The sequence below is a fragment of the Hordeum vulgare genome, chromosome 3H (assembly GCF_904849725.1).
Source record: "Hordeum vulgare subsp. vulgare chromosome 3H, MorexV3_pseudomolecules_assembly, whole genome shotgun sequence".
Lineage (NCBI taxonomy): Eukaryota > Viridiplantae > Streptophyta > Magnoliopsida > Poales > Poaceae > Hordeum > Hordeum vulgare.
In genome coordinates, this window is record NC_058520.1 from 38532895 (window position 1) to 38604983 (window position 72089).

At 44.7% G+C, this 72089-nt stretch overlaps 3 protein-coding genes across 3 annotated transcripts; 1 reads left to right on the forward strand and 2 right to left on the reverse strand.

Moving 5' to 3' along the window:
- Window positions 1–27571: 27571 nt before the first annotated feature.
- LOC123439456 lies at window positions 27572–28456 on the reverse strand. Its single transcript, XM_045116164.1, has one exon. It carries the CDS (start codon window positions 28454–28456, stop codon window positions 27878–27880), a length of 579 nt encoding a protein of 192 aa, XP_044972099.1. The 3' UTR covers window positions 27572–27877.
- A 294-nt stretch (window positions 28457–28750) lies between these two features.
- LOC123439457 lies at window positions 28751–29820 on the forward strand. The gene has a single exon (XM_045116165.1). It carries the CDS (start codon window positions 28787–28789, stop codon window positions 29528–29530), a length of 744 nt encoding a protein of 247 aa, XP_044972100.1. The 5' UTR covers window positions 28751–28786; the 3' UTR covers window positions 29531–29820.
- An 11968-nt stretch (window positions 29821–41788) lies between these two features.
- LOC123439458 lies at window positions 41789–45177 on the reverse strand. Its single transcript, XM_045116167.1, has 3 exons — window positions 43971–45177; window positions 42229–42319; window positions 41789–42096 (listed from the first exon to the last, which is right to left on the reverse strand). The coding sequence occupies exons 1-2, from the start codon at window positions 45067–45069 to the stop codon at window positions 42255–42257; spliced, it is 1164 nt and encodes a 387-aa protein (XP_044972102.1). The 5' UTR covers window positions 45070–45177; the 3' UTR covers window positions 41789–42096; window positions 42229–42254.
- Window positions 45178–72089: the final 26912 nt, after the last annotated feature.

Below are 72089 nucleotides of genomic sequence, written 5' to 3' on the forward strand. Positions count from 1 at the left end.
AGAGAGACAGAGAGGTAGATGAGTTATCCGGCAGCATGACGGCACTACGGAGGTTGTTGGTGATCTTATCTTAGCAGGGCTTCGCTCGAGCTCCGCAGAAACGCGATCTAGAGGAAAAACCGTGGAGGTATGTGGTCGGGCTGCCGTGGCAAAGTTTTTTCAAATCAGCCCTAATACCTCAGTATAGAGGGGAGGGACCTTGCCTTCAGGCTCAAGGGATCCCCAAGGGTTCGGCCGAAGGGGGGAAGGAGGAATCCTCCTCCAATCCTAGTCCAACTAGGATTGGAAGGTGGAGTCCTTCCCTTCCTTCCCACTTCCTTTTTTTTTCTTTCTCTTTCATTTTTCTTCTCTCCTGCACAGGGGCCTCCTTGGGCTTGCCCACCAGCCCACTAAGGGCTGGTGCGGCACCCCTAAGGCCTATGGGCTTCCCCTGGGTGGGCTGCCCCCCCGGTGAACATCTGGGAGCCATTCGTCACTCCCGGTACATTCCCGGTAACGCAGAAAATTTTCCGGTAATCAAATGAGGTCATCCTATATATCAATCTTCGTCTCCAGACCATTCCGGAAACCCTCGTGACGTCTGTGATCTCATCCAGGACTCCGAACAACATTCGGTAACCAACCATATAACTCAAATACACATAAAACAACATCGTACCTTAAGCGTGCAGACCCTGCGGGTTCGACAACTATGTAGACATGACCCGAGGGACTCCTCGGTCAATATCCAATAGCGGGACCTGGATGCCCATATTGGATCCTACATATTATACAAAGATCTTATCGTTTGAACCTCAGTGCCAAGGATTCATATAATCCCGTATGTCATTCCCTTTGTCCTTCGGTATGTTACTTGCCCGAGATTCGATCGCCAGTATCCGCATACCTATTTCAATCTTGTTTACCGACAAGTCTCTTTACTCGTTCTGTAATACAAGACCCCGTGACTTACACTAAGTCACATTGCTTGCAAGGCTTGTGTGTGATTTTGTATTACCGAGTGGGCCCCGAGATATCTTTCCGTCACACGGAGTGATAAATCCCAGTCTTGATCCATACTAACTCAACGGACACCTTCGGACATACCTGTAGAGCATCTTTATAGTCATCTAGTTACGTTGTGACATTTGATACACACAAAGCATTCCTCCGGTGTCAGTGAGTTATATGATCTCATGGTCATAGGAATAAATACTTGACACGCAGAAAACAGTAGAAACAAAATGACACGATCAACATGCTACATCTATTAGTTTGGGTCTAGTCCATCACATGATTCACCCAATGATGTGATCCAGTTATCAAGCAACAACACCTTGTACATAGTCAGAAGACCCTGACTATCCTTGATCAACTGGCTAGCCAACTAGAGGCTTGCTAGGGACAGTGTTTTGTCTATGTATCCACACATGCATCTAAGTCTTCATTCAATACAATTATAGCATGGATAATAAACGATTATCTTGATACAGGAATTATAATAACAACTTATTTATCATTGCCTCTAGGGCATAATTCCAACAGTCTCCCACTTGCACTAGAGTCAATAATCTAGTCCTCATATCGCCATGCGAATTACATTGTAATAAATCTAACACCCATACAGTTCTGTTGTTGATCATGCTTTGCCCGTGGAAGAGTTTGTAGTGCCCCAAGTGTAAAGTTTTCCCTTTTTGCAACCTTCCATGTGGGACCACCTTGACATTGAGATGAGAGAGTCCCTTTGCATGTATGATTTCATGTATCTCTTATTTTTTGTCTCCCTTGCATGCATGCATACCATAATGTTTCATGCTATGTGTTCTTGTTGTGATTGCTAGTGATCTTGCTAGGTGTGATTTTGTGAATTCATGTGTTGAGGCACTTGTGATGATGTGGTGTGAAGTAGTGAAGTGTGGTGCTGTTGTTCATTTGTTGTTATTCTTATGTTGGGTAGCACTGGGATCGGAGAACGAATACGTGGAGTCAGGAGAGTACGTGCAGGACGAACCAGAACCATTCCAAGTTGAGGATATCACAGGCAAGATAATATGACCTTGATTCCATCTCTAGACTTGTTATGCTAGTTTGCGTTACCATGTCATATTGCTCGCTGCCTACCACTGAATTAAATTGCCTCTTGATATGCCATGAACCCATACACTGATCCCTTCCTAGCAAAACTTGAATGGCTAAGTAGGCTTTGCTCAGCTACCACTACTGGGAAAACAATTTTTAACGACGATACATGTGGTCGTTAAAAGTCGGATTGTCGTCGTTAAAGGTCATTAACGACCACAATCTGCTGGTCGTAGTAGGCTCCGTCGTTAAAAGTATAACGACCACATACCTTTTGTGGTCGTTATTCTTACAACGACGGGATGATGTGTAGTCGTCAATCGCAAGGTAATAACAACCACAATTATATTATTAACGACCACTTATGTGGTCGCTAATAATGCTATTGTTCTAAACAAAGTATCATTACCGACTACTCTCTTCACACTTTGATGTGCTTTCAGAACCACCTATATTTAATATAACTTTCCATTCAGCGATCACTTTATGCCGCATCCAACATCTCAATTGTAACATCCACATTAATATAGAAACAAAAGAATCTGAATTGAAAGGAACATAGCAGCTTTTATTAATAGAAATACAAATATTCCGAAATACAATTCTGAAATAAAAATATCATTTAAGAAACTTGAGTCAAAAAGCACTCCTTATAAGACTGTACTTTATCATATCTATCTGGAAAATAAGCAGCTAGAAAATAAAATATTTATTAATCTTCAATCGAATAACACCATCGTTGTTTGAATGGATATCATTCTTCATCACCAATTACAATGCCTCCAGATCCTTCTATATACTACAGTTGGGCCATTAGTCCTACAAAATGTTGAGTACTTTATGAAAGTTAGTCCTCATAAATAAATTGGCACAAAGTATAATAGCATATAAAATCGATGTATAAACTTCATCATATCATTTCACATGTCACTATCATTGTTGGCATCAACTTCATCGATAATAGCTGCAATATTATGAGTAATTTGAAAACAATAAAGCGTAGGAACAATTATTGGTATAGCACATGATACTTAGAAACTTGCTTTTGGAATCATCTGCATTCCAATATGAACTAAATAAGATTGGTGTATATGTTGGCGCATCATTTCCATCTATGAAAATAAGCAACCACATTATACCATCTAGTAGAATTGAATAACATTTTTATGGTTGCATGGTACCTTTTGTATTTAACTTGTACTTTTTCCAGAGTTCCACATCTTGCATATGAGGGCTGCGAGTGACCCTTTTTCTGCTGAAATTTCCTAATTGACTTGATTTGCAAGGTTGGCCTAGCAATACCTTGGTGCACCAGTCCAGATTTATTCAACTCTCAGTAGCATCTTTTCCGAGCTAATAATATGAAGTTTCCATACGTGTGATGAGTCATTGCGATAACCTATATATATAGCGTTAGTTCGAAGTGTGCACAAAGGCTATACAAAGTATAATTAATAAATTAAATAAATGAATTTTGACGTATTGAAAATGAATTACTGGATGCTAAATCATATAAAGTATTTTCTTTGTAAAAAATATAAAAGCATTTAAGTCAGTACGGAGGGAGTAAATACATAACTACTTGTGTCACTGTTTATTACTCCCTCAGTCTCATAGTGTAAGATGGTTTTTGACGCTACACTAGTGTTAAAAAATGTGTTACACTAGTGTCAAAAAATGTCTTCCATTATAAGGAGGGAGTAATAAGGAAGAAAGCTAAAATACGAAGCAAATCAATTACTACAGATTAAGACTTGCATACACGTGGCATAATGTTGTTAGTACGATGAGTCAGTCGTAACTGTGAATTACAACAACCAAGAATTGTTAGCACCTATGTATGGCCGAAAAAAGGTTGCGCCACTGTTAGTGTGTTCCTTCTAATGAGATACTTGATGCAGTTATCTCATATCCTTTTAGAGCTCAGCTTGATATGCTTCCTGTAATCATGCACGTGACCTTGTTGCCTGGAGAACAAAATTAACTTATTAAAGAAATAGAACAAGTATGCTTCCCGTAATCAGCTCAGGTTGCTACTACTTCTGAATATTTAATTGCTATAGTGTAGCAATATGACATCTCAGCGTTAACTTTTATTTATGGCTGCACATGATGAATGGTTCAGAATTGAAAAAACGATTCGCATTAGTAGTCATCAAAATGCAAGCTCTACAGTTTTTTAGACAGACTAAACATACAACCACACTGCAGCTTGCTGCTGCAACCTGTGTGGTATATTCCTTGATAGCCTCCCTAACATGGATATAATAAAATTCATTAGCTGATGGACTTATGAAGTTTCAGATTACGCGGCTGCAGTCCATGTCTTATCTACTTAATAGTTTCGAGTGACAACTATACGCTGACCTTTGAAAGAAAATAAGTAGAAGTTGACTCAGCCAATGTCTCAGATCTCAAGCGAACGTCACCTGCACCATCATCGATTTGCCACAGTCCCTCGTGTGTCCGTGGATTCATGGTCGCCCATGCAGTGCAAGGGCCAGCAATTGGCTTGCTGCGACTGCATCGTCGACCCGCGCCGCAAGTGCGTGCCCAAAGGCGCCTTCCATGCCTGCAAGACGGTGATGAATACCATGTCTCCTCGGCCACAAGGCAGGCGACTACCAGATCTAAGGCCAATGAACCTTCTATGAAATTAGGAAAGAGGATCTCAGCTGTTGCTCCGATCTTCCGCTAGCTGCTATGTGCCCCAAGGAGAGATGACGGCCACAATCCATGTCTACGATCTACGGGATGGGGTAGCGCCGCCATGGTTCTCATGGACTTGAGTCCTGGATAAGTAATAAACCTAAGTTGTAGCTTGATTTTTTTTTCTGACGGGAAGGCAACTTGCAGATTGATATTTACGCATCCTTTCCTGAGATAAAAAAATGGTTAATTCTAAAATCAACAACGACCATGGGATACGCTAAAAATTAACGACGGGTAGATCGTTGGTCGTCATGAGGATCGAGCAGGCCAAAGTTGCACTTGTAGCCATCCCGTTGTACTACTAACGACCAAGTGTTACCTTTGATTGGTCGTTGATGCCCTAATTTTTAGTAGTGTACTAATGTTAGCGTTGCTAGATGCAGGTACTTTGTCTCATGTGACAACATGAGCTTGATATCATTATCTTAAATTCTGTTATTTTAATTAATGCACCTATATACTTGGTAAATGACGGAATACCTAGCCTTTTGCCGGGTGCTTTGTTCCGTTATTGCCGCCTTAGTTACCGGTTACCGGTGTTTGATTCCATAATGATCGCTCCTAACAGTTCGGGGTTGTTATGGGGACCCCCTCGATAAATCGCGTAGTGCTAAGGCTTGTCCGGCAGGACCCAACATTGGTGTTAATTTGCTAATCACTTAATAAACTGCATAGGGAATGATCAACCCGAGGATCTTTAATCAACAACCCGGGCCAGTGCTCCTCATGAGTGTTGGTCCAAACTGGTCTGCCTGCGGGGCCACCACAAGGAAACTTGAGGTTTGGTACCTGTAGCTAGTTCCATCCGGCGTGTCCTGAGACTGAGATACACGGCTCTTATCGGGGTTGTTGACACGTCGGGAGGTCCTGCTAGTCTTGCCTTACCTTAGCGATATATCTTGCGTATAGGAATCCCAGTGAAGCTTTGGTTTCCCCCAGAGTTGAGGTTTTCCTCTAAGGAATCCGAAGAGATCACGAGATTCGTGATAGAGGATTACTTTGCGGCATGTGTACGTTTGTGATGGACTAGTTGGAGCACCCCTGCAGGGTTTAATCTTTCGGAAAGCCATGCCCGCGGTTGTGTGGCAACTTGGAATATTTTGTTAACATCCGGTATTAGATAACTCAAACATAAGCTAATAAAATTGCCAACTGTGTGCGTAACCGTGACTGTCCCCTCGAAGATCTCTCTTCGATCGGGAACACGGTGGGGTTATGAATGCCGTAGGTAGGTGTTCAGGATCACTTAGTGATCAAGTAATCACGACCGCTAATGTAGACCACCTTCATAAATGTTTTACGTAAGTTAGCCACTAAATCAAGCTAGGATGCTGCAACCTTAAACACTTCACCTTACCCTACCTAATAACTTGACTAGTTCTGGCACCAAGGTCTTAGATTGCTGAGTCCTCGTAGCTCACGGATTCCTCCAAAACTCCTAGCAGGTTCAGGTACTCCAGAGACAGATGATCCCGACGGCACTCAGCTGGCGTGGCAGTACGACGAGGAGACAGACCGCCTTTACGTGAACTATCCAGAAGATTGAGGCGTGGTCGTGATCATGGGCCTGCAGGCAGGGTAGCATAGCATTTCTATGTTTTGTAGTCCGTAGCGGAACTACCTTGGTTGTATGTGTGATGTACTCTGAGATATTTATGAGAAGGCAATTGAATCTCGGATTGTCTACCTTTATTATTATTTGTGCTGTGTTACCTGTTTGCGAAACGCTTAGATGTGTTTCTTTCCTATTAGGGGCCTCGATCCCCAGATTGGAAAGGACCGCATCTTGGTTGTTACAAATTGGTAATCAGAGCCTTACGACCATAGGAGCCTTTGTGTGATCGTACTTGGCCGAGTCGAGTCTAGAAAATGTTTTGAGTCTTAGTTATATCGGAGAGTAGGATTCTTTTTTCTCCTCTTCTATGCTCTGGTGAGGTTCTCGTCTTAGTAAATCCTTAACTCTACTCCTTTTCTCGCTCAAATTTTTTTAAGGATCACACGGGTATTTGTGAAGTCTATATGATTTCGATGTGACGGAGTCCTGTCTTGGTGCCTCCTATCTGCTCTAAGTATCAGGGGAGTTGAGCTCCAAGGGATTCTTGCGCACATCGCCATCATTTAGATTTCTGAGTATCTAAGAACGAAGGATGTTCGTTATTGCTTCAATACTGGTAGTGGTGAGATAACCCCGATGTCCCCAGTACTGGTGTAGATTGTTCGGGGGTACTATCACACTTGGTATTGCTGTGATCATGAGGATCTGTTGTAGATGAAGGTCCGAGATGCTGGTTGTGTGTTGAAGGATGTGATACAGGTGACGAGTTAGTTTAGGAGTTGTGTGAAATACTCCTTGTATCCGTGTACCAGATTGCATGACCAGTTATTTCGGGAATTCGTAGGTGGGATATCTAGTAGTATCTTATAGGACTATCTTCCTACAGACGCTTGATTGAGGTTTGGGAAATCTCGATCATATGTTTGTTCCGAGCGATTCTAGCTCACACTTGTTTGCAGTGGTCCTTATCGGAATTTTTTCGTCCGTCACTTTGAGGATGCATTCTTGCTATGTTGTTCAAGTGCAATTGCTAAATTCTGTTCAAATATTCTGTCTTTTGATTCAGCAATATCTTCAATTATTCTATGGACTAATATGTTGTCCGTCTTCAGGATGGCTCCACCGACTCGTCAGACCCCGGGGCATGAGGATATGCCGCCTCCACCACCACCTCCTCCTCCGCCGCCGCCGCCTCCTCCTGCAGAGGCCTGGCAAGCGATGATGGCAGCTACTAATGCAAACACTCAGATGCTGTTACAGTTGATCCAGGAGAGAGCCAATCAACAACAGGGCAATTTCCAGCAGGGTGGCAATCACTTCGCCAATCTGAGTCAGTTCCTGTCGAACCAGCCTAAGACGTTCACTTCTTGCGACCAGCCATTTGATGCAGAAGATTGGATCCGTGATATGAACAAAAATTTCGAGTGTAGCAATGTGCGTCCGGAGGACTATGTCAATTTTGCAACATTTCAGTTGAAGGGACAGGCTTCTATGTGGTGGCAGCAGCTCAAGGACTCCAGAGGCGCCAGGGTGATGTCTTGGGACGAGTTTTTCGTGACTTCAGGTCCCACTACATCCCTTCCAGTTTTGTAGAGGAGATGCGTGAGAAGTTCAGGCGTTTGAAGCAGGGCAGCAATTCCGTGTACAAGTACAATGTCGAGTTCCACGAGCTGGCCCGTTACGCGCTGCAGGATATCAGAAGAGCAAGATCTATCAGTTCAGGGGTGGTTTGAAGGAAGACTTGCAGTTAGCTCTTGCCTTGCACGATCCTGAGGAATTCGACAAGTTCTACAACCTAGCTCTCAGAGCAGAGGCAGCCTTGCTCAGGGTGGAAAATTCCAAGAAGCGCTTCAGAGATTCCAGCTCTTCCTCGACTCAGGTGGTTCAGAAGCAACAGAGGTTATGGGTTTCTCCTCCTCCTCCTCGGCACTCACAGCAGCTGAAGCACTCAGGTGGTCGTGGTTCTTCCCACCCACCCAACCCTGGCTTCCAGCAGAGATACCAGCATCAGAAGCAAGGGCCTCCTCAGATTCAGTTCCGGCAGCCAGCAGATGTAAATTGTCACAAATGTGGGCAGAAGGGTCACTATGCCAACAAATGTGCTACTCAGCCTCGTCTGCCGCCTCCTCGTCCAGGCAAACCTCCAAGCAACGCTCTTGTCAAATTCAACCCCAGATCAGCTCGAGTCAACATGGTGAACGCAGCCGAAGCAGACAACTCCTGTGATGTGATCATGGGTAACCTCCTCGTCAATGATATCCCTGCTAAAGTGTTATTTGATTCTGGTGCTTCGCATTCCTTCATGTCATACCCCTTTGCATTTGGTAATAATATTGCGACCGAGTTCCTTCCCAAGTCATTGCAAGTTGTGTCTCCGGGTATGCGGATGAGCTCTCAGTTGTTCGTCCCAGATGTTTCTGTCAAGATGGGCGCTTATGCTTTTCTGGCATCTCCTATTGTCTTGGGCAATTCCGACATTGATTTGATCCTTGGTATGGACTGGTTGGCCATGAACAAGGCGTCAATTGATTGTGAAGCCAAAGAAGTGAAGCTTACCCACTCTTCGGAGGATGTGATTATATTCGCGGCGCGCGATGATACAATCTGCTTGTTCTCTTTGAATGAAAAGGGCGAGATCAATCCTATTGAGCAAGTCCCAGTGGTCTGCGAATATCAAGATGTGTTTCCTGAAGAGCTACCAGGCATGCCTCCGCACCGTGAAGTTGAGTTTGTCATTGAGCTTGAGCCAGACACAGAGCCAGTGTGCAAACGACTGTACAAGCTGGGTCCAGAAGAATTGAAGGAACTCAAGAGACAACTCGATGAGCAGGAGCGTTTGGGTTTGATCAGACCGAGCTCGTCTCCATGGGGTTGTGGTGTTCTGTGTGTCAAGAAGAAGGATGGCATGGACCGGTGTGTGTCGATTACTGTCCATTGAATAAGAAGACAATCAAGAACAAATATCCACTTCTGAACATAATTGAGTTGTTCGAACAGTTGAAAGGTGCTAACGTATTCTCCAAGCTTGATCTCAGAATGGGCTATCATCAAATTCGCATTCGCGAGGAAGACATTCCGAAGACGGCCTTCAGGACTAGTTTTGGCTCGTATGAGTATACGGTCATGTCTTTTGGTCTGGCTAATGCTCCTCCGACTTTTTGTCGATTGATGAACTATATTTTCTCCCCATACAAGAATGAATTTGTCTTGCTCTATCTCGACAACATTCTGGTCTTTTCTGAGACTCAGGAAGAACATGAGAAACATCTCAGGTTGGTGCTTGAGTACAAGCTGTATGCCAAGTTTTCCAAGTGCGAGTTCTGGCTGAAAGAAGTGGTTTATCTTGGGCATATTATCTCTGCTGAGGGGATTAAGGTTGATCCATACAAGGTTCAAGCCATTGTTGAATGGGAGCCTCCGCAGAATGTGAAGCAGCTTCGAAGCTTTCTCGGGCTTGCTGGATATTGCAGAAGGTTCGTTGAGAACTTCTCCAAAACCGCCAAGCCGCTCTCTAGTCTTCTTCAGAAGGGTGTTAAGTATGTTTGGTCTCCAGAGTGTCAACTGGCTTTCGATACACTCAAAGAGAAGCTTATCTCCACTCCGGTCTTGGCTCCTCCGGATGATTCCAAGCCGTACCAGGTCTTTTGCGATGCTTCTCTCCAGGGTCTTGGGGCAGTCTTGATGCAAGATAGGAAGGTGGTTGCTTATACCTCCAGGCAGTTGAAGCATGCGGAGAAGAACTATCATGTGCACGATCTCGAGCTAGCAGCTGTGGTACACGCCTTGATGACTTGGAGGCATCTCTTGTTGGAACGTAAGGTTGAAGTTTTCACCGATCACAAGAGCCTCAAGTACATCTTCACTCAGCCTAACTTGAATCTTCGGCAAACACGTTGTGTAGAAATGCTCCAGGATTTTAATCCGAGTGTTGAGTACACACCAGACAAGGCAAATGTTGTGGCGGATGCATTGAGCAGGAAGGCATATTGCAATAGTCTGATTCTGCAACCTCTCCAGCCGGGTCTTTGTGAGTCTTTCAGGAAGCTCAACCTTCAGCTAGTACCTCAGGGATTTCTTGCAAACCTTCAGATCTCTCCTACCTTGGAAGATCAGGTCAGAGCAGCTCAGCTTCTTGACGCTATGGTGAAGAAGGTCAAGATTGGCGTGGGAAAGAGTCTCCCCAAGTATAAGTGCTTCACTGTTGATGCTAGGGACACGTTGTTTTTCGAGGATCGCCTTGTCGTCCCGAAAGGTGATCTCAGGAAGGTGATCATGGAAGAAGCTCATAACTCTCTGCTCTCTATTCATCCTGGAAGCTCCAAAATGTACCATGACTTGAAGCAGACATTCTGGTGGACTCGTATGAAACGTGAAATTGCTCAGTTCATAAACGAGTGTGATGTATGTCGAAGGGTGAAAGCAGAACATCAACGCCCAGCAGGCCTCTTGCAGCCTTTGTCGATTCCCGAGTGGAAGTTTGATCACATTGAGATGGATTTCGTCACCGGGTTTCCGAAGTCCAAGAAGGGTAATGATGCTATCTTCGTCGTCATCAACAAATTGAGTAAAGTGGCTCATTTCCTTCCAGTCAAGGAGTCCATTTCAGCAGCTCAGCTGGCAGAGTTGTACACCTCCAGGATTGTCTCTTTGCACGGCGTACCTATGATGATCTCTTCAGATCGCAGAAGTATCTTCACTTCCAAGTTCTGGGACTCCTTTCAGTCTGCTATGGGCACGAAGATCCGCTTCAGCACAACGTTCCATCCTTAGACTAGTGGTCAAGTGGAGAGAGTGAATCAAGTTCTTGAGGATATGTTGAGAGCCTGTGTTATCTCTTTTGGCATGAAGTGGGAAGATTGTCTGCCTTTCGCGGAGTTCTTGTATAACAACAGTTATCAAGCTAGTTCTGGCAAGGCTCCGTTTGAAATTCTCAATGGCAGGAAGTTTCGTACTCCGCTCAACTGGTCCGAGACCGGCGAGCGTCATATGCTTGGCAATGATATGATAGAAGAAGCTAAGGAGACGTGTCGGATCATTCACGACAACCTCAGAGCAGCTCAGTCCCGTCAGAAGAGCTATTACAATAGCAAGCACCGTGACATGTCTCATGAGCTTGATGACATTGTCTATCTCAAGGTGTCGCCTATGAAGGGTATGCAGCGTTTTGGCATCAAAGGCAAGCTTGCGCCTCGTTTCGTTGGTCCGTTCAGAGTGGTTGGCAAGAGGGGCGACCTTGCGTACCAGCTCGAGCTTCCGTCAACCTTTGCAAATGTCCATGATGTGTTCCATGTTTCTCAGCTTCGGAGGTGTTTCAAGACCCCCGAGCGCACTGTGCATCTTCAAGATATCGGCCTTCAGCCTGACCTTTCTTATCGTGAGCATCTAGTTGCGGTTCTCGAGGCGACTGAGCGCAAGACCCGTAACAAGACTGTCAAATTTCTCAAAGTGCAGTGGTCTCACCATTCCGATAAAGAGGCTTCGTGGGAACAAGAGGATCACCTCCGTTCTGAATTTCCGGAGTTCTTTCAGGCATAGATCTCGGGGCGAGATCTTTTTTGTAGTGTGGGAGAGTTTGTAGTGCCCCAAGTGTAAAATTTTCCCTTTTTGCAACCTTCCATGTGGGACCACCTTGACATTGATATGAGAGAGTCCCTTTGCATGTATGATTTCATGTGTCTCTTAGTTTTTGTCTCCCTTGCATGCATGCATACCATAATGTTTCATTCCATGTGTTCTTGTTGTGATTGCTAGTGATCTTGCTAGGTGTGATTTTGTGAATTCATGTGTTGAGGCACTTGTGATGATGTGGTGTGAAGTAGTGAAGTGTGGTGCTGCTGTTCATTGGTTGTTATTCTTATGTTGGGTAGCACCGGGATCGGAGAACGAATACGTGGAGTCAGGAGAGTACGTGCAGGACGAACCAGAACCATTCCAAGCAGAGGATATCACAGGCAAGATGCTATGACCTTGATTCCATCTCTAGACTTGTTATGATAGTTTGCGTTGCCATGTCATATTGCTCGCTGCCTACCACTGAATTAAATTGCCTCTTGATATGCCATGAACCCATACACTGATCCCTTCCTAGCAAAACTTGAATGGCTAAGTAGGCTTTGCTCAGCTACTAATGTTAGCGTTGCTAGATGCAGGTGCTTTGTCTCATGTGACAACATGAGCTTGATATCATTATCTTAAATTCTGTTATTTTAATTAATGCACCTATATACTTGGTAAATGACGGAAGACCTAGCCTTTTGTCGGGTGCTTTGTTCCGTTATTGCCGCCTTAGTTACCGGTTACCGGTGTTTGATTCCATAATGATCGCTCCTAACAGTTCGGGGTTCTTATGGGGACCCCCTCGATAAATCGCGTAGTGCTAAGGCTTGTCCGACAGGACCCAACATTGGTGTTAATTTGCTAATCACTTAATAAACTGCATAGGGAATGATCAACCCGAGGATCTTTAATCAACAACCCGGGCCAGTGCTCCTCATGAGTGTTGGTCCAAACTGGTCTGCCTGCGGGGCCACCACAAGGAAACTTGAGGTTTTGTACCTATAACTAGTTCCATCCGGCGTGTCCTGAGAATGAGATACGCGGCTCTTATCGGGGTCGTCGACACGTCGGGAGGTCCTGCTAGTCTTGCCTTACCTTAGCGATAAATCTTGCGTAGAGGAATCCGAGTGAAGCTTTGGTTTCCCCCAGAGTTGAGGTTTTCCTCTAAGGAATCCGACGAGATCACGAGATTCGTGATAGAGGATTACTTTGCAGCCTGTGTACGTTTGTGATGGACTAGTTGGAGCACCCCTGCAGGGTTTAATCTTTCGGAAAGCCATGCTCGCGGTTATGTGGCAACTTGGAATATTTTGTTAACATCCGGTATTAGATAACTCAAACATAAGCTAATAAAATTGCCAACTGTGTGCGTAACCGTGACTGTCCCCTCGCAGATCTCTCTTCGATCAGGAACACGGTGGGGTTATGAATGCCGTAGGCAGGTGTTCAGGATCACTTAGTGATCAAGTAATCACGACCGCTAGTGTAGACCACCTTCATAAATGCTTTACGTAAGTTAGCCACTAAATCAAGCTAGGATGTTGCAACCTTAAACACTTCACCTTACCGTACCTAATAACTTGACTAGTTCTGGCACCAAGGTCTTAGATTGCTGAGTCCTCATGGCTAACGGATTCCTCCAAAACTTCCAGCATGTTCAGGTACTCCAGAGACAGATGATCCCGACGACACTCAGCTGGCGTGGCAGTACGATGAGGAGACAGACCGCCTTTAGGTGAACTATCCAGAAGATTGAGGCGTAGTCGTGATCGTGGGCCTGCAGGCAGGGTAGCATAGCATTTCTATGTTTTGTAGTCCGTAGCGAAACTACCTTGGTTGTATGTGTGATGTACTCTGAGATATTTATGAGAAGACAACTGAATCCCGGATTGTCTACCTTTATTATTATTTGTGTTGTGTTACCTGTTTGCGAAACGCTTAGATGCGCTTCTTTCCTATTCGGGGCCTCGATCCCCAGATCAGAAAGGACCGCATCTTGGTCGTTACAGAGGTTTAGTCAGCGGGTCTGCCACATTCAGATCCATGTGCACTTTGCATATATTCACGTCCTCCTCCTCGACGTAGTCGCGGATGAGGTTGAAGCATTGTTTGATGTGTCTGGTCTTCTTGTGAAACCATGGTTCCTTTGCTAAGGCAATGGCACCCGTGTTGTCACAAAACAGGGTTATTGGATTCAGTGCGCTCGACACCACTCCAAGATCCGTCATGAACTGCTTCATCCAGACACCCTCCTTAGCTGCCTCCGAGGCAGCCATGTACTCCGCTTCACATGTAGAATCAGCTACGAGGCTTTGCTTAGAACTGCACAAGCTTACCACACCCCCATTAAGAATAAATACGTATCCGGTCTCCGACTTAGAGTTGTCCGGATCTGTGTCAAAGCTTGCATCGACGTAACCCTTTACGGCGAGCTCTTTGTCACCTCCATATACGAGAAACATCTCCTTAGTCCTTTTCAGGTACTTCAGGATATTCTTGACCGCCGTCCAGTGATCCACTCTTGGATTACTCTGGAACCTGCATGCCATACCTATGGCCAGGCTAACGTTCGGTCTAGTGCATAGCATTGCATACATGATAGAACCTATGGCTGAAGCATAGGGGACGGTGCTCATATGCTCTCTATCTTTATTAGTTGCTGGGCACTGAGTCTTACTCAATCCTGTACCTTGTAAAACTGGCAAGAACCCCTTCTTGGACTGTTCCATTTTGGACCTCTTCAAAACTTTATCAAGGTATGTGCTTTGTGAAAGTCCTATCAGGCGTTTCGATCTATCCCTATAGATCTTTATGCCTAGAATCTAAGAAGCTTCTCCTAGGTCCTTCATAGAGAAACTTTTATTCAAGTAATCCTTTATGCTGTCCAAAAACTCCATGTTGTTTCCAATCAGCAATATGTCATCCACATATAATATTAGAAATGCCACAGAGCTCCCACTCACTTTCTTGTAAATACAAGATTCTCCAACCGCTTGTATAAACCCAAATGCTTTGATCACCTCATCAAAGCGTTTATTCCAACTCTGAGATGCTTGCACCAGTCCATAAATGGATCGCTGGAGTTGCACACTTTGTTAGCATTTTTAGGATCGACCAAAACCTTCGGGTTGCATCACATACAACTCTTCCTTAAGGAAACCGTTAAGGAACGCCGTTTTGACATCCATCTGCCAGATTTCATAATCAAAAAATGCATCTATTGCTAACATGATTCGGACGGACTTAAGCATCGCTACGGGTGAGAATGTCTCATCGTAGTCAATTCCTTGAACTTGTGAAAAACCCTTTTCCACAAGTCGAGCTATATAAACGGTCACATTACCGTCAGCGTCCGTCTTCTTCTTAAAGATCCATTTGTTCTGAATAGCCTTGCGGCCTTCAGGTAGTACTTCCAAAGTCCACACTTTGTTTTCATACATAGATCCTATCTCGGACTTCATGGCCTCCAGCCATTTGTTGGAATCCAGGCCCACCATTGCTTCTTCATAATTTGCACGCTCATTGTTGTCCAACAACATAATTGAAAAGACGGGATTACCGTACCACTCTGGAGTAGTACGCGGTCTCGTCGACCTACGAGGTCCGACAGTAACTTGATCCGGAGTTTCATGATCATCATCATTAACTTCCTCCTCAACCAGCGTCGCAATGACAGGGGTTTCCCCTTGCCCTGTGCCACCATCCAGAGGGACGAGAGGTTCGACAACCTCATCAAGTTCTATCTTCCTCCCACTCAATTCTCTCGAGAGAAACTCCTTCTCGAGAAAAGCTCAGTTCTTAGCAACAAACACTTTTTCCTCGGATTTGAGATAGAAGGTATACCCAACTGTCTCTTTTGGGTAACCTATGAAGACGCACTTTTCCGCTTTGGGTTCCAGCTTTTCAGGTTGAAGCTTTTTGACATAAGCATCACATCCCCAAACTTTAAGAAACGACAACTTTGGTCTTTTGCCATACCACAGTTCGTATGGTGTCGTCTCAACAGATTTTGATGGTGCCCTATTTAAAGTGAATGCAACTGTTTCTAATGCATAACCCCAAAACGATAACGACAAATCGGTAAGAGACATCATAGATCGCACCATCTATAATAAAGTACGATTACGACGTTCGGACACACCATTATGTTGTGGTGTTCCAGGCGGTGTCAACTATGAAACAATTCCACATTGTCTTAAGTGAGCACCAAACTCGAAACTCGGATATTCACCCCCACGATCAGACCGTAGGAACTTGATATTCTTGTTACGATGATTTTCAACTTTACTGTTAAATTGCTTGAACTTTTCAAATGTTTCAGACTTGTGCTTCATCAAGTAGACATAACCATATCTACTCAAATCGTCAGTGAGGGTGAGAAAATAACGATATCCGCCGCGTGCCTCCACACTCATTGGGCCACACACATCGGTATGTATGATTTCCAACAAGTCACTTGCACGCTCCATTGTTCCGGAGAACGGAGTTTTAGTCATCTTGCCCATGAGGCATGGTTCGCACGTGTCAAGTGAATCAAAGTCAAGTGACTCCAAAAGTCCATCGGTATGGAGTTTCTTCATGCGCTTTACACCAATATGACCTAAGCAGCAGTGCCATAAAAACATGGCGCTATCATTGTTAACTCTAACTCTTCTGGTCTCAATGTTATGTATATGTGTATTATCACTATCAAGATTCAATATGAACAATCCTCTCACATTGGGTGCATGACCATAGAAGATATTACTCATAGAAATAGAACAACCATTATTCTCTGACTTAAACGAGTAACCGTCTCGCAATAAACAAGATCCAGATATAATGTTCATGCTTAACGCATGCACTAAATAACAATCATTTAAGTTCATAACTAATTCTAATGGTAACTGAAGTGAAACTGTGCCGACGGAGATTGCATCAACCTTGGAACCATTTCCCACGCACATCATCACTTCATCCTTTGCCAGCCTTCGCTTATTCCGCAGTTCCTGTTTCGAGTTGCAAATATGAGCAATAGAACCGGTATCGAATACCCAGGCACTAATACGAGAGCTGGTTAAGTACACATCAATAATATGTATATCGAATATACCTGATTTTTCTTTGGCCGCCTTCTTATCAGCCAGATACTTGGGGCAGTTGTGCTTCCAGTGACCCATACCCTTGCAATAATAGCACTCCGTTTCAGGCTTAGGTCCAGCTTTGGGTTTCTTCGTCGGATTGGCAACAGGCTTGCCGCTTTTCTTCGAATTACCCTTCTTTCCTTTGCCGTTTCTCTTGAAACTAGTGGTCTTATTCACCATCAACACTTGATGCTCTTTACGGAGTTCTGACTCAGCGACTTTCAGCATCGCGAATAACTCGCCGGGTGACTTGTTCATCCCTTGCATGTTATAGTTCAACACGAAGCCCTTATAGGTTGGTGGCAGCGATTGAAGAATTCTGACAGTGATAGCCTCTTGCGGGAGTTCAATCCCCAGCTCAGCTAGACGGTTTGAGTACCCAGACATTTTGAGCACATGTTCACTTACGAATGAATTCTCCTCCATCTTGCAAGCATATAATTTATCGGAGGTCCCATACCTCTCGATCCGGGTGTTCTTCTGAAAGATAAACTTCAACTCCTGGAACATTTCATATGCTCCATGACGCTCAAAGCGATATTGAAGTCCCGGCTCTAAGCCATACAAGACTGCACATTGAACTACTGAGTAGTCCTCCTTACGTGTTAACCAAGTGTTCTTAACATCTTGGTCAGCCGTAGCGGGTGGTTCATCTCCTAGTGCAGCATTAAAGACATAATGCTTCTTCCCAGCTTGCAGGAGCAACTTAAGATTACGAGCCCAGTCTACAAAGTTGCTTCCATCATCTTTCAACTTAGCTTTCTCTAGGAACGTATTAAAATTCAGGGTGACTGTCGCGTGAGCCATTGATCTACAAAACAAATATATTCAAAGTGGACTTAGACTATGTTCAAGATAATTAAATTTAACTTAATAAAATTACTTGCTAAACTCCCACTCAAAAAGTACATCTCTCTAGTCATTTGAGTGGTTCATGATCCAATTCCACTAGCTCAAGTCCGATCATCATGTGAGTTGAGGATAGTTTCAGTGGTAAGCATCTCTATGCTAATCATATCAACTATATGATTCATGATCGACCTTTCGGTCTCATGTGTTCCGAGGCCATGTCTGCACATGCTAGGCTCGTCAAGCTTAACACGAGTGTTCCGCGTGTGCAACTGGTTTGCACCCATTGTATGTGAACGTTGAGTCTATCACACCCGATCATCACGTGGTGTCTCGAAACAACGAACTGTAGCAACAGTGCACAGTCGGGGAGAACACAATTTCGTTTTGAAATTTTGGTCAGAGATCACCTCATAATTCTACCGTCGTTCTAAGCAAAATAAGGTGCATAAAAGGATTAACAGCACATGCAATTCATAAGTGACATGATATGGCCATCATCACGTGCTTCTTGATCTCCATCACCAAAGCACCAGCACGATCTTCTGTCACCGGCGCCACACCATGATCTCCATCAACGTGTCGCCATCGGGGCTGTCGTGCTGCTCGTGCTATTACTACTAAAGCTACATCCTAGCAATATAGTAAACGCATCTCCAAGCACAAACATTAGTTTAAAAACAACCCTATGGCTCCTGCCGGTTGCCGTACCATCGACGTGCAAGTCGATATTAACTATTACAACATGATCATCTCATACATCCAATATATCACATCACATCGTCGGCCATATCACATCACAAGCATACCCTCCAAAAACAAGTTAGACGTCCTCTAATTGTTGTTGCATGTTTTACGTGGTGACCATGGGTATCTAGTAGGTTCGCATCTTACTTACGCAAACACCACAGCGGAGATGTATGAATTGCTATTTAACCTCATCCAAGGACCTCCTCGGTCAAATCCGATTCAACTAAAGTTGGAGAAACCGACACTCGCCAGTCATCTTTGAGCAACGGAGTTGCTCGTAGCGATGAAACTAGTCTCTCGTAAGCGTACGAGTAATATCGGTCCGAGCCGCTTCGATCCAACAATACCACGGAATCAAGAAAAGACTAAGGAGGGCAGAAAATCGCACATCACCGCCCACAAAAACTTTTGTGTTCTACTCGAGATGACATCTACGCATGAACCTAGCTCATGATGCCACTATTGGGGAACGTCGCATGGGAAACAAAAAATTTCCTACGCGCACGAAGACCTATCATGGTGATGTCCATCTACGAGGGAGATTTCAGATCTACGCACCCTTGCAGATCGCATAGCAGGAAGTGTTAATAAACGCGGTTGATGTAGTGGAACGTCCTCACGTACCTCGATCTGCCCCGGGAACCGTCCCACGAACCGTCCTGCGATCCGCTCCGATCTAGTGCCGAACGGACGGCACCTCCGTGTTCAGCACACGTACAACTCGACGATGATCTCGGCCTTCTTGATCCAGCAAGAGAGACGGAGAGGTAGATGAGTTCTCCGGCAGCGTGACGGCGCTCCGGAGGTTGGTGGTGATCTTATCTCAGTAGGGCTCTGCCCGAGCTCCGTAGAAACGGGATCTAGAGGAAAAACCGTGGAGGTATGTGGTCGGGCTGCCGCGGCAAAGTTTTTTCAAATCAGCCCTAATACCTCGGTATATATAGGAGGGAGGGGAGGGACCTTGGCTTGAGGATCAAGGTAGCCCCAAGGGATCGGCCGAAGGGGGGAAGGAGGAATCCTCCTCCAATCCTAGTCCAACTAGGATTGGAAGGTGGAGTCCTTCCCTTCCTTCCCACTTCCCCTTTTTTCTCTTTGATTTTTCTTATCTCCTGCGCAGGGGCCTTCTTGGGCTTGCCCACCAGCCCACTAAGGGCTGGTGCGTCACCCCTAAGGCCTATGGGCTTCCCCCGGGTGGGCTGCCCCCCCCCCCCCCCCGGTGAACATCCGAAACCCATTCGCACTCCCGGTACATTCCCGGTAATGCCGAAAACTTTCCGGTAATCAAATGAGGTCGTCCTATATATCAATCTTCGTCTCCGGACCATTCCGGAAACCCTTGTGACATCCGTGATATCATCCTGGACTCCGAACAACATTCGGTAACCAACCATATAACTCAAATACGCATAAAACAATGTCGAACCTTAAGCGTGCAGACCCTGCGGGTTCGAGAACTATGTAGACATGACCCGAGGTACTCCTCGGTCAATATCCAATAGCAGGACGTGGATGCCCATATTGGATTCTACATATTATACGAAGATCTTATCGTTTGAACCTCAGTGCCAAGGATTCATATAATCCCGTATGTCATTCCCTTTGTCCTTCGGTATGTTACTTACCCGAGATTCGATCGTCAGTATCCGCATACCTATTTCAATCTCGTTTACCGACAAGTCTCTTTACTCGTTCCGTAATACAAGATCCCGTGACTTACACTAAGTCACATTGCTCGCAAGGCTTGTGTGTGATGTTGTATTAGCGAGTGGGCCCCGAGATACCTTTCCGTCACACGGAGTGACAAATCCCAGTCTTGATCCATACTAACTCAACAGACACCTTTGGAGATACCTATAGAGCATCTTTCTAGTCACCCAGTTACGTTGTGAAGTTTGATACACACAAAGCATTCCTCCGGTGTCAGTGAATTATATGATCTCATGGTCATAGGAATAAATACTTGACACGCAGAAAACAGTAGCAACAAAATGACACGATCAACATGCTACGTCTATTAGTTTGGGTCTAGTCCATCATATGATTCACCCAATGATGTGATCCAGTTATCAAGCAACAACACCTTGTACATAGTCAGAAGACCCTGACTATCCTTGATCAACTGGCTAGCCAACTAGAGGCTTGCTAGGGACAGTGTTTTGTCTATGTATCCACACATGCATCTAAGTCTTCATTCAATACAATTATAGCATGGATAATAAACGATTATCTTGATACAGGAATTATAATAACAACTTATTTATCATTGCCTCTAGGGCATAATTCCAACACACATTGTAAGCACATGTTCAATGACAGACCCGTTCTCCTCCATTTTGCAAGCATATAACTTATCAGAGGTCTCATACCTCTCGATCCGGGCATTCTTCATAAAGATAAACTTCAACTCCTGGAACATCTCATATGCTCCATGATGTTCAGAACGTCTTTGAAGTCCCGGTTCTAAGCCATCCAAAACTGTACATTGAACTAACGAGTGGTCATCCTTGTGCGTCTGCCAGACGTTCATAACTTCTAACAATGCAGGTTGGGGTGGTTCAGCATCTAGCGGTTCATCAAGGACATATGACTTTTAGGCAGCCTGAAGGATGAGCCTCAGATTATAGCCCGAGTCAACAAAGTTGCTTCCATCATCATTCAACTTAGCTTTCTCTAGGAACGCATTAAAATTCAGGGTTGCTACTGCGCGAGCCATTGATCTACAACATAAATTTTTGCAAAGATTACTTAGACTATGTTCAAGATAATTGAGTTTAGTTAATCATATTACTAATAAACTCCCACTCAAATAGACATCCCTCTAGTCATTCGAGTGGTGCATGCTCCAAATCCACTAACTCAAGTCTGATCATCACATGAGTTGAGATTAGTTTCAATGGTGAACATCTCCATGTTGATCATATCAACTATATGATTCATGCTTGACGTTTCAGTCTCTTGTGTTCCGAGGCCATGTCTGTACATGCTAGGCTCGTCAAGTTTAACCCGATTGTTCCGCATTTGCAACTGTTTTGCACCCGTTGTATGTGAACGATGAGTCTATCACACCAGATCATCACGTGGTGTCTTGAAATGATGAACTGTCGGAACTGTGCACAGTCGGGGAGAACATAATTTTATCGTGAAATTTTAGTGAGGGATCACCTTATAATGCTACTGTCGTCCTAAGAAAAATAAGGTTCATAAAAGGATTAACATCACATGCAAATCAAAAGTGACATGATATGGCCATGAACTTGTGCTTCTTGATCTCCATCACCAAAGCACTGGCATGATCTCCATCGTCACCGGCGCCACACCATGATCTCCATCATCATGATCTCCATAATTGTGTTGCCATCGAGGTTGTCGCGCCAACTATACTGTTACTACTAAAGCTACTACTAGCGATAAAGTAAAGCATCACCAAGCGCAAAAATTATTAAAGACAACCCTATGGCTCCTGCCGGTTGCCGTAGCATCGACGTGCAAGTCGATATTTAACTATTACAACATGATCATCTCATACATACAATATATCATATCATGTCTTTGGCCATATCACATCACAAGCATACCGTGCAAAAACAAGTTAGACGTCCTCTAATTTGTTGTTGCATGTTTTATGTGGCTGTTATGGGTATCTAGTATGATCGCATCTTACTTACACAAAGCCAAAACGGTGATATGCTAATTTCTATTTAACCTTCTACAAGGACCGCCTCGGTCAAATCCAATTCAACTAAAGTTGAAGAAACATACACCCGTCAGTCATCTTTATGCAACAAGTTGCATGTTAGTCGATGAAACCGGTCTCTCGTAAGCGTACGAGTAATGTTGGTCCGGGCCACTTCAATCCAACAATACCGTCGAATCAAGAAAAGACTAAGAAGTGCAGCATATTGAACGTCAACACCCACAAACTCTTTTGTGTTCTACTCGAGATATCATCTACGCATGAACCTAGCTCATGATGCCACTGTTGGGGAACGTCGCATGGGAAACAAAAAATTTCCTACGCACATGAAGACTTATCATGGTGATGATCATCTACGAGAGGGGAGATCGGATCCACATACCCTTGTAGATCGCTAAGCGGGAAGCATTAAGAAATGCGGTTGATGTAGTCGAACGTCTTCACGGTCCGTCCCAAGAACTTCGTCCCGATCTAGTACTGAACGGACGACACCTCCACGTTCAGCACACATACAACTTGGTGAAGATCTCCGCCTTCTTGATCCATCAAGAGGGGCGAAGAGGTAGCTGAATTCTCTGGCAGCACGATGGCGTGACGGTGATGGTGGTGGAATTTACTCCAGGAGGGCTTCGCTGTGCCAGACATATCTAGCTATGGTGTGTCGAAGTTGTGGAGGGGAGGAGGGTTGCACTTTGGCTTGAGTGCCAAAAGCCTCTCTCCCCTCCACTATATATAGGAGGGAGGGAGCGGGCGACGCTCTAGGGAAACCCTAGGGTTTCGGCCGGCGCAAGAGGGAGGAGGGAGGAGTCCTCCTCCAATTCCACTTGGAAGGAGGAGTCCATCTTCCCCAAATCGGATTGGCCAACTCTCCCTGACTTTTTCTCCACTTCGGCCGACCTAGGCCCTCTTGGGCTGGCCACCAGCCCACTATGGGCTGGTGTGCCACCCTTGGGCCCCTTTTGGTCTTGTCCCGGGCGAGTGTCCCCTCCCGGTAGAACTCCGTAACCCATTCGTCATTCCCAGTACTTTATCGGTAATGTCCGAAAACTTTTCGGAAGCCAAATTGATACTTCCTATATATCAATCTTCGTCTCTCGACCATTCCGGAAACCCTCGTGACGTCCGGGATCTCATCCCGGACTTCGAACAACCTTCGTCACCAACATCAATAATTCAACTATACCGAAAACGGCACGGACCTTAAGTGTGAGACCCTGCGAGTTTGAGAACTATGTAGACATGACCGAGACACTCTCCGGTCAATATCCAATAGCGGGACCTAGATGTCCATATTGGATCCTACATATTCTATGAAGATCTTATCGGTTGAACTTCCATGCCAAGGATTCACACAATCCCGTATATCATTCCCTTTGTCCTTCGGTATGTTACTTGCCCGAGATTTGATCGCCGGTATCGCCATACCTATTTCAATCTCGTTACCGGCAAGTCTCTTTACTCGTTCCGTAATACAAGATCCCGCGGCTAACTCTTTAGTCACATTGCTTGCAAGGCTTGTTTGTGATGTTGTATTACCGAGTGGGCCCCGAGATACCTCTCTATCACACGGAGTGACAAATTTCAGTCTTGATCCATGCCAACTCAACGGACACCTTCGGAGATACATGTAGAGCACCTTTATAGTCACCCAGTAACGTTGCGACGTTTGATACACACAAGGCATTGCTCCGATGTGAGTGAGTTACATGATGTCATGGTCACAGGAATGTATACTTTGACATGCAGAAAACAATAACAACAAAATAACACGATCACATGCTACATTTATAGTTTGGGTCTTGTCCATCACATCATTCCCTAATGATGTGATCCCGTTATCAAGTGACAGCACTTGTCTATGGCTAGGAAACCTTAACCATATTTGATCAACGAGCCAGTCAACTAGAGGGTTAATAGGGACAGTATTTTGTCTATGTATCCACACATGTATTTATGTTTTCATTCAATACAATTATAGCACGGATAATAAACGATTATCGTGAAACAAGAAATATAATAATAACTATTTTATTATTGCCTCTAAGGCATATTTCCAACAACTTTGTCATGGGATCTATTTATTTCCTTGATTTGTTAAGTTGTTTCTTCTTGATATTAATTAGCTTCCCTTTAGATGTGAAATTGGTTTGTTTTTCTTTGTTCATTTGTTCATGGAATTTATTTTATTTTATTTTTCGGTGTTCAGTTCTTCCTGTTTGTTGCATAGTTTATCCTTGGTTACTTCTTTAATTCAAATATATACATTTATCATTCGCAAAATATATAGGAATTTAAATTTTCAAGCAATACTTTGATTACAAAAAAAATGGATCAGGATCACTTACAGATTACTATCTCACTTTGATAGAGTTATTTGATTATCATTTCACACCCTTCTCAAAATGAAAAATATGCATGTCCTTCTAAAAATTAAATTATTATTTGAAATTTCTACCTTATTTTTAGTGTAATTTCACATCTCTACCGGTATGCAGTGTGCTCATGTATAAGCATGTATGTCTTTTTTTAGACAAATGAGCATGTATGTGGCCATTAAGTTTGGGGCATTTTCTATTTGGTGCTGCACGCATCAGTTAACGTGCATTTTTGTTAGCTGGCGCCTGTGGCGTTCGTAAATTGGCTGGCACATCTAGCCGCCATTTGATATTATTTTTTTGAATATTCTATGAACTTTTTAAAATATTGATAAACTTTTTTAAAATTTCAAATTTTTTTTGTAAGATTGTTGAACTTTTCTCTGAAATTTGATAAACCTTTTCTAAAATATTAAAATTCTATGAACTTTTTGAATATCGATTAACATTCTTGAAAATGGATGAACTTTTATCAAAATTGATGAACATTTTAAGATTTATGTTTTTTTAGTTCAATGAACTTCCTTTAAAATTACATGATTTTTTTTAATTTCTATGAAAATTTTCAAATTTAATGAACTTTTTCCAAAGGTAGGAAGTTTTTTTCAAATTGACGAACTTTTTTCAAAATTGATGAACCTTTTAAAGATATGAACTTTTTTTCAAATGGATGAACCTTTTTCTTTAAAGCTTTAAACCTTTTTTGATTTCATATTTTTATTTTCGTAACAAATAAAAAATCTAGGCGTTTTTTTACTACTGGATCAACAAAAAAATGCAGTGGGCATCGGCGACATCCTCTCCCCCCGTCGCTTGCTTCGTCGCCTCGCCGCGCGCTGGCTGCCTTCTCCCCATCATCTCGTCGCTTTTCTTCGTTTGTGTTGCTTGATCCCGATGAGGGGGGGGGAGGGGAGATCAAGAGGAAAGGGACCCGCTTCTGTGCAAAGCGCTCAATTTGTCAGACGGACGTGATATGGCATCAAGGCGGGGCGGACCTGAGCGTACTGCTGCTAGTGGAGACCGTCGCTTCCTTGATCCTCTTCCACGGCCCCATCCGCTCCTCTGGATACACGACAGTGTCCCTGGCCTCCGACGTGCTCCTCCTCCTGCTGGCGACGCTCCTTCGAGGCGGCGGCAGAAGCAGCACAAAAGAGGCGCCAGGAAGACGTCGGTGTTGCTGCAGAGCCAGGGGACGCATGAGGAGCTCTATGCATACCAGTGCGAAGAAGAGACTGGCCACGAGGGTGTCACGGCTTGCGCAGTACGCAGGGCATGCAACGCTCACCTCGTTGGCGAGTGATACGTCCATTTTGAATCATGACTCTTTATTAATATTTGTGTTGTTCATGATTCTTTATTGATATTTGTGTTATTCTTCTCCATTATTCTCTATTATCATACAATTCTTATGCCCTTTCTCTTTAAATATGCAAGGTACATCACAAGAAGAGATATATCTAAAAACTGGAATTTTGGACCAGGAAACCGAGAAAAAGACAGAAAGACCAACACACTCCAAATGACCTGAAAATTCAGGGAGAATTTTCCTGAAATATTTAAGAATTATTGGACCAAAATTATACCAGAGGGGGCATCTACTGGCCACAAGCCAATAGGCCGCGCCCACCCTCCTGGGCGCGTCCTGATGGCTTGTGGCCCACCTGCAGGCCCTCTGGCGTGTGCACCATAGTAGCCAAGCACCTGGCATTCATGGGCATGAGCTTTTTTCTATTGCTATACGCGTGCACCGTATATTGTTTGATAATTGGGCCGATCTCGCTAAAAATCGATGAGACTGGGTGTTTCATTTTCAGCCACCTTTCATAATTTGTGTGGAAACCAGCTGAGACTTTCTTCTTTGCTAGGTAGAAAAAAAAGCGACTCGAACATGAAAAGAATCATGCACCTGACCTATAGGTACTCCCAAAGAGTACAACCCAGAAACAACGATCCAAGCAGATATTCGATGCCTACCTTTTTAGTCGGGCTGTGTTTTTCATTCCCAATGCTCCATCTTATACATGTGTTAAGATTATCATGCTTGCAAATTTTTTAATGTGGCAAATAATTCAGAAGAGAGTAAAAGATGAGTTTGATGACCCCAGAAAAAAACGATGTTAAGTGTGCGAGCCTAGATAAAACACTTAAATGAAGAAACTTCATTAATACATGAAAGAATTTAGTTGCTAAATCATTTAATAAAGAGAGTTTAGCTACAACAAGTTTAAGCATATATGTATTGGGGGTTTAAGTTGCTAAAGTTTTTAATGTGCTTATCACCTTATTTAAGCCCTTGGTGTTAATGATGATCCATCCACCATGTAACAGACAAAACGGATTGGGTTTAAAGATGTTAGAAACAAGTTGCAGTAGTAACTACGTACAAACTATACTACGAATATTAGCACAATAGTGTTCTCAGCTGTACTTAAATGATCAAGAATCTAACTGATCAAGACTATCTTGATTGAGTCGATTGACTTGTTCGTCTACAAAGTACAAACTGAAACTGTAGTACATCGCAATGCCTGATGACAAATCTAAACAGATCGATGCGCCAACTGCATTGAATCTTTGAGCAATTCGACTACAAACTGATACTGTAGTACTGTACTTCGTAATCACAGATCGACATATAGCATCTAAACTTTGATCGACGGAAAGCCGAAATGTTTGTACTCCAATAACACTTGGTGATTCGACTGTTGGGTTGCATGCCTCTTTACATCAGCAACCTGAACTTCATTTGTTGCACTAGCATACTATAGTACATTTGGGATGATGCATGCATGCACCTGCAAATCCGCAATGCAGACAAGTTTTGCCATACATCATGTAGCTAACACAAGCTATTGGGTTTAAGATTGTAGAAACAAGTTGCAGCAGCTACAAACTGTATCTCATTAACCGATCAAGATTCTAGAGATTTAGTACTACCAATCAAGCAAGAAGAGATGTCCTCAACTGTATATCTAACTAACTGATCAAGATTCAAGAGATCCACCGACCGACCGAGCATTACATCGATTCTTTGAGCGCAAACTGAAACTACAGTAGCGCCTCCTAATCACGGATCGACATGGCAATTTGAACCTGAAGCTCGATCGACGGAAAACCGACACCGAGGAGAGGTCAACTCCTTCCTGCAGCGAATATGTTGGTGAAGAAAACAGAAGAGAGATTGGTGCTTCGCAGCCGGCGACCCCTATATGGAGGCATTCAGAAGCTTCCGGGCGTACTTGTACTCGACGACGATGGCCGGGCGTATCCGCCCCACGGAGGCCGCCGCCATGTCCAGATTGTTGATCGCGCGGCGCAGGAGCTGCTCGGCCGCGGGCGCCCACGCGCGGGCGACCGCTTGCGGCGACGGCGGCCTGAGCATGCGCTCGAAGACGCGGAGGGCCGCATGGCCGTGCGACTTGGCGGAACGCAGCGACAGCATCGCCGTCTCCGCGTGGCGGGCCTCGTCGCCGTGGAGCCCGATGCCCTGGAGCCCGATACGCCGGACGCAGAGGGAGAAGACGCTGCCCCGCACGGCGTGGAACCTGCTGATGCTCTTGATCCGGTCGATGGCGAGGTCGACGAAGTCGCCGCCTGCTGAAGCGCGCTCGCCGGCGTTGGGCGTCGGGTGCACGCCCTGGCCGAATCCGCGACACTCCTCGGCGGCCAGGCGGTACCGCTGGCCGGCGCGAGCGATGGCCTCCGCTACACCCATGTGGCGGGTCATGGTGTTGGCTAAGCTTTCACCCGCCGCCGCCAACGCCAGATTCCTCCACTCCTCCATCGCCGGCGTCGATCGGTCTCTACGCTGTTAACCGGGGAGACGTTGTTACTGCCTCTGGGTCGGTTGAGCCTCTGGGTCTATTTCTACCGTCGGTTGAGACGGTGGGGTAAATGGGCCGTTACGGCGCGGGGCCCGCAGAATTATGGACCCCACTTGTCAGTGAAACTATCGTTGTCACGAAGAAAGGGTATGGACCCACACTTTATCAAAGGTTTCATGATTTCTACCGCCGGTCAGAATCCATCGCGGGGGCTCGTATAGCGAGCTAACGTAGCTTCTGACCCACTGAATTCCCGGTCCCACGTAAGTTGGGCCCGGCTGTCAGAGTAGATGTTGTCCCATGACACGGGTAGGTCGACGACTAGGTTGGGGACGTCTGCCCATGCCAGGCTGGCTATTTCAGCCAGCCAGCAGGAAGAAGAGAGGGGGAAAGAAAGAAGGACAGAAAGAAAGAAAAAGAGAGAGAGAGAGAGAGAAATGGCGCAGCCGGCAGGATGGAAGGCGATGTACCAGCAAGTGGTGATCGAGGCGGACGGCAGCTGCGCCGACGTCGAGCACAGAGTCGCCGCCGCGCGTACGGCGCTGGAGTCCCCGGAGGCGGTGCTGACCAGCCGCGACCCCACGGGGGTCTACACCTTGCTGAAGTCCGCGCTGGACGACGTCGAGCAAGCATCCGACTCCCTCTCCGCCTTCATCATCCACGCGGTGGCGGCCGAGCGCCTGGCGCTCCACGGCTGCGGCGTCATCCCGTCGCAGCCGGTGGCCCGCATCGCCGACCTCCGCGACGACCACCACGACCGCCACGACGAGCGGCTCGCTCTGAACAGGCTCGAGGACGCCAGGGACTTCGCCAAGCGCGCGCTCCGCGGGGTGGATGGAGCCCTCAAGCTCCTGGGCTCCGTCCAGTACATGCTTCGCGACCTCGGCGCCGGCGCGGCAGGGCGCAGGCAGGCGATGAAAGAGCAGCTCCAGGCCGCCGCCCGCGAGCTCCAGCTCGTGGCGGTCAGCGTGTGCAACACGCGCTCGCTGGCCCGCATGGCCACCGAGCCTCCCATCGGCAACCGCGTCCAGTGAGACGTCAGAGGTCTCTTGTCTTGATTCTTGATTAATTAGCTCTGCGCGATTTCTGCTTTAATCTTGTTGGCTTAGGGCTACTTTGTTTCCCTTGGATGATCTTGATATCGGTCCGTCGATTTCCAACTACTTTTTTCGGTTCTGTTGTTGAATGTATGCAAGGATCGATCGGGGATTTAATTAGATGGATGGCTGATTATGCAGCTAGCAGCGATTCGAACTAGTACTTTAATTTGCTGTTCGTCGATATGGAATCCAGAGTTTATTTGTTGGTGATTTGGTTTGGTTAATCGCTTAATTACTGGTACCATGACGTATTACGTTTGTTGCAACTTGCAACGACAGACATTAGCAGTGCTTTTGCTTTTCTGTGCCATTGCACTTTGCGGTTCTTTGAACTACGATCAATGGGGCGCAATCGCCTGCTTTTTACAGTGTGCAGTCAATTTCCTTTTTACTGCCGGTAAAGACTCTAGGCTTGTTCTATCTCCACAAGCAAATTTCTCGTATGTTCTCCATGTCGCTATGCAATTAGTTGCACTTTTTTATGGTGTAATGTTGGTCATCAGAATGTACGGACAATCACCTAAATGTCATGTTTCTAATCGCAAAAAGGTGAAAAAGCATTACAGGCAGTTTTAGGCTTCGAAGCCTAAAATTTATATGAGAAATTGCACGTGATGGCTACAGTTTTGGTGTTGGAAATGAATTTTTAAAATTCTTCTAGTACAATGAGAATAATAACTCTAAAAGGTTTTCTATTTAGGGATGAAATTAAAATGGAATTAATGGGACGGCCTGCTTTTTACCGTGTGCAGTCAACTTCCTTTTTACTGCCGGTAAAGACTCTAGGCTTGTTCTGTCTCCACATGCAACTGCAGTTCCAAAAAAAAAAGTAAAAAAAAATTGTAACGAGAAAAAACTATGTTTTCCATGTAGCTATGCAATTAGTTGCAATTTTTCATGGTGTAATGTTGGTCTTCAGAATGTACGTACAGTCACCTAAATGTCATGTTTCTAATCGCGAAACGGTGCAAAAGAATTACAGGCAGTTTTAGGCTTATTTCTAATACAAAACTGTAGCAACCATCATATGTAACTATCCAGATGTATGCGCTATCAGGGAGGTGCGTCCATGTTATATATACACGCACGCCGTCCCTTTAGGGAGGTGCGTCCATGTTATATATACACGCACGCCGTCCCTTTAGAAAGGTACAACGCTTTTCGCCAATCGCATACAGATAAGTTATATATAGGCCATCTGATTAATGAGATCAGGGAGATGTTAGGAGAGAGGGTGCTTGTTTTGAGCAAGATTGGTAGCATACAAAAGGAGGCTGCAGATTGCATAGCCTAGCCTATTTGTCGAGAGCGGAGCACGTGACCGACTTGTGGTTGCAGGATGCCCCAAATAGTCTGATTAGCCTGCTGGATACCGATTGTAATCCTGTTACTTAATTATTAATGAGCTCTTTTACCGTACCGTGTAATCAATAATGGCCGTTCATTCTTGTAAATCCAACGTCCCAAAGAAATCTATACTGCTCGAATCGGGTTTGCAGTACAACTTGCATTGCTCGTCACTGTGATTTGAGGACAATTTTGAAAGATATTTAATTTCCAGCTCGTTAGACAGATTGAGGCGATCAACCCGGTTCTTCCTCTCATCTTCCTCCGCGAGGCCATATCTTGTCCCTTCCTCGGCCAGGCTGTGCTCGTGGACCAGGTGCTTGGCAGCATTGCGCGGGTCACGTCCAACATCTCCTACGTACATCGTTCTCCTCTTCATTGCCAGGCCTTATTAGATGCACTTACGCTACTCGCCGTGGCCGTTGTCGAGCTTGCCGTCATGAGCAAGAAGGCCGTATAAGAAATACGGCATCCCCACCATGGTTCCCGGGCAGCATGACATAGCTGACATGATAGGCGCTCATGGTCATGGATAATTTAGTGTTCATCTTTGTAGAGTTGGCCATGTCCAATCAACACTAGTAGAAATTGGCTCATTTATCCCAGTTCGAGAGGCCCATTAATTAGCCCCAGTTCTGAAACCGGAACTAAAGCCCAAAACCTTTAGTCTCGGTTCGCTTACCAACCAAGACAGAAGGGTCTCCACGTGGCCGCTGCGGGGAGCCCAGGCAGAAGGACCTTTAGTCCCGGTTGGTCGCACCAACCGGGACCAAAGGGCATCCACGCATTAGCATCTCGCAGGAGCTGGGGTTTTGTTTTTTTTGAAGGGGGGTGGGGGTTTTGGAGGGTTAATTTAGGGGTTTCATATTGTGTTAGCTAGCTAATAGAGAGAAGTGTCCTCTCTTCTACATGCTTGGACGACGCTAGGTACTATACATATAGAGAAAACTCGACGCTAGGTAATAAGAAAATGAAGGAAACCATTAATTACACAAGATCGTCATGATGAACATATATAGAGAGAAGTGACATCTCTTTCTCCGTGCTTGGTCGAACAACAAGTTTTCGTATATCTATCCAACGCTACTACATATATACAATATAACATCTTTTACAATCCCTAACATCATCTACCTAAGATCCATTCACAAATCCATGTTGTATTCTCCGTCTTTAGGTATGACGTGGTCAAGAAAGAATCCCGCCAATTCCTCTTGAATTGCTCGTATGTGATCATATGGTAGGAGTTCATCCCGCATCTGCCAGATCTAATTTAAAGAAGGGGGTCAATACATGCATATATATGAATAAAACTCAACACAATTGATGGTAATATATGAAATAAAATTGTGAATATTATTTACGTACTTCAAATTGTTTGTCAGGGAAGCCTCACTCAGAGGTCGAGTGGTGAATGAACTCGCATACGTACTATGCACATAAAACAGTCCCTTCTTTCTGGTACGTACACTTTACGAGAATAGAGTTCAATCAAACTGATAAGCAAGCATGGTAATGGTAATGATATATTGATGAAAATTTGAATCAATTAGAGATGAGAGGAACTAGCTAGTACTACTTACTTTGGGGTGCGTAAATTGCAACTCTTTGTTTAGACCGGGAACCTTTTTGGTGAATTTCTTCCAGACCTGCGAGGCAAACAAAATGATTACTTGATATCATAAAATTAACAAAGATTGCATGCCGATATGGTCCCAGTATTGACTGAACTTACTTCTTGATCATTGCAGTCATGTCCGCATAACCCTCGGGATCTTTACGTTTCGAGTCTAAGACAGTTACTAATGCCCAGTCAAGCTAAATGGATAGCAGAATAAAGTGGAAACTGCGCATACATATATAACTCATCAATTACATTACTTATCCTCGAGTAAGAGAAACCGAGTATACAAAGAAGACAACAACACTCACTCGAAGTTGTAAGGAAATAGTATTTCCGTTTTGTTTTGATGTATAAGTAACGATTTTAGCAAGTTCTCCTTGGTCTCTTTGATTGAGTTTCGTACCGTCCATTCATTTACGACATGTGGGCTAATGAACCTAACGTCGAAGATTCCTGCTTTTTTGCATTCGACGATCTTCAATCTGCATAATATAGTGAGGATAATTATATATACATGCAATGAACGAGCTGAGCTAGAGACTTAACTATTGAAGTAATACTTACAGACAGTAGGAAGTCATGAGTTGTTTGTCGAGGGCCAGTTGATTGTATAACTAAAATAACTCCACAAATTCAATAGGCATCACGGGGAGTCCAATGAATTCGTGCTCTGGTTTCATTGCCACATACATAGTGTCTTTCTCAAACTCCCTGTAGGTTTTCATGTACCACTATCGCTGTTAGAGGAGGAGGATCAGGTTTGACGAGAGGCTTCCCGTGCACGTATTTATATTGTCTTTTGTTACCTCAGCCATTTGAAAAATTACATCATCCCCCAAGTAATTGTGATAGCCTGGCTTATTAGAGATGATAGACTACTCATATCAATAAGGAATTCCTTCTTTTCCGGGAGGCCATTCAAACAGAACTGACTAGTATTGATATGTGGGGCCAATCTAGATCCCGCCAGGAGTAACGACCGCCGGCGGGTGTGTCCGGGACGTTACAAGCTTGGTATCAGAGCCGACCCTCGCGGTTACACGGATGTTTGCGGACAGGTGCGCAGTCATGTTGTTCATGACGTTTGTGCCCCGTCGTGGCACACGGCATGGTACATGTACTGGACTGGATGCACAGACGTTTGTACCAAGAGGGAACGCTCCTGTGGCCCGACGAGGACGTCAGTTCCTCTGAGTGGTGGTGTATGTGATAGCCTGGCTTATTAGAGATGATAGACTACTCATATCAATAAGGAATTCCTTCTTTTTCGGGAGGCCATTCAAACAGAACTCCCAGGTTAAGCATGCCCGGCTTGGGGTAGTTCTAGGATGGGTGACCGACCGGGAAGTTCATCCCGGGTGCGCATGAGTGAGAACAAAGTGCGCAGAAAAGACTAGTATTGATATGTGGGGCCAGTCTACATCCCGCCAGGAGTAACTACCGCCGGCGGGTGTGTCCGGGGCGTTACAAGTTTGGTATCAGAGTGTGTCCGTAGATTTTAAACTATGCGGCGGATCGGAGCAAGCTGTATATGTAAAAGATGTAGAATTTTGCATAGGGTAATATTTTCCAACTCTCATGCATATTTAAAACTGTTAGCTGTGTCGTTTGCTTCGATTTGCGTGTCGACATGTTGAAAACGGTTTAGGTCGTAACTATTTGTCCGTAGCTCCGCTGGAGTTGTGCCATATATGTAAATGTATCAGAACGACGAGTGGAATCACGTGATCCACTTTGTTTTGCCGTTTAACAAACATAAAATGTGATTAGGACAAATCAGGACAGAATTAGAATTTAACGCGTGGGGTCATTTCGGAGATTCTATATGACGTTTCTGGCCTCATTTAAAATGCCTAGATAGGTAGTTTAATTACGCTTCACCTCTTGCCATGTTTAACCACATTTAATATTGCCGTGTATCTAACCGGGAGTGAACTAAATAATTCATATGTGGAGTTTCGTCAATATGCAACTCGTTGCATATTGAACTTCACTTAATGTGTAGTGTTTGTTTGTCTGATTTGTCATGTCGTGACTTGCACGTGTTCAGCTGCCCATGCATCATTTTTGTTGTGCATCGTGTGGTGTATATCGTGTGTTGATTTGTGTTTCCGGGTTGCTTCGTTTCGATAGAGTTCCGCAAGCGTGTCGGTTGTGAGGACCCGTTCGACTACGTCGGTTCATCTGCTTCATGGAGGCATTCTTCTTCCAAGCGGGATCTCAGGCAAGATGACCAGTTCCCCAGATATCATTACTATCATTGTCATGCTAGTTTATCGCTTCTATCGATTATGTCTCGTTACCTACCACTTGTTAAAAATCAGCCCCTCAACAATGCCATGATAACCTTCAACCTGTTCGACCTAGCAAACCACTGATTGGCTATGTTACCGCTTGCTTATCCATGTTGTTAGCGTTGCTAGTTGCAGGTGCAGTTGCTTCCATGTGAAAACATGGGTTCCTTGTTTTATCACCATATTTAATGCTATTTAATTTAATGCACCTATATACTTGGTAAAAGGTGGAAGGCTTGGCCTTTCTAGCCTGGTGTTTTGTTCCACCTTTGCCCCCTTAGTTTCGGCTACCGGTGTTATGTTCCATAAACGAGCGCTCCTAACACGATCGGGGTTGTTACGGGGACCCCCTTGATAATTCGTTTTAGATTAAAGCTGGTCTGGCAAGGCCCAACATTGGTACTACATTTGCCCAACATAATAACTTCGTTAATACTGAAAGCATAGGGCGTCATGAACCCGAGGAGTAATTTCACATAATACAGGGAGGGCCAGTGCTGATGGTGCTGGTCCAAAATAGAGCACTGTGCGGGGCCACCGCGAGGAAACTCCAGGTTTGGTACTCATACGCGTCGCTTATCCGTCGTATCCTGAGAACGAGATACGCGGCTCCTATCGTGATCGCCGACACGCGGAGCGACCTTGCTGGATTAGTTTTACCTTTGACGAGATATCTTGTGCATCGGGATTCCGGTGATGCTTTGGGTAATCTCAGAGTTGAGGTTTTCCACTAGGGAATCCGACGGGATCGCGAGCTTCGTGATTGAGGATTTCCATGCGGCTTGTGGTAATTTGTGATGGACTAGTTGGAGCACCCATGCAGGGTTAAACCTTTTCGAAAAGCCGTGCCCGCGGTTATGTGGCAACGTGGAAACTTTGTTTAACACTGGTTCTAGATAACTTGAAGTTAACTTAAATAAAACTTGCCAACTGTGTGCGTAACCGTGACTGTCTCTTTCGTGAGTTCCTTCTCCAATCGAGGACACGGTGGGGTTATGTCTGACGTAGGTAGGTGTTCAGGATCATTCATTTGATCATCAGTAGTTCACGTCCGTTATGCATAGATCTTCCCCCTCTTATTTCTTGTAGTCATAAGTTAGCCACCATATATAAATGCTTAGCCGCTGCTGCGACCTCCCCACTTAACCATACCTCACCTAATAAGCTTTGCTAGTCTTGATACCTTTGGAAATGAGATTGCTGAGTCCCGTGTGGCTCACAGATTACTACAACACTAGTTGCAGGTACAGGTAAAGATTACTTGACGCGAACGCGTTGATTGTTCATTTGGAGTTGCTTCTTCTTCTTCTTCTTCATCGATCTAGGATGGGTTCCAGGCCGGCAGCCTGGGATAGCAAGGATGGACGTCGTTCTTCTTTTCTCGTTTGTTTTCGTCCGTAGTCGGACCCTGCTCTTACTCTTGATGAATATGTAATGTACTGATGTGACTCTGATGTAGCTTGTAGCGAGTGTAAGCCAATTCTATATATATATCTCTTCTTTTTAGTACATGTACTTGTAATGATATCCATTATTGCGACACGACGAGATGCGCTTCTATCCCTGACGAGGCCCTCGTGCCAAATTGAGGATAGGGTCGCATCTTGGGCGTGACAGTAATCACCAGGATTGGTACCGGGCACCATCCCCGGAGGATTAGCGACGATCTCGCTAGACACCTTGAGCTGGGGGCATGATTGCTTCTCCTGTTCGCTTGAGCCGGGGAATTGTTTTCACACTTCTTCGTTCTTTTAACCTTGCGTCACTGGAAGTACTTCCCGACCGCCGCCCTGCTTCATATGTCTTTTTAAAAATGCGGTCATAGTTGGAATCCAGCGGAGGCGGTGGTGGTCGCTTCAGGGCATTGATAGTGCGCTTCACTTTCACCGGATCTAGCTTCTCCTTCGGAGGTGGAGTTTTCTTTGCAAAATGGTCCCTCAGTTGGACACGACATATGTCCTCGTTTTCCTGCATGGTGCTCTCATATGGTAACTTTTTCAGAGGCTTGAGAGATGGACCGTATATGAATTGCCTCCCGCCTCTGCTTGTATTGCTAGCCGTCGGAGCGGCGGCATCTCTCTTCCGTCGTTGCTGACGAGGCCGAGAAGGAGGCGGACTGCTCTGACGCGCTGAAGGAGTCGGAGCGGCGGCATTAGTCTTCCGCCGTTGCCGACGAGGCGAAGGAGGAGGCTGACTGCTCTGACGCACCGGAGTAGGCGAAGGAGGATGCGGAGTGCCCTCATGGTGCGTGGATTTTCTCTATTTTTTATGGGAATTTTCCGGTGCGTGGATTTTCTCTATTTTTTATGGGAATTTTCCAGGACGTCTAAATATCCAATTTCCTGCACACTAGAAAACCATACAGGCAGCTCTGCTGAAAACAACGTCAGTCTGGGTTAGATTCATTCAAATCATACAAGAATGAGGCCAAACCAATTTCCTGCATCGGTTTGCGTGTCGACGTGATCAAAACGGTTTATGTCGTAGTTAATTAACCATAGCTCCGTTGGAGATGAGCCACATATGTAAATGGACTAGAACGACGAGTAGAATCATGTGAACCACTTTGCTTTTCCGTTTAACAAACATAAAATGTTATTAGGACAAATCTGGACAGATTACAAGGTTAACGCGTGGGGTCATTTCGGAGATGCTATAGGTTGTTTCCGACCTCATTTAAAATGCCTAGATAGGTAAATTATTTGTGCTTCACCCCTTGTCATGTTTAACAACATTTAATCTTGTCGTGTACCTAAACGGAAGTGCACTAAATAATTCGAATGTGGAGTTTCCTAAATATGCAACTCGTTGCATATTGAGCTTCACTTAATGTGTAGTGTTTGAATGTTGTGAATTTCCATGTCGTGCCTTGCATAATTAAACCGTTCATGCATCATATTAGGGTGTGCATCATGTCAGGCATACGTGTGGTGAATATCGTGTGTTGATTCTTGTTTCCGTTTTGCTTCATCTCGATAGAGTCTGAACCGCTTCAGAGCGTGAGGATCCGGTCGACTACGTCGGTTCGTTTGCTTCACGGAGTTCGTTCTTCTTCCAAGCGAGATCTCAGTCAAGATGATCATTTTCCTAGATACCATTACTATCATTGCCATGCTAGTTGTCTCGTTTCTATCGCTATGTCTCGCTGCCTACCACCTGTTTAACATGCCTCCCAACATTGCCATGAAAACCTTCAACCTGTTCACAACCTAGCAAACCACTGTTTGGCTATGTTACCACTTGCTTAACCATTGGATAGTGTTGCTAGTTGCAGGTGCAGTTGCTTCCATGTGAAAACATGGGTTCCTTGTTATATCACCATATTGTTGCTAATAATTTAATGCCCCTATATACTTGGTAAAAGGTGGAAGGCTCGGCTTTCTAGCCTGGTGTTTTGTTCCACCTTTGCCGCCTTAGTTTCGCTTACCGGTGTTATGTTCCATAATTGAGCGCTCCTAACATGCTTGGGGTTGTTATGGGGACCCCCTAGATTCTCATTTTGGGATAAACCTCTACTGCAAGGCCCAACATTGGTAGTATATTTGCCCAACATAATAATTCTGTTAATACTGAAAAACATAGGGCGTCATGAACCCGAGGGGTAATTCAACATAATACGGGGAGGGCCAGTGTTGATGGTGCTGGTCCAAAACAGGGCCACTTGCGGGGCCACCCGGGGTAACTCGGGGGATGTCTATCCGGCCACCGTACGTAGTGCTCATCTGTCGTGTCCTAAGAACGAGATACGCGGCTCCTATTGGGATTATCGACACACCAGGCGGCCTTGCTAGATTTGTTTTACCTTTCTCGAGCGTCTTGTGCGAGGGATTCCGAGGATGCTTTGGGTTATCTCGAGGTTGAGGTTTTCCAATAGGAACCCGAGGAGATCACAGGTTTCCCTGATCAAGGTCATTCCGTCGCAACGTGTGGTAGTTTGTGATGGATTAGTTGGAGCATCCCTGCAGTATGAAATCTTTCGGAAAGGCGTGCCCGCGGTTATGTGGCAACGTGAAAACTTTGTTTAACATCTGGTTCTATATAACTTGAAGTAAGCTTAATAAAAACTTGCCAACTGAGTGCGTAACCATGACTGTCTCTTTCGTGAGCTCCTTCTCCGATCGAGGACACGATGGGTTTATGTATGACGTAAGTAGGTGATTAGGATCGTTCATTTGATCATTATTAGTTCACGTCCGCTATGCGTAGATCATCCCCCTCTTAATCTTGTACTCGTAAGTTAGCCACCTCAAATAAATACTTAGTCGCTTGCTGCAACCTCACCACTTAACCATGCCTCACCCATTAAGCTTTGCTAGCCTTGATACGTTTGGAAATGAAATTGATGAGTTCATGTGGCTCATAGATTACTACAACACCAGTTGCAGGTGCAGGTAAAGAGTTACTTTGACGTGAGCGCGCTGATTGTTCTATTTGGAGTTTCTTCTTCTTCATCATCATCAATCTAGGATGGGTTCCACGTTGGCAGCCTGGGATAGCAAGGATAGACGTCGTTCTTTTATCGCTTGTTTTCATCCGTAGACGACTCTGCTCTTCTTCATGATGATTATATGTATTGTACTGATGTGACTCTGATGTAGCTTGTCACGAGTGTAAGCCAACTCATTATACTCATCTTTTCAGTATATGTACTTGTAACGATATCCATTCTTGCGAAACGACGAGATGCGTTTTTATCCCTGTCGAGGCGCTCGCGCCAAAAAAATAAGGATATGACCGTAGCTTGGGCGTTACACGGATGAACACCAATTAAATCGCCAACTCGAGCTTTCCACTTAACGGCGCTGACATGACCCGTAACAGTAAAGTCGTTGATAGGAAGGCCTTTTATCATGGCCATGTCCTCTAGCGTCATCCTCATCTCCCCACGAGCAAGGTGGAAAGAGTGTGTCTCGGGCCTCCAACGATCTGTAAGTGCGGTGAGCACCGCATGGTTCACCGGTGGTGGGGTCGCTTGAATTGCAACATAGAGGGGAAAAGACCCAATCTAGCAATGTACGGCTCGTACCGCATGTCGTACGGAAAGTCATTCACACCATGACCCCTCATGCGCATAGCTACTACAGTCTGCAAACAATGTGAGCTTCATATCAGTACAAGAACACACATGAAAAACATGAATAATTGATAAGTCTCTCTTCTTACCTTCCGATTCTCAATGGCACGGGCACGATGCTCTCTCTCTCACACATCGGTTAACCCGTCATACCAAGGGCCATCATCATCCACCATCCTACCCAAAAATCACATCATCATCTTTAAATACATGAACAATATATGCAATATTTTATCATATGAAACATCTATCTAAAACATTCCTATTGACAAAATATACAAATACATATTATTTAGAGTACACAAACAAATCTCTTTAACAACCAATTCATCACACAACCATCATATTTCATCATCTGTTTTTGTAAAAACAAAATATGACAACAATATGTCCATCTACATATTGAACAGAACAAAATATAATTGCATACATATTAAATAACACATCACCTACTACCTACAAATCATCTATATCATCTAACAACTACACAAAAATTCCTAAAACTAAGAAATCATCTACTAATCTAACATCACCCAATCTTCAATAATGCTCTAAAAATAAGATGTTCTAATAAAAATAAATTGAAGGGATTGGGGAGAATACCTCAAGGATGCTTGGGGGCTTAGATCCATAGATTTTGGTGGAGGATGGAGTAGATCAAGGGGAGGTTGGTGTGAGGGGGGAGAGGGGCGGCAAAGGGGCTCGATCTGTTCGTCTGCATCGCCATAAAGAAGATGGGAACGAGTGGGGCGGGCTCGCGCGCCAGATTCACTTACTAGGACCAGGAGCCATGGTCCCTAGCATCTGACCCTTTGCCACGTCAGCGAATCAACGGGCCAGCCGGTCGTGCGAGCCCCGTGCTAGACACGAGGACCCTCGCGTCTGGGTTGCAAAAGAGGTCAGATTCGAAACTTGTTTAAATGTGAGGTCAATTCGGGAATTTATTCGCCCAAAAGGTCAAAACAAAAAAATTGTCCGTCGATTGATGTGACTTCATCACGAGCGCGCACAGCTTGGCATCTTAGCGGGATGAGCTGGGCTGCATTGCGCTCGCTCGCGGGCGAGGCTTAGTTGCAGGCCGCTCAGGTTAGTTGAACTAGCCCTTTATGTTTAGGAATTCTATTCCTTTCCCCTTTTTCCTTTTCTATATTTATTTTCCTTTTGAATTTGCATTTTGTTTACAAATAAAACTCAATTCAAATATTTTGGAAAAAATCACATGGGAATAATCTCCTGTCAAAATATTAATTAAAATTTTGTAATCCTTATTTGGATTATTATAATGATTCAAATACCAAATTTGCTCCAAACATTTTGGATTAATTTCACAGAAAGCTAGTTTAATAAGTGGGTCTTAGGAAATATACATTTCACCCCAACATATTAAATAATAAAATTCCATCCTATTTTAAGATACTATAATTACTTCCTAAACTTATTTAGGGTTCAAGCAATACCAAAATAAATTTAGGGTATCAAATAACATTTGGGATTTAGGTAAATTACTTGCTAAGCCAAAACATAATGTACAAGGTCACACACATTTATAACTTGATTTTGGCTTTATAAATATTCCCTGAAAATGACTCCAGAGTTCTGAATAATTCCAAAATGCTTTTGAGTCAGAAATAATAATCAATTCAGTCAAAACTAACTATGTTCAGGCAATCACAAGCAAATAAGCAAAAAATAATAATTAACCCTAGTTTTATAATTCACATTCCAAGAATTGAAAATTCTGGGATGTGACACTAATAAACTTGGACCCAGGGAGTAGCATTTTGGGGATCGGCATCAAAAGGAGGAGGAAAACTTCACTCACGTTCAAGCACTCGTTGGACCAACAAAGTATATTTTTCGATCCATCAAAAGCATATTTTTCGAACCATGGAGGAGCATGGGTTGACAAAGATAACAAGAGACATAACAAGGGCTCACTGTCTTACTGACACAGATAATCATTCTGTTCTGAGCCAAGACGGTAGATCAAGTTTTCAAACATTGCGCCAAATTATAAAGGCCAGCACTTGGTAGCATCTGAACTTAAACAGTGACAAGAAAAACAAGCAAAAAGTTTCATGCTGTTGCCGGTTTCGTTGAGTCAAGTGCTGTCGAAAAGACGCCATAGCCACCTGATAACTTGATGTATTACTCCCTCTACCTGCGACAAACCAACAGAAAATTACAAAGGAACTTTTAGTACGCCAGGCTGCATGAGTTGGTCTAAAGGGACTAAAATTTGGTCCATGGAAATGTATAACTCAATGGACGCCAGGCTGCATAAGATGTTTACACTGGTTCTCATTCCTCAGTCTCCTCTTAGAGATGGAGTTGCTGCAACTCTTCATTCACGCCATCTTCAGTCTCCTTTGCACTTGCAGAACCTTCAAAAGACAGAGTTATGTTAGGCAAGGTATACATACTTTTATGGATTTCTGACATTATACAAAGTAGTTCGTATCTCGCTGTCTCATTATGCTTATTCGTCACTATATACGTTTGTCTCAACAAAAGAAACTGGACCAAATATTTAAAAATCTAGTATGCACTATATTGTGGGACAGGGAGGTACTAAAAACAATTCAAACAGGGACAGTAGCTCCCCTGACAAAATTGAGTAAGAAATTTCATTTGCATATATGTAGTGAAGCACAACAAAGTCCTTCGAAACATAAATGCAGTACTTTTTCCCGGGAAGAAATGCAGTACTGATATCTAACAGTTGATTTGCTATATATGTATACTTTCTCAGCCCATTGCAAGTCTTGAAAATAAACTAGCACAGTGTCGTTACAATGCCTAGTACTACATACAAGTAACAGAGAAGGATGCTATGTTCAAAAATCAAACACTTCCGTATGGGATCGTGGAGACAATTTCTATCAGAAATGTACATGGGCAAGCATATGAAACTATCCAGCGCCTATGATAGTGAATCCCAAAATGTATATTAAAGTATTGCACATACGCTAGGGAAAAATTGCCAGAATTTTTAGTTAGCATTAGTCCCGCTGGCATTCACTATCCGGTACGTACAGGCATACTCAACATATTAAACAAAAACAATCTGATATTTATATAGCACACAGTGGTTTTCGTCAAATAAGTGTCACAAATTTTGACCAGTTTATAGAGAAATTATCTATATCCATATTCAATAATACCAAATATACACCATATGAAATATATCTCGTGATGAATCTAATGGCATTGATTTAGTTTTTAAAATGTTCATAACTTTTTTGGAAAACACTTCAAAGTTTGCATCGATTGACATTAAATAATCTAATATGCACTGTATTATGGGACGGAAAGAGTACTAATAATAAAGAGGGAAAGATGATGGATTTGAGGAAGCCACACTCTTAATGATGGAATCCAGTGACAATTCAAACAGAGAGAACAGTAGCTCCGGTAACAAAATTCAGTAAGAAATTTGCATATATATAGTGAAGCGCAGCAGAGTCCTTGGAAACATAAATGTAGTAATTTTGTCCACGAAGAAATGCAGTATTGAACCTATCCAGTGCCGACGACAGTGAAGCCAAAAATGCATAAATATTGAAGTATTGAACATACGCTAGGAATTTTTAGTTAGTATCAGCCCTGCTTCAGTAAGTGATAACTGGTAAGTCATACTCCTACATCTCATCCACACAAGATCATTTATAAGTCGAAACGGAAGTGCTTTACTTTGTAAGCCCCAATTCTAAGAAGCCCCTTACAGTGATCAAACATAAGCCCTCCCTGTTCCCTGCAGCATTACTAGCTATTAACAAGCTAAGCATAGCCTGAAAGTTGAACATTTGCATATGCTCTCTCCCACAACTGACATGCTAGATAAAGGACATCACATCATATACAAGATAACAGATCAGATCGTCTCTCCAATGCTACACAGAAAATTATCAATTCCAATCACTAGACAAACCCCCTTCTTAAAGAAAAGGTAGCGCTGTGCCGGTTGCTCAACAAAAAGAATCACTAGACAAGTAACAGGAATCTAGAATCAAAGAACATAGACGGTAGAATTACCTGAGCAGAGAGCCCGTGGCAGCTGCCAAGCGTGAATGAAGCGGGTGGCGACGTGCTCGCTAGGCGGCGCAACCAGCTCGTAGACCTCACACTCCACAACCTTGCGAGCACGCACGTCGACACCGAGCAGATGCTCGTCGAGGAAGAAGTAGACCACGTCAGGGTTGGTGGGGTGGATGAGCCCAAGCACCGGGATCTTCCTTGGCAGACCAGTCGCCTTGTAGCTCGCGTCGTCCCAGATCTCCGTGAAGGCGGCCTCGTACTCGAGCGTCCACTCCGTGGTGTCCGGATCGGCGAGCGTCCAGACGCTGATCTGTGCAGAGCCGCGGCTGTCACGGTTCCGGTACATGTCCAAAAACCGCAGCTTGCCGCCGCTGACACGCACGCAGCGGTACTTGTCGAGGAGTCCCCAGCCCTCCCTGCACTTGAGCACCTTGCCCGGCGGTAGCGGGACGGCCCTGAGCACCGGCGCGTCCTGGAAGGGGTCGCAGGTGAGGAGGCACCAGGAGAGGTCGACCCACCAGAGCCTCCCGTAGTAGGAGACGACGCCGTTGGGGGCCAGCATCCGGAAAGGCAGCGGGATGTGGATGCCCTTGCTGACCCACTCTCCGACGTCGGACGAGAAGCGCAGGAGCGTGCCCTCCTGACGGCCGAGGATGGGCTGGAGCTCGACGACCATGTAGTGGCCGCCACCCCCCGGGGAGGAGATGAGGCCGAGGTGGCCCAGGTGCATGATGAGCTCGGGCTTGGGGAGCGGAAGCGCGGAGGCGGTGGTGGCGTCGAGCACGAAGTAGCCCGCGACGAACGAGCGCCAGGCGAACTCCTTATGGTGGGGGGTGTGGATGACTGTCGGGCCCGTGGCGCGGCCCTGGTCGGCGTGGAGGAGGAGGAGGCCAGTGGGGTCGGCGGCGACGATGGACGGGTAGTTGTCCGAGGCGGTGCGGCCCGGGAAGATGCGCGGCGGGATGGTGAGGAGCGCGACGCGCGGCGGCGGCGGCAGCGCGAGGGAGAGGTCGGCGCCCGGAGGGAGGTCGGCGTCCGCCGCCGTCACCCGCGGCACGCTGCCCAGGATGACCCAGGAGGAGGAGGCGGACACCATCTCTGCCTCGGTCCGGTGGTTCGTGCTGGCGCTCGTGTGCGTGCGGCGGTGTTGGCGACGGTCAAGTGGTGGGTGGTGGTGGTCGCCGCGGCGGTGGGGGTCAGGGTTTTAACACGCGATGCAAAGCGAGGAACGCCAGAGCGCAGTTGGTTCCGATCGGTGGCAGGCCGCTTCTGCTGCTCAGGGGAGGTGCAGAGAGCTGCTGCAGCCTTGGACTGCATCCGAAAATCAAAAAAAAAAGGCGCTTTTCTGTTCGTCGGCTAGCGCGACTGCAGCAAAGCAAAGCAAAGAGGCAGAGGCAGAGCAGAGCAGTCTTCCCATCTTTTGCGGTTACAGTTTGGTGATACTGTACTGATACGAAGGGAGCAGAGCAGAGCGGCGCAGGTCGGCCTCGGGCGCGGGCGGGCTACATGAGCATGAAAAAAGATCTCTCGGGCAAACGTGCCGACCGTTTGGTATGTTATGCGCAGAAATGCTCAACTTGTTGCGCCGGAATTTTGAATTTGGTTCAGGCTGATGGGCTGTAGTTTCACCTACCCTGCCACTTTTTATTTTATTTTTGAAGAAGGAAAATATCAGGGAATGAGTTCTTTCTTTTTATGAACGGAAGGAGTTATTGTGGGCATGAAACTCTAGACTCAATGTACCATAATAAAGATAATGAAAAAAAGAAGGTGATAAGAAGAGTGTTGTTTTCTTTAGAGTTGACTTTCCGGACCAATCGAGGCTTATCGACGGTCGAAATATCAACGAAAACTTCCATCCTAGGAATAGTCGAAAGGCCTTGCCTTAGTTCTTGATTAGACTTCGGAAAAGCTTTTGATTCCATCTCGCAAAAGAGTGAAATTATGTTATATCGACTAGAGGGGGGTGAATAGACGATTTTTACAAATTCATCACTTAAAAATTACTATTTCAGGAATTTGCTAAGTGACAAAATACAAGGAGCGGATAAAATACTCAAGTGCATGCATAAGATGGCACTAGCATAGTCATCATGATGAAATGAAACATACACAGAGCACAGACAACGTGTAAACAGGATAAGCAGGTGGAAAGCAAGCTGTTTTGGGTTGAGAAAAATGAGAAAGTCTTCAGTCAAAGGCTTTAAGCAGTAACAATCAATTTCATGAACAAGTTTACGAAATGAAAGAGTTGAGGAAATAAAATCAGTTGCTCGATGAAGACAATGAATTGGTAACCCAGTTCCAACTATTATGACAGTCGTACGTCTCGTTTGGAGTGGCTTGGTATTTAAACCAAAGGACACACACTCCTTACCGCATTCTCCTTGAGCTAAGGTCACACAGACGTCACTCAATCACTCGTGGTAAGTCTTCAAGGTAGCTTTCAAAACATCACAAATTCGGTGGGGCACGACTATTTATAGCGAGTATGCAACCCGACATGATAAGACATAAATGGCCCTAATGATTTGACTATTTTAAGGATAAGATCTCCTTTGGGACAAATGGCGCTAAGCACAACAACAATCGAAATTTGAACCCTCAAATTCCTCAGAGCTAACATATTCCTCACGATAGGCAATTCACGCTAGCAAACTCCTAACTCCTCAGTCAGACCAATTTCCTGAGAGACCAGAAGAACATCGTCTCTATCACTGAAGAACTTGATTGAACTGCAAGAGATTTTCAAAGGCTTCACTCGAAGGATTGGCTATGTGTAGGCTTTTGAGATGAGCATCACTTGGAAATTTTTCCTTGGTATTACCTCGACCCCCTTTAACACTACGGTGTTTCCTATGACTCAAAAAGAGGTAAAGAAACTTTGAAAACAAAAGTCATCACGCTTCATAGTCCTCACATCAATATCTTCAAGGTCACGCCAATTTCTTCATTTTTAAAGTCTTCAAGAAAGCATCAAAGTCTTCAGTTGAAGACATTCATTTTTAAGGGTCGACTTCCGTCGGATATATCAAACTCCTCAACGACTTATAGAACATGTGTATACTCACAAACACATTAGTCCATTAACCTATAAGTCTTTAATACACCAAAATCACTAAGGGACACTAGATGCACTTACAATCTCCCCCATTTTGGTGATTGATGACAAATAGGTTAAGTTTTCAACGGGGCTAAACATATGAAGTGTAAGTACAAAGTTTAAGGAATTTGATTGCAAGATATAGATGAACTCCCCCTAAGGATGTGCATATTTGACGAATTTGCTTTGGACTGCAAATGCACATGGCAAGATAAAATCTTTAAGATCTTCCGCTATATCTTGTAATCCACACATGCATTTAACATATAACATGAGGAAATAGAAATGCATGATGGAAAATGGTGTCTCATGAAATTCAGCATGTGTGCATTAATGAACTTGAGGAATAAGCATGCACAAAGCAGTTCAAAATAGGTAGACCACCATCGGACTTAAGTTTACAACTCAAGAAATAAACACTTTGAAAGGATCGATATGGTTCACTAGAGGGGGGGTGAATAGGCAACTACCAATTTTAGCTTTTCTTAACAAATTAGGGTTAGAACCAAAAGGTTCTCTAGATGAACAACTAGGTGAGCAACCTATATGATGCTAACAACTACAACAACTAGTGTAAGCATGGAATACAACACAACAATAGCAAGCAGAAAGTAAAGCTAAGAGATAACCACAAGTGGAACCGGTAGAGACGAGGATGTGTTACCTAAGTTCCTTCCCTTTGAAGGGAAGTACGTCTCCATTGGAGAGGTGTGGAGGTACAATGCTCCTTAAGAAGCCACTAGGGCCACCAGATTCTCCTCACAGCCTCACACAATGCGAAACGTCGTGATTACACTAGCGGTGCCCTTGAAGGCGGCGACCGGACCTTTACAAACAAGGTTGGGTCACAGAAATCTTGGAGGCTCCCAACAAGAGCACAGAGCTTCACCACAATGGAATGTGGCTCCAGGGTGACCTCAACCGTCTAGGGAGCTCAAACACCCAAGAGTAACAAGATCCACAAGGGATTAGTGGGGGGAATCAAATTTCTCTTGGCAGAACTGTAGATTGGGGCCTTCTCAACCAATCCCTAGAAAATCAACAAGTTTGATTGGCTAGGGAGAGAGATCGGGCGAAAATGAGCTTTGGAGCAACAATGGAGTTTAGGAAGGGAAGAGGTAGTCTTCTTGGAGAAGAAGACCCCTTTATATAGTGGGGGAAAGAATCCAACCGGTACCCCACTTACAGCTCGAGCATAGCGGTACTACCGCTGCCCGGTGCAGTACTACCGCTGCCCGGTGCGGTAATACCGCATGCACAATAGTGGCAGAGGGAGGAATTATTGCACGGGGCAATGAGCGGTAGAATGGCCGGAGCGGTACTACCGCACACCCTTACGGTACTACCACAGGGTAGTATCCAACTGCCACACGAGGTACACGAAAGTAAAAAAAATTACTTTCGTGTCTACCTCCGCTGAGGCTACGGTTGTGCAAAAATCTGACACGGTAGTACCGGACAGGTTTTGCGGTACTACCGCCTGAGGGCGGTAGTAAAAAACTATGTCTGCTCTTACTACCGTAGGCGCTCGTAGTATAAGTTGGTGACATCGGTACTACCACTGCTAGGAGCGGTACTACCGCTGGCCACTGAAAACAAGCGTCTTGATGCTTTCACTTTGCACACACAAGGGGAAACAGACTAGAGCTCCAATGAAGTGAAGGAAAAGTGGTGCAGAAGAACAAATGTGTACGTGCTGATTCCACCCTAACCTTTCCGAAGCGGACTCCCTCTTAGTAGTACGGTTTTCCTACGACTCAAATCCACCGAAAAGAAACGTGGAAAGCAACCATCTTCGAAAGACGCCACGGGCACCGAATCGTCTTGTGCCTAGACATGAATTATCTGAAATGCTCAATGCACACGATTAGTCCGCACAAACATTTTCATCAATCACCAAAACCACTTAGGGAGAAATATGCCCTAACAATCTCCCCCTTTTTGGTGGATTGATGAAAATATAGAATTTGCACAAAACAATATAAAAATAACATACGCAAACCCAAAATCTATAAAATATAGACAGGATCCCCCTAGATGTGTGCATACTAGAGAAATGCTATGGACTGCAAAGCACACAACCTAGGAACAGGACTCCCCCTAAATTTTATAGACGAGGCATTCCTTGCAACAAACTGATTAACACTAAGCATGGAAGCAAGGCATAGCATGTGAGCATGAAGATAAGGGCACATAATAAATAGACTCACAAGCTACTAACATACTGGACAATAATGAGAGAAGAGTGATGGCATATGTCTCACACCATATGATAGAATAAGTCTCCTGGTCTCACAGACAAAATAAAGCAACCAAAACAACGACGAAGGTTCAACGAACAAGGAGACAAGGAAAACAAAAAACTCGCAAATCCTACACTCTCTCCCCGTTTGTCATTGAGACACCAAAAAGGCAGAGAGGACACCTAAGACACAGGTGGTAGCTCCTATTGCAGAGATATCAACCATCGAACTCCTCATCAGACTCATCCCCACTAAAAGTTCTTCTTGTCCATGCAAGCAGCTTCAGGACTAATGTTCTTCTCAACCCAGTTGAGATGTTCGCGTTAAGCTTCCTCAGAATTAGCTTGTCACGCTGACGACTCTCCTTCCGAGCAACGTGGGTCAGATATTGCCCCTTAGCCTGCATGCAAAACAGAGTCTTCATCCTGTCATTGAGCTTCTTGGCCCAAGATGGCTCAGCAGCGGAAGGCTCATACGTCTCGTGAGTGCCCTCAACCTTAGCCTCATCCTCATCAGAATCCACATTGGGAGTAGCAGGCGTAGTGGTAGTGGTAGTCCACTTGTCCTTCTGACGCGGACGAATGGACTCATGGGGGATCGAGTAGGGAGCCTGAAAAACCACATCCGGAAAGGTTGTCGACCACCTTTCCCAGATCAAGCAGAACAAGTAAGGTCCATAGATGGGGACCTTACGGTGAAACACAGCTGACTGAAGCTCACTCCACATGACATGGGACACATCAAGCGGTCCAGGAGTGCGAGCCTGCCCTTTGTCACACATGATAAGCATATCCACAAGATAGGAATGCACATGGTCCTTGTTGCCCACACAAGGAAAGAAAGTGTGGTGAAAGATTTTGTGCATGACATCAAGAAACGGGTTCAGCACATGAGATTGTTCACCAGTTGGAGACACCTTCTCAATAAGGTACGGCAGCAGCTTTTCCTTGGGGGCAGCATTTGGTTTCTTGTGCGGGCGCAAACCAACTGGCTTTCCAAGCCCCTCATTGCGAATGTGCAAAAGATCCATGAACTCCTTCGAGGTAGCAGACAACTTCTCACCATTGGTCATCCAAGTCATTGTTCGCTCCTCATCAGTGTGGAAGTGGACGGAGGCATAGAACTGAGCCACAATCTGAGGATCATAGTCAAGCTGAAAAGAGATGATCTCCTCGATGCAAAGCTTCTCCACGATGTCTATAGGTTTACCAAAGTATGTGAGGTCCTTCGTGAGATGATCCATGTCAATCCACTGAACCGGTACCTAGATATTCTTCTTTGCCTTGATCATATCTAGAAAGATGAGAGTCTGTTGCTTGGTCCAGAATAGTTCAAAGCCCTTGAGATGAACCCTAGGGTTGACATTGGGGTTGAGCTTCCAGCAAAATCTAAAACTCTTCTTGCGACATCCCCGTAAAACAGACAGTGGAGTCCTTGTTCTTGTTTGCATGCCTCTTGAAGTTGCGCTAAGGGACACCGGATCCCTCAGGTGCCTCTTGATTGCGAAGGCGCTTGGAGCCTGTATCCCGAGAAGAATTCGAGCACCTGGATTTTGGAACCGGAACCACCACCTACGACACACAACGCAAACACAAGAGAAAATCAAAAAAAGTCAATGCAAATACCAAAGCAAACCAGAGAGCCACATAGAAATGAGAATTAGCATGGCAAAATAGGGTAATTTAGGGTCGAGCGGTAGTACTGCACATCAAGCGGTAGTAAAAAATTACTACCGTGCTGACAGCGGTAGTACCGCTCGGTGCGGTAGTACCGTAGGTCACGCAGTAGTAAAATTTTGGTACCACGCCCACTGCGGTAGTACCGCTCCCGGAGGAGCGTTAGTACTGCATGGGGCGAAAACCGCACAATCTGACAACCAAAATTCAGATCGGTACTACCATAGATCAAAACTACCATGTTGTATCCTACTAAATAGCATTTCTACCACACAAGCACTCTCAAACCATCCACTCATGAAAATATTTTAGCCACAAATCGATGAAACCAACTCATATGCCCCCAAACCTAGATCCAACAAAATAGAAGCAAAGAGAGAAGAACTAGGGGCAATATCAGGTTCCATGGCACGAGGGAGAGGAGGGGAATGATCCCACCAAAAGGAATGGGAGGATAGTGGTCGGAGACGTAGATCCGGTGAGGTCCTCGAGCACCGTTCCTTGAGACGAGAGAGAGAGAGAGAGAGAGAGAGAGAGAGAGAGAGACGAGAGGAGGGGATGAATGGGTATGAGGGAGTAGGAACTCGCCCCCCCCCACCCGTTCATAAACCCTCGCGGTCCCGACGGCGTGGTAGTACCGCACGCCATTGCGGTAGTAAAAAATTGCTATCACTTGCTGGGCGGTAGTACCGCTCGTCCAGCGGCAGTAAAAAATATCGTCGCGCTGGATGCGGTAGTACCGTGCCGGTGCTGCTACTGCACGAGTGCAACAGTAACACCTCTCCAGCGGTAGTACCGTGACGATCCACGATAGTGCTGCTCAGCCAAGAAAAGGCAGGTTCGGGCCTTTGCATGGAAAAACGAAGAAACACAACAAAACGCAAGCGAAAGGACACACACTAGAGAGCACAAACAAGGCAAATCAAACACGAAACAAATCCTCTCATGAAGAGAGGGTGGTGGTCGGAGCCACCTATGTTTGAGACAATTGGTATGATACCGCAAAAAGTTATCCTTGGGTCCATGACCAAATCTCGACTTTGAAGCACAAGTGCCATCAACAATGGCTAATGTGAAAGACGTGATCAATTTATGCATAATGGGGGGAGGGAAAGTTCATTGAGGGAACAATACTGCCCCTATGTCCATGCCAACACCTAGAGCAAGATATAATGATAATTGTGGTGTGGTGTGCCTAGTTTCAAGCCACATTGCTCGAATCAATGATATTTAGCTCATGCCTTAACTCACGAAACCTTGCCTCGTCTAGAGGCTTTGTGAAAATATCCGCAAGTTTCTCTTGAGTGTTGATGCGGATGTTGGGGAACGTTGCATGGGAAACAAAAAAGTTCGTACGCACACGAAGACCTATCATAGTGTTGATCATCTACAAGAGGGAGATCAGATCCACATACACTTATAGATCGCTAAGCTGGAAGCATTAAGAAACGAAGTTTATGTAGTGGAACGTCTTCGCGATCCAAATCACTGTCGTCCCATGATCCGTCCCGATTTAGCGCCGAACGGACGGCACCTCCGCGTTCAGCACACGTACAGCTCAATGACGATCTCCGCCTTCTTGATCCAGCAAGAGAGACGAAGAGGTAGCTTAATTCTCTGGTAGCATGACGGTGTGGCGGTGATGATGGTGGAGCTACTCCGGTAGAGCTTCGTCGTGCCGTACCAATCTAGCTACGATGTGTCACGAAGTAGTGTAGGGAGAGAGGGTTGCACAAAGGCTTGAGGTACAAAAATCCTAAAACCCTCCACTATATATAGGAGGAACCAAGGGGTGGTTGGCTTGCCTCCTACTCCAAGGAGGAGCCTTCAATCGAGGCAAGGAGGGAGGAGTCATCCTCTAGTTCGGTTTGGTGGAGGACTCCTTCCTATCTTGTCCACCTCCTTCCTTTTTTCCTTCTTTATTATTGCCTTGGCCGAAATAGCCTTATTGGGCTGGACTCACGAGACCACTAAGGGCTGGTGCGCCATACATGGGCCTATTTGGTTCTCTCCCGGGTGGGTGGCCCCTCCCGGTAAAACCCCGGAACCCATTCGTCACTCCTGGTACTTTACCGGTAATGCCTGAAATATTTTCGGAAGCCAAATGCAACAATACTATATATCAATCTTCGTTTCCGGACCATTCCAGAGACACTCGTGACGTACGGGATCTCATCCGGGACTCCGAACAACATTCGGTTACCAACATCAATAATTCAACTATAACGAAAACATCACCAAACCTGAAGTGTGCGGACCCTGCGGGTTCAAGAACTATGTAGACATGACCGAGACATTCTCCGGTCAGTATCCAATAGCGGCACCTAGACGTCCATATTGGATCCTACATATTCTATGAAGATCTTATCGGTTGAACCTCTATATCAAGGATTCACACAATCCCGTATATCATTCTTTTGTCCTTCGGTATGTTACTTCCCCGAGATTCGATCATTGGTATCGCCATACCTATTTCAATCTCGTTACCGGCAAGTCTCTTTACTCGTTCCATAATACAAGATCCCGTGGCTAACTCTTTAGTCACATTGCTTGCAAGGCTTGTTTGTGATGTTGTATTACCGAGTGGGCCCCGAGATACCTTTCCGTCACACGGAGTGACAAATCCCAGTCTTGATCCATGCTAACTCAACGGACACCTTCGGAGATGCCTGTAAAGTACCTTTATAGTCACCCAGTAACGTTGCGACGCTTGATACACACAAGGCATCCCTCCGGTATCAGTGAGTTTCATGATCTCATGGTCATAGGAATGTATACTTGACATGCAGAAAACAATAGCAACAAAATGACACAATCATATGCTATGTTTATAGTTTGGGTCTTGTCCATCACATCATTCTCCTAATGATGCGATCCCGTCATCAAGTGACAACACTTGTCTATGGCTAGGAAACATTAACCATCCTTGACCAACAGGGCATATTTCCAACAGTCTCCCACTTGCACTAGAGTCAATAATCTAGCTTCACATCTCTTTGTGGTTTACAATGTAATGAATCTAACACTCATACAATTTTGGTGTTGATCATGCTTTGCTCGTGGAAGAGGTCTAGTCAGCGGATCTGTAACATTCATATCCGTGTGCACTTTGCAAATATTTATGTCCTCCTCCTTGATGTAATCGTGGATGGCATTGAAGTGTCGCTTTATGTGTCTGGTCCTCTTGTGAAACCTTGGTTCCTTGGCTAGAGCAATGGCACCGGTGTTGTCACAGAATATATTGATTGGAGCCAGTGCACTTGGCTATACTCCAAGATCTGACATGAAATGCTTCATCCAGACAACCTCCTTAGCCGCCTCTGAGGCAGCTATGTACTCCGCTTCGCATGTAGAATCAACTACGACGCTTTGCTTGGTACTGCACCAGCTTACCGTACCCCCGTTAAGAATAAATACATATCCGGTTTGAGACTTTGAGTCATACGGATCAGTGTCAAAGCTTGCATCGACGTAACCCTTTACGACGAGCTCTTGGTCACCTCCATAAATGAGAAACTTTTCCTTAGTCCTTTTCACGTACTTCAGAATATTCTTGACCGCTGCCCAGTGTTCCACTCCTGGATCACTTTGAAACCTGCCTGCCATACTTATGTCCAGGCTGACACCCGGTGTTGTGTACAACATTGCATACATGATAGACCCTATGGCTGAAGCATAGGGGACGACACTCATCTTTTCTCTATCTTTTGCAGTTACTGTACAATGAGTCTTACTCAACTTTATACCTTGTAACACAGGCAAGAACCCCTTATTGAATTGTTCCATTTTGAACTTCTTCAAAACTTTATCAAGGTATGTGCTTTGTGAAAGAGCTATTAGGCGCCTTGACCTATCTCTATAGATCTTTATGCCCAATATGTAAGCAGCTTCTCCTAAGTCCTTCATTGGAAAACTTTTATTCAAATAATCCTTTACGCTTTCAAGAAAATCTACATTGTTTCCAATCAGCAATATGTCATACACATATAATATTAGAAATGCTATAGAGATCCCACTCACTTTCTTGTAAATACAAGCTTCTCCAAAAACTTGTATAAACCCAAACGCCTTGATCACCTGATCAAAGTGTTGATTCCAACTCTGAGATGCTTGCACCAGTCCATAAATGGATCGTTGGAGCTTGCACACTTTGTCAGCATTCTCTGGATCGACAAAACCTTCGGGTTGCATCATATACAACTCTTCCTTAAGAAACCCGTTAAGGAACGCCATTTTGACATCCATCTGCGAGATTTCATAATCGAAAAACGCAGCTATTGCTAACATGATTCGGACGGACTTAAGCATCGCTACGGGTGAGAATGTCTCATCATAGTCAATTCCTTGAACTTGTGAAAAACCCTTTGACACAAGTCGGGCTTTATAAACGGTCACATTACCGTCCGCGTCCGTCTTCTTCTTAAAGATCCATTTGTTCTTAATAGCCTTGCAACCTTCAAGTAATACTTCCAAAGTCCATACTTTGTTTTCATACATAGATCCTATCTCGGATTTCATGGCTTCTAACCATCTATTGGAATCTGGGCCCACCATTGCTTCTCCATAATTCGCACGCTCATTGTTGTCAAACAACATGATTGACAAGACAAGATTCTCGTACCACTCCGGAGCAGTGCGTGCTCTTGTCGACCTGCGAGGTCCGACAGTAACTTGATCTGAAGCTTCATGATCATCATCATTAGCTTCCTCTTCAACTGGTGTTGCCTCGACAGAAAATTATTTCTGTCATGCGCCACCATCTTGTTGAAGCAGAGGTTCCGCAACCTCATCAAGTTCTATCTTCCTCCCACTCAATTCTTTCGAGAGAAACTCTTTCTCAAGAAAAGCTTTGTTCTTAGCAACAAACACTTTGCCCTCGGATCTGAGATAGAAGGTATACCCAACTGTCTCTTTTGGTTAACCTATGAAGACACACTTTTCCGCTTTGGGTTCCAGCTTTTCAGGCTGAAGCTTTTTGACATAAGCATCACATCCCCAAACTTTAAGAAACGACAACTTTGGATTCTTGACATACCATAGCTCATATGGTGTCGTCTCAACGGATTTTGATGGTGTCCTATTTAAAGTGAATGCAGCTGTCTCCAATGCATAGCCCCAAAATGATAATGGAAAATCAGTAAGAGACATCATAGAACGCACGATATCTAATAAAGTATGATTACGACGTTCAGACATAGCATTACGTTGTGGTGTTCCAGGCAGTGTCAACTATGAAACAATTCCACATTGTCTTAAGTGAGCACCAAACTCGTAATACAGATATTCACCTCCTCGATCAGATCGTAGGAACTTGATCTTCTTGCTACAATGATTTTCAACTTCACTCTAAAACTGTTTGAACTTTTAAAATGTTTCAGACTTGTGCTTCATCAAGTAGATATAGCCATACCTAGTCAAATCGTTAGTGAAAGTGAGAAAATAACGATATCCGCCGCGTGCCTCTATGCTCATTGGTCCGCACACATCAGTATGTATAATCCCCAACAAGTCACTTGCACGCTCCACCACCAGAGAACGGAGTCTTAGTCATCTTGCCCATGAGACATGGTTCGCATGTGTCAAGTGATTCAAAATCAAGTGACTCCAAAAGTCCATCAGCATGGGAGTTTCTTCATGCGCTTAACACCAATATGACGTAAGCAGCACTGCCACAAGAAAGTGGCGCTGTCATTGTTAACTCTACATCTTTTGGTCTCAATGTTATGGATATGAGTGTCATCACAATCGAGATTCAATATGAACAAACCCCTCACATTGGGTGCATGACCATAAAAGATATTACTCATATAAATAGAACAACCATTATTCTCTCACTTAAATGAGTAACCGTCTCACAAGTTCCTCGTCCCTCCTCGGGACCCCCCTTGCCTGAGCCGGTCGTCGTCCCACCACGGAGGTTCCCCTCGTCGCGCTGGTGCCGCCCCTGAATCCCCGGTCGCCGTCGTGCTCGCTGGAGCTCTGCCCCGCACTGCTTCCCCGTCGTGCTCGCGAGCCGCCTCGAGCTCGCTGCGCCGCCGTCACCCTGTGTAGCAGCCAAGCTGCTCACCCCGCGCCGCCGGCCTCAGCTGCGCCGCCGCCCGTGCCCGTTCCGGCCGAATCCCGCCGCCCCAAGCGCCGTGTGTTCGTGCTTGCCTCCCGCGCCGGTGCCGTGCTCGTCTCCCACGGCCCCACACCGGAGCTCGCCATCGCGGCGCCATGGAGTTCCTCTATTGCTTAGCTGTTGTTGCCTACTGCGTGCTGTCGCATTGTTGGTGTTGTTGTGCCTGCTGTCGCCGCCTGTTGCTGTCGCCGAAGCTTGCTGTTGCTATTGCTTGCCTGCTGCGATGCGTGATGTTGGCTGCTGTTGCTTGTGCTACCGCTGTTGCCGAAGCTTGCTGCTGTTGCTTGCCAGGCCTGCTGATGTAGTTGTTGTGTTGCTGCTAGCTGTTGTTGCTGCCACTAAGCTACTAGCTATTGCTGCTGTCGCTGGTTGTCGTCGCCGCTGCTGTTGCTAGCTGCCTGCTAGCTTGCTGTCGCTGATGTTGCCTTGCCCTGCTGCCTTTTGGGACGTCGCCCTAGACTGCGTGCACCATCCCCGCCACAGTGGATCCGACAAGTTCGCCGAGTACCACGACGTCCTCGACGACCCCGAACATCTACGGAGCAGAGTACGTCTACCGACGCCGAAGACCCGTGTACAACTACTTCCACGATGACCTATGTTCACACCGCTATGACTCGAACCACTCCGATTTGCACGCTTCAAAGGTATACCGTTGGAACGTTGTCGTGAACTGAGTGCATGTGATGCATGAGATGAATGTATGCTTGCGCCATTTATGTTGCCCGTTGCACGTTGTCCCTCTTTTGCTGAGCCCCCGACACATGGGAACCCGGTAATCGTGATCACCCCATCATTATTTGGCATGACACGCACACGCTTCCAGTTTGTTGGCACCGACCTCTCGTTGAGTTATCGGGGTAGGAACGTTGCCGTGGCTTCGTTTCCGTTTTGCCGCCATGGTTCCCTTTCGTTAGCCATGGCGACACATGCTTCTTTCCTTCTTGCCAGTGTTGTTGTAAGCTTGCATGCATGACGCATTCATGGCATAATATCTTGTGTTGCATGTTTCTTGTAACCGTAGCTCCGTTCAAGTCCCGTGCGTTAACCGACTAGGATGACATGTAGAATCGCCTGCTTCACCCTTGCCATGTGTAATAACATTTAATATCGTTGTGTAAATAAACGGGAGTGTACTAAATATTTAAACGTGGAGTTTCGTCGATATGTAACTCGTTGCATATCGAGCTTCACTTAATGTGTAGTGTTTGCGTGAGGTGAATTGCCATGCCATCCCTTGCATTTTTGAACTGATCATGCATCATATTAGGTTGTGCTTCATGTCGTGCATTTGGCATGGTGAATATCTGTGTTGATGCTTGTTTCCGGTTTGATCCGTCTCGATAGAGTTCTGCAAGCGTGTCGGAATGTGAGGACCCATTCAACTACGTTGGTTCGCCGACTTCACGGAGTTGTTCTTCTTCCAAGCGGATCTCACGTAAGATGACCATTTCCCCAGATACCATTACTATCATTGCCATGCTAGTTTTATCGCTTCTATCGACTATGTCTCGTTGTCTACCACATGTTAAATATCAGCCTCTCCACAATGACATGAAACCTTCACCTGTTCACAACCTAGCAAACCACTGATTGGCTATGTTACAACTTGCTTATCCATATGTTAGCGTTGCTAGTTGCAGGTGCAGTTGCTTCCATGTGATAACATGGGTTCCTTGTTATATCACCTTATTAAATGCTATTTAATTTAATGCACCTATATACTTGGTAAAAGGTGGAAGGCTCGGCCTTCCTAGCCTGGTGTTTTGTTCCACCTTTGCCCCCTTAGTTTCGGCTACCGGTGTTATGTTCCATATTTGAGCGCTCCTAAGACGGTCGGGGTTGTTATGGGGACCCCCTTGATAATTCGTTTTAGATTAAAGCTGGTCTGGCAAGGCCCAACTTTGGTACTACATTTGCCTAATAACTAATGAACTGCATAGGGAGTAATTAACCTGAGGAATTTAATCAACCCCCGGGCCAGTGCTCCTCATGAGTGTTGGTCCAAAATGGACAGACTGCGGGGCCACCACGGGGCAACTCGAGGTTTGGTACCTGTAGGCTTTTCCATCCGTTGTGTTCTGAGAACGAGATACGCGACTCCTATCGGGATCGTCGACACGTCGGGCGGCCTTGCTGGATTAGTTTTACCTTTGACGAAATATCTCGTGCATCGGGATTCCAGTGATGTTTTCGGTAATCTCAGAGTTGAGGTTTTCCACTAAGGAATCCGACGAGATTGCGAGCTTTGTGATCGAGGATTTCTATGCGGCTTGCGGTAATTTGTGATGGACTAGTTGGAGCACCCCTGCAGGGTTAAATCTTTTTTGGAAAGCCGTGTTCGCGGTTATGTGGCAACGTGGAAACTTTGTTTAACACTGGTTCTAGATAACTTGAAATTAAATTAATTAAAACATGCCAACTGTGTGCGTAACCGTGATTGTCTCTTTCGTGAGTTCCTTCTCCGATCGAGGACACGGTGGGGTTATGTCTGACGTAGGTAGGTGTTCAGGATCATTCATTTGATCACCAGTAGTTACGTCTGTTATACGTAGATCAGCCCCCCTCTTATTTCTTGTACTCGTAAGTTTAGCCACCAAATATATGCTTAGTCGTTGCTGCAACCTCACCACTTAACCAGGCCTCACCCATTAAGCTTTGCTAGTCTTGATACCTTTGGAAATGAGATTGCTGAGTCCCCTGTGGCTCACAGATTACTAACAACACCAGTTGCAGGTACACGTAAAGGTTACTTGCCTCGAGCGTGTTGATTGTTCATTTGGAGTTGCTTCTTCTTCTTCGTCTTATTCATCGATCTAGGATGGGTTCCAGACCGGCAGCCTGGGATAGCAAGGATGGGCATCGTTCTTCTTTTCTCGTTTGTTTTCGTCCGTAGTCAGAGCCTGCTCTTCTTCATGATGATTATGTATTGTACTATTGTGACTCTGATGTAGCTTGTGGCGAGTGTAAGCCAGTTCTATATATATATATATATCTTCTTTTCAGTACATGTACTTGTAACGATATCCATTCTTGCAACACGACGAGATGCGCTTCTATCCCTGACGAGGCCCTCGTGCCAAATTGAGGATAGGGTCGCATCTTGGGCATGACAGCCGCATTCTTATCGGCTAGATACTTGGGGCAGTTGCGCTTCTAGTGACCAGTCCCCTGGAATTAATAGCACTCGGTTTCTAGCTTAGGTCCAACCTTTGGTTTCTTCGTGAGCGAGGCAACAGCTTTGCCACTCTTCTTGGAGTTACCCTTCTTGTCTTTGTCATTTTTTCTTGAAACTAGTGGTCTTATTCACCATCAACACTTGATGTTCTTTCTGGATTTCCGACTCAACGACTTTCAGCATCGCAAATAAATCGCCGGGTGACTTATTCATCCCTTGTATGTCATAGTTTAACACGAAGCTCTTATAGCTAGGGGGGAGTGACTGCAAATTCTTTCAGTGATAGCTTCTTACGGGATTTCAATCCCCGGCTCAGCTAGACGGTTAGAGTACCCAGACATTCTGAGCACGTGTTTACTGACACACGAATTCTCCTCCATTTTGCAAGCATAGAACTTATCGGAGGTCTCATACCTCTTGATCCGGGCATTCTTCTCAAAGATAAACTTGAACTCCTGGAACATCTCATATGCTCCATGACGTTCAAAATGTCTTTGAAGTCCCGGTTCTAAGCCATACAAAACTGCACATTGAACTAGTGAGTAGTCATCCTTACGTGCTTGCCAAGCATTCAAAACATCTTGGGTTGCCGTAGCGGGTGGTGCATTACCTAGCGCAGCATCAAGCACATATTGCTTTTGGCCAGCTTGGAGGATAAGCCTCAGATTTCGAGCCCAGTCAATAGAGTTGCTTCCATCATCTTTCAGCTTAGCTTTCTCTAGTAACATATTAAAATTCAGGGTTGCTAGTGCGAGCCATTGATCTACAACATAAAATTTTGCAAAGATTACTTAGGCTATGTTCAAGACAATTGAGTTTACCTAATCATATTACTAATAAACTCCCACTCAAATAGACATCCCTCTAGTCATTCGAGTGTCGCATGATCCAAATTCACTAACTCAAGACCGATCATCACGTGAGTTGAGTATAGTTTCAGTGGTGAACATCTCCATGTTGATCACATCAACTATATGATTCATGCTCGACCTCTTGGTCTCTTGTGTTCCGAGGCCATGTATGTACATTCTAGGCTCATCAAGTTTAACCCAAGTGCTCCGTGTGTGCAACTGTTTTGCACCCGTTGTATGTGAACGTTGAGTCTATCACACCTAATCATCACGTGGTGTCTTGATATGTCTCCAACGTATCTATAATTTTTTATTGTTCCATGCTAATATATTATCAACTTGGGATGTCTTATATGCATTTTTATGCCTTTTTATATCATTTTTGGGACTAACCTATTAACTCAATGTCTAGTGCCAGTTTCTGTTTTTCTGTGTTTTTGAACTTCTCAGAAAAGAATATTAAATGGACTCCAAACGGAATAAAACCTGTGGGATGATTTTTTTCCATAAGAGAAGATACCCAGAAGACTTGAGAACCAACGCACGAGGTCTCGTGGGAGGTCACGAGCCCCCTAGGCGCGCCCTAGGGGGGCACGCCTAGCAGGCTCGTGGGCCCCCCTTGCCTCCTCTGCCCTATTTCTTTCGCCTATAAATTCCCAAAAATCCCGAAACCTAAAGAGAGAGCCACGAAAATACTTTTCCACCGCCGCAAGCTTCTGTCTCCGCGAGATCCCATCTGGGGACCGTTCTGGTGCCCTGCCGGAGGGGGATTCGGACACGGAGGGCTTCTTCATCAACACCATTGCCTCTCCGATGATGCGTGAGTAGTTCACCACAGACCTTCGGGTACATAGCTAGTAGCTAGATGGCTTCTTCTCTCTCTTGGATCTTCAATACAAAGTTCTCCATGATCTTCATGGAGATCTATCTGATGTAACTTTCTTTTGCGGTGTGTTTGTCGAGATCCGATAAATTGTGGACTTATGATCAAATTATCTATGAATATTACTTGAGTCTCCTCTGATTTCTTATATGCATGATTATGTATCCTTGTAATTCTCTTCGAGTTATGGGTTTTGTTTGGCCAACTTGATCTATAATTCTTGCATAGGGAGAAGTGCTTGGTTTTGGGTTCATACTATGTGTTGTTCTCACCTAGTGACGGAAAGGGTAGCGAGGCACGCATCGTGTTGTTGCCATCAAGGGTAAAAAGATGGCGTTTATATCATATTGCATGAATTTATCCCTCTACATCATGTCATCTTTCTTAAGGCGTTATTCCGTTTGTTATGAACTTAATACACTAGATGCATGCTGGATAGCGGTCGATGTGTGGAGTAATAGTAGTAGATGCAGACAGTATCGGTCTACTTGCCTCGGACGTAATGCCTATATGTATGATCATTGCCTTAGATATCGTCATGACTTTGCGATATTCTATCAATTGCTCGACAGTAATTCGTTCACCCACCGTAATACTTGTTATCATGAGAGAAGCCTCTAGTGAACACTATGGCCCCCGGGTCTATTTTACACATCATATATTCAGATCTACATACAAAAATACCAAAAATACCTTGCTGCACTTTTACTTATTTACCTTTCATCACTATCAGATCTCATCTTGCAAGTCGTGAAGGGATTGACAACCCCTTTATCACGTTGGGTGCAAGTTTGTTTGTCTTTGCGCAGGTTCATTGGTGCCTCATCTTGATACTCCTACTGGATTGATACATTGGTTCTCAAACTGAGGGAAATACTTATCTCTACTTTGCTGCATCACCCTTTCCTCTTCAAGGGAAAAACCAACGCAAGCTCAAGAAGTAGCATGTCTCGAAATGATGAACTATCGCAATGGTGCACAGTCGGGGAGAACACAATTTTATCTTGAAGTTTTAGTGAGGGATCACCTTATAATGCTACCGTCGTTCCAAGAAAAATAAGGTGCATAAAAGGATTAACATCACATGCAAATCATAAGTGACATGATATGGCCATGAACTTGTCCTTCTTGATCTCCATCACCAAAGCACCGGCATGACCTCCATCGTCACCGGCACCACACCAGGATCTCCATCATCGTGCCGCCATCGAGGTTGTCGCGCTATCTATGTTATTACTACTAAAGCTACAACCTAGCGATATAGTAAAAGCATCTGCAAGCACAAACGTTAGTTTAAAGACAACCATATGGCTCATGTCGGTTGCCGTAGGATCGACGTGCAAGTCGATATTTAACTATTACAACATGATCATCTCATACATCCAATATATCATATCATGTCTTTGGACATATCAAATCACATGCATACCTTGCAAAAACAAGTTAGACATCCTCTAGTTTGTTGTTGCATGTTTTACGTGGCTGCTATGGGTATCTAGTATGATCGCATCTTACTTATGCAAAGCCACAATGGTGATATGCAATTTTCTATTTAACCTTATCCAAGGACCGCCTCGGTCAAATCCGATTCAACTAAAGTTGAAGAAACACACACCCGCCAGTCATCTTTATGCAACAAGTTGTGTGTTAGTCGATGAAACTAGTCTCTCATAAGCGTACGAGTAAAGTTGGACCGGGCCACTTCAATCCGACAATACCGCTGAATCAAGAAAAGACTAAGGATGGTAGCAAATTGAACATCAACGCCCACAAACTCTTTTGGGTTCTACTCAAGATATCATCTACGCATGAACCTAGCTCATGATGCCACTATTGGAGAACGTTGCATGGGAAACAAAAAAATTCCTACGCACACGAAGACCTATCATGGTGATGATCATCTACGAGAGGGAGATAAGATCCACATACCCTTGTAGATCGCTAAGCGGGAAGCGTTAAATTTGCGGTTGATGTAGTGGAACGTCTTAGCGATCCAAATCACCGTCGTCCCAAGATCCATCCCGATCTAGCGCCGAACGGACGGCACCTCTGCGTTCAGCACACGTACAGCTCGATGAAGATCTCCGCCTTCTTGATCCAGCAAGAGAGACGAAGAGGTAGCTGAATTCTTCAGTAGCACAGCGGCGTGGCGGTGATGATGGTGGAGCTACTCCGGTAGGGCTTCGTCGTGCCATATCGATCTAGCTATGAGGTGTCACGAAGTAGTGGAGGGAGAGAGGGCTGCACAAAGGCTTGAGGTACAAAAACCCTAAAACCCTCCACTATATATAGGAGGAACCAAGGGGTGGTTGGCTTGCCTCCTACTCCAAGGAGGAGCCTTCGGCCGAGGCAAGGAGGGAGGAGTCCTCCTCCAATTCGGTTTGGTGGAGGACTCCTTCCTATCTTGTCCACTTCCTTACTTATTTTCGTTTCCTTCTTTATTATCACCTTGGACGAAATAGCCTTATTGGGCTAGCTTCACCAGCCCACTAAGGTCTGGTGCACCATCCATGGGCCTATTTGGTTCTCTCCCGGGTGGGTGGCCCCTCCCGGTAAAACCCCAGAATCCATTCGTCACTCCCGGTACTTTACCGCTAATGCCCAAAATCTTTCCGGAAACCAAATGCAACAATTCTATATATCAACCTTCGTTTTCGGACCATTCTGGAGACACTCGTGAAGCCCAGGATCTCATCCAGGACTACGAACAACATTCATTTACCAACATCAATAATTCAACTATACAGAAAACGTCACCGAACCTTAAGTGTGCAGACCCTACGAGTTCGAAAACTATGTAGACATGATCGAGACAATCTCCGGTCAAAATCCAATAGCAGGACCTGGACGTCCATATTGAATCCTACATATTCTACGAATATCTTATCAGTTGAACCTCTATGTCAAGGATTCACACAATCCCGTATATCATTCCCTTTGTCCTTCGGTATGTTACTTGCCCGAGATTCGATCGTCGGTATCGTCATACCTATTTCAATCTCGTTACCGACAAGTCTCTTTACTCGTTCTGTAATACAAGATCCCGTGGCTAACTCTTTAGTCACATTGCTTGCAAGGCTTGTTTGTGATGTTGTCTTACCAAGTGGGCCCTGATACGTCTCCAACGTACCTATAATTTTTTATGGTTCCATGCTATTATCTTGTCAACTTTGGATGTTTTGTATGCATTTTATATCTTTTTTGGGACTAACCTATTAACTCAGTGCCAAGTGTCAGTTCCTGTTTTTCCGTGTTTTTGACCCTTTTCATAGGAGAATATTAAACGGAGTCCAAACGGAATAAAATCTTCGGAATGATTTTTTCCATAACAGAAGATACGCGGGGAACTTGAGAACCAAGGCAAAGGACACCGGGGGAGGTCAAAGCCCCCTAGGCGCGGCCTGGGGGCGCGCCTAGAAGGCTTGTGGGCCCTCCGTGGCTCCTTTGCCCTACTTCTTCCGCTTATAAATTCCCTAAAAATCTGAAACCACGGGAGAGAGCCACGAAAATACTTTTCCGCCGCCGCAAGTTTCTGTCTCCACAAGATCCCATCTGGGGCACGTTCTGGTGCCCTGCCGGAGGGGGGATTCGGACATGGAAGGCTTCTTCATCAACACCATTGCCTCTCCGATGATGCGTGAGTAGTTCACCACAGACCTTCGGGTCCATAGCTAGTAGCTAGATGGCTTCTTCTCTCTCTTGGATCTTCAATACAAAGTTATCCGTGACCTTCATGGAGATCTATCCGATGTAACCTTCTTTTGCGGTGTGTTTGTCGAGATCCGATGAATTGTGGATTTATGATCAGATTATCTATGAATATAATTTGATTTCATCTGATCTCTTATATGCATGATTTCATATCCTTGTAATTCTCTTCGAGTTGTGGGTTTTGTTTGGCCAACTTGATCTATAATTCTTGCAATGGGAGAAGTGCTTGGTTTTGGGTTCATACCGTGCAGTGTCCTCACCCAGTGGCAGAAAGGGTAGCGAGGCACGCATCATGTTGTTGCCATCAAGTGTAAAAAGATGGGGTTTATATCTATTGCATGAATTTATCCCTCTACATCATGTCATCTTGCTTAAGGCGTTACTCTATTTGTTATGAACTCAATACACTAGATGCATGCTAGATAGCGATCGATGTGTGGAGTAATAGTAGTAGATGCAGACAATAGCGGTCTACTTGTCTCGGACATGATGCCTATATGTATGACTATTGCCTTAGATATCATCATGACTTTGCGCGATTCTATCAATTGCTCGACAGTAATTCGTTCACCCACCGTAATATTTGCTATCATGAGAGAAGCCTCTAGTGAACACTGGCCCCCGGGTCTACTTCACTTCATATTTTCAGCTCTACACTTTCACTTTGTTGCACTTTCCGCCTTCAGATCTCACCTTGCAATCAATCGTGAAGGGATTGACAACCCCTTTATAGCGTTGGGTGCAAGTTTGTTTGTTTTTGCGCAGGTACTTTGGAGACTTGCCTTGATATTCCTACTGGATTGATACCTTGGTTCTCAAACTGAGGGAAATACTTACTGCTACTGTGCTGCATCACCCTTTCCTCTTCAAGGGAAAAACCAACGCAAGCTCAAGAGGTAGCAAGAAGAATTTCTGGCGCGGTTGCCGGGGAGGATCAAGTAAAGAATAGTCTCCCATCAACGTGCCAATTTCTGGCGCCGTTGCCGGGGAGGATCAAGTCAAGAATAGTCTCCCGTCAACGTGCCAATTTCTGGCGCCGTTGTCGGGGAGTATCAAGTCAAGAATTGTCTTCCTTCAACGTGTCAATTTCTGGCACCGGGGATTATTCAAAGTGAAGCTTATCCAAGTAACTGTCGCAAACTCATCTCTTGCATTTACTTTTTTTCCTCTCGTTTTCCTCTCCCCCACTTCTGAAAAACAAAAATTTACAAAAATATTTGCTTTTCCGTTCACCCTTTTCTTTTGCTTGCTTTCTGTTTGCTTGTGTGTGATAGCCTACCTATCCTTATGGCCAGTCCTATCGCTTTGAGCGATACTCCCGAGAGCGAAGTTCTTAATTTCAAACAAAATGAGGGAGAGAACTTAAAGGATGCTTGGTATAGGATTTGCAATGCTCAGAACAGATCTACTCGTAAGCAATCTACTATTGTTCCGCTTCGCAACTTTTATGTGAGAATTTCCCCTTGGAATAGGTATGTTCTTGACACAATCATAGGTGGAAATTTCTTGGGTAGCCATACCGTTGATTCTTACGGTGCCTTAATAAATTTGGTAGGCTCACCCCCACTCATGGTTAATGGAACTACCTTAACTTTGGAACATGTGATGCGTAGGCTGGATATCATTGAAAATAAAGTTACTACGATTGAACTCATTGAAAATTTGGATAAAAAGATCCACAATCAAATCACTCTGTATGGATCAAAGGTGGGAATGACATTGAAAAATTTAAAGGAGAGGGAACCCACATTTAACGAAAAACTAGGTCATGATTCCGCTAGAATTGGCAAACTAGAGGATGTTATAACCAACTTGGGTTCCGCTTTTGCCGCTGTTCAGAACACTCCAAATTTTGCCCACAATAAGGCCACCAAGTTTGTTTTTGTTCCTAAAAACAATGGTGAACCATCTAGTAAGAGAGATGAAGATCTTAAAGTGTTGAGTGTTCACCCTACTTATGGTTTGAGCACCAAAGACAACGATACTTGATTCTATCGCCTTATGCCTAGCTAAGCGCGTTAAACAATAGCGCTTGTTGGGAGGCAACCCAATGAATTTATCTTTGCTTTTTGCTTTCTGTTTTGTTGTGTCCACACCATAATAATTCTGTTATGATTGTGTTCTTTGTGTTTCTTTTTGTGTTTGTGCCAAGTAAAACCTTTATGACTAGTTTTGGTGATGGTTGTTTGATCTTGCTGAAAAAGACAGAAACTTTGCGCTCACGAAATTATTGTAATTCCTATCCAGAAAGAGATTTTGAGTTGATTCTTTTTGCTGCTGGTTTATATGCCAATTGCCCCAATTTTCAAAACATTTCAGAATTTTTGAGATACAAGAATTATACGAAGTATACAGATTGCTACAGACTGGTCTGTTTTTGACAGATTCTGTTTTTGTTGTGTTGGTTGCTTATTTTGATGAAACTATGGATAGTATCGGGGGGTACTAGCCATGGAAAAGTGAGAATACAGTAATATAACACCAATATAAATAGAAGTCAAGTTTACTATAGTACCTAAAGAGGTGGTGGTTTGTTTTCTTGTGCTAATGATATCACGAGTTTTTGTTTAAGTTTTGTGTTGTGAAGTTTTCAAGTTTTGGGTGATGTTCTCATGGACAATGCGATAAAGAGTGGAAAGAACTCAAGCTTGGGGATGCCGAAGGAATCCCAAGCCAAATTCAAGGACACCAAAAAGCCTAAGCTTGGGGATGCCCCGGGAAGGCATCTCCTCTTTCGTCTTCAATCCATCGATAACGTTACTTGGAGCTATATTTTTATTCACCACATGATATGTGTTTTGCTTGGAGCGTCATGTATTATAGGAGTCTTTTCCTTTTGTTGTGTCACAATCATCCTTGCTGCACACCTTTTTGAGAGAGACATGCACTCATCGTGATTTTGCTAGAATACTCATTGAGCTTCGCTTGTATCTTTTGAGTTAGGCAATTTAGCTCGCATGTGCTTCACTTATATCTTTTGAGCTAGATAACTTTGCTCTAGTGCTTCACTTAGATCTTTTTAGAGCACGACGGTGTCATATTTTGGAGAAATAAGAACTCTCGATCTTCACTTATATCTTTTTGAGAGTGCTCTCTCTCAGTAACTCGGTAATTGGCTTGTGCTATGGAAGTAGTCCTAAAGATGATAGGCATCCAAAGAGGATATAATAAAAACTTCCATATTCATGTGCATCGATTAGTAAAGAGAAGTGTGATTCCTCTTAATTAGTTTTGAGACATGTATATGGGAATATTAGAGTTATGTTAGTAGGGTGTTGTGAATCTAGAAATACTTGTGTTGAAGTTAGTGATTCCCGTAGCATGCACGTATGGTGAACCGCTATGTTAGGAAGTCAGACCATAATTGATTTATTGATTGTCATCCTTTGTGTGGCGGTCGGGATCGTGCGATGGTTAACACCTACCGACCCTTCCCCTAGGAGTATGCGTTTAGCACTTTGTTTCGATCACTAATAAAACTTTCACACTAAGTATATGAGTTCTTCATGACTAATGTGAGTCCATGGTATAGATGCACTTTCACCTTCCACCATTGCTAGCCTCTCTAGTGCCACACAACTTTCGCCGATGCACAAACCCACCATATACCTTCCTCAAAACAGCCACCATACCTACCTATTATGGCATTTTCATAGCCATTCCGAGATATATTGCCATGCAACTCCCACCATTCCGTCTCATGACTTGTGCCGTCACTTTCATATTGGCATTGCATGATCGTAAGATAGCTAGAGAGATGTTTCAATGTCACACGCCAAGCTAAATCGTTGCACATCCCGGTACACTGCCGGAGGCATCTCCTATAGAGTCATCATTGCTCTAAGCATTGAGCTGTGAGTAAATAAAAGTGTGATGATCATTATTATTAGAGCATTGTCCCATGTGAGGAAATAAAAAAAAAGAGGCCAAAGATGCCCACCCAAAAAAATGAAAAGAGGCCAAAGAGCCCAAACAAAAAAAAGAGAAAAAGAGAGAAGGGACAATGCTACTATCTTTTTCCACACTTGTGCTTCATAATAGCACCATGATCTTCATGATAGAGAGTCTCTCATTTTGACACTTCCATTTACTAGTGGGAATTTTCATTATATAACTTGGCTTGTATATTCCAATGATGGGCTTCCTCAAAATTACCCTAGGTCCTTGTGAGCAAGCAAGTTGGGTGCACACCTACTAGTTCTCCTTTTTTAGCTTTCACACACTTATAGCTCTAGTGCATCCGTTGCATGGTAATCCCTACTCATTCACATTGATATCTATTGATGGGCATCTCCATAGCCCTTTGATACGCCGAGTCGATGTGACCATCTCCTCCTTTTTGCCTCACAACCTCCACCACACTCTATTTCACCTATAGTGCTATATCCATGGCTCACGCTCATATATTGCGTGAGAGTTGAAAAGGTTTGAGAAAGTAAGAGTACGAAAACAATTACTTGGCCAATATCGGGGTTGTGCATGATTTAAATTCGCTGTGTGGGGATGATGGAGCATAGCCAGACTATATGATTTTGTAGGGATAACTTTCTTTGACCTTGTTATTTCGAAAGTTCATGATTACCTTGCTAGTTTGATTAAAGTATTATTGTTTTCATGTCAATAGAAACTATTGTTTTGAATCTTACGGATCTGAATATTCATGTCACAAGAAATAAGTTACAAAGGACAAATATATTAGGTAGCATTCCACATAAAAAATTCAGTTTTTATCACTTCCCTACTCGAGGACGAGCAGGAGTTAAGCTTGGGGATGCTTGATACGTCTCCAACGTATCTATAATTTTTGATGGTTCCATGCTATTATCTTGTCAACTTTGGATGTTTTGTATGCATTTTATATCTTTTTTGGGACTAACCTATTAACTCAGTGCCAAGTGCCAGTTCCTGTTTTTTCCATGTTTTTGACCCGTTTCAGAGGAGAATATTAAACGGAGTTCAAACGGAATAAAATCTTCGGAATGATTTTTCCGTAACAGAAGATATGCGGGGAACTTGAGAACCAAGGCAAAGGACCCCGGGGGAGGTGATGACCCACAAGTATAGGGGATCAATCGTAGTCCTTTTGATATGTAAGAGTGTCAAACCCAACGAGGAGTAGAAGGATTTGACAAGTGGTTTTCAGCAAGGTAAAATCTGCACGCACTGAAATTGTCGGAAACAAGTGATTGTGTGGTGAGATGATTCATAGCAAGCAACAAGTAACAAAAGTATCAATGGTGAAGCAAGGTGCCCCAATCCCTTTTGTGGCAAGGGACAAGCCAGGACAAAGTCTTATAGGAGGAAAAACGCTCCCGAGGACACACGGGAATTTCTGTCATGCTAGTTTTCATCATGTTCATATGATCCGCGTTCGTTACTTTGATAATTTGACATGTGGGTGGACCGGCGCTTGGGTACTGCCCTTACTTGGACAAGCATCCCACTTATGATTAAACCCTCTCGCAAGCATCCGCAACTATGAAAGAAGAATTAAGACAAAGTCTAACCATAGCATTAAACTAGTGGATCCAAATCAGCCCCTTACGAAGTAACGCATAAACTAGGGTTTAAGCTTCTGTCACTCTAGCAACCCATCATCTACTTACTACTTCCCAATACCTTCCTCTAGGCCCAAATAATGGTGAAGTGTCATGTAGGCGACGTTTACATAACATCACTAGAGGAAAAACAACATACAACACATCAAAATATCGAACGAATACCAAATTTACACGACTACTATTAGCATGACTTATCCCATGTCCTGAGGAACAAAAGTAACTACTCACAAAGCATAATCATATTCATGACCAGAGAGGTAATGAGTAGCATCAAGGATCTAAACATAAACTCTTCCACCAAGTAATCCAACTAGCATCAACTACAAAGAGTAATCAACACTACTAGCAACCTTACAAGTACCAATCGGAGTCGCGAGAAGGAGATTGGTTACAAGTGATGAACTAGGGTTTGGAGATGAGATGGTGCTGATGAAGATGTTGATGGTGACGAGTCCCCTCCGATGAGAGGAGTGTTGGTGATGACGATGGCGACGATTTCCCCCTCCGGGAGGGAAGTTTCCCCGGCAGGATCGTCCTGCCGGAGCTCTAGATTGGTTCTGCTAAAGTTCCGCCTCCTGGCGGCGGCGAATCCACGAAAAAGCTCCTCCCTGATTTTTTTCTGGACGAAACCCTTCGTATAGCAGAAGAGGGGGACCAGTGGGCCAGCAGGCTGCCCACAAGCCCTCATGGCGTGGCCAGGGGTGGCCGTACCATGCAGGCTTGTGGCCACCTGCTGGCGCCCCTTTGGCGCTTCTTCGACCTAGTATTTTTTATAAATCCGCAAAAAAA

Coding starts and splice junctions, on each gene's coding strand:
- LOC123439456 (XM_045116164.1), bottom strand. CDS start 28,456: ATGGAGGAGTGGAGGAATCTGGCGTTGGCGGCGGCGGGTGAAAGCTTA.
- LOC123439457 (XM_045116165.1), top strand. CDS start 28,787: ATGTTGTCCCATGACACGGGTAGGTCGACGACTAGGTTGGGGACGTCT.
- LOC123439458 (XM_045116167.1), bottom strand. CDS start 45,069: ATGGTGTCCGCCTCCTCCTCCTGGGTCATCCTGGGCAGCGTGCCGCGG. Junction 42,320..43,970: donor GCCACGGGCTCTCTGCTCAG/GTAATTCTACCG, acceptor TGTCTTTTGAAG/GTTCTGCAAGTGCAAAGGAG.